Raw genomic sequence first — 54509 nt, forward strand, 5'->3', positions numbered from 1 at the left:
GTAAAAAAAAAAAAATTAATTATAGCCTGTTTAGCACTTTTTTATGAATTCAGCACTTCTTTATGAATGACAGACTAGCAATTCCATTATTAAATAGATATTTCAAATGTTCAGGATTTAAAAATACATTTATAAGTATTTGCTTCGAATAAGCTCTTGATGGCAGTCTTTAACAACAGAAATTGTTAAAATAAAGGCAAATTTATAAAATCGCTTATGTGACTTTGGAATTATTTTACAAGTTCTGCAACAAAAATTCGAAAAAGATTTTTCTTTTGATTAATTTTAGAAATTTGCAAGTATGTAAACTAAATAAAATTCATTTAACTTATTAAATCGTCAGTATTTTATTAGTTTTACAACCTTTTAACCAAAGCCACTTTGGTTTTAATATTCCTGATAGAAGATGAAAGATGAAAGATGAAAATTTACTCCAAATTCTCAATTGAATTGTTTTCACAAAAATTCTTTCATAAATTTTAAAATTTTAAGCAAAACATTTAAAAAATGAAAAAAATAGTTAACTAGAATAATATTTTTTTATCTAACTATTCAAAAAAAAAAAAAAATTACAAATTGTCCAATAAAAGTGACTTTCTGGTTTTTATTCTAATTTTACAATTATATAAAAAGACATAACAAAAAAAATAATGTTTAAATTATTAGAATTTATTTATTTTCGTTACTTTTTACCCCACTATCAACAACATCTGATGTTGGTGTTGTAACAATATCACCAGCATTTGAACGACTTCTTGTTACTAGCATTGGTGTTTTAGGTTTTGGTACTTCAGTTAATTTTATTTTTACTTTACCAGTTTCTGGTGAATAAACGGGGCTATAACGACCAGTCTTTGGCGATGAAGGACTTTTACTGTCACTCGTATCACCACTAGTTGGTGATCTGGGGGATTTTGGCGGTGGATAGCTACCAAAGCGTGGACTATGAACCTTTGGTGGGCTTGTTTGTTGTGGTGATTGCTGTTGTAGACTTTGCCTTGGTTCTGGAACTGGAATATTATTGGATTGTTCTTGTGGTTTTGTTAAATTATTATTTGACTCATCATCGTGTGGATCTTTTCGATGACCATTAAGTAATGGTTCTTGTGTTTTTGGGTCACTATCTGAATAACCTGGTTTTTTACCATTTGTAGTTGGTTTAGAATTATCATTAGTTATTAATGGTTTCTGTTCATGTCCATTCTTTTGTAAAGGTTTTCCCAAATTTTTCTTATCCATGTCAACTAATTCTGAAGCACGTTCTGCATCACGTTCATTACGCTTACGTTTGGTAATCATCTTTTTCAAACCAACGTACATTAGGAGACAAATCAATATTATGAGAACTGTACCTAAAAGAATGTAAGTGCTATTACTTTCACCAGCCTCAGCTTTATCGATATCAGCCTGAATCATATCATCTTTGTGGGAATCTGTTTCAGCAGGTAAAAGAACATCAACATTATCATCATCATTGTTTTCATTTTCCAGAACTGATACCAAATCAGGAATAATCGGTTCTTCTGTAACTTCTTCCTCTTCAGTCGTATCTTCTTGTGTAATTGTTTCACTCGTTTCTTCACTTTTGCCACTTCCAAATATTCCTAAGCCAAAACTTAATGATGTATTTTCTGTAGAAAAGAAATCATCAGTTGGTACAGGAATTGGAGTGGACTCTTCCGAATCTGATTTTTCAGTTTCGACAAAAGTCACATCATCAACTTCAGATAATTCTGTACTATTTACATTCGATTCATCCGAAGTGTTTTCGATTAATGGAATATGAGAAATTCCCATACCACTACCAGAACCATCCTCATCATTTTCTTCATCCATTGGATCAATTACTTCGTTCGATTTATTTTCTGTAGCTGTTGAAGATTCTTGATCTTTATCATGTTCATTCTGCATAGGTAAATGTGATAAACCAGATCCTTCAACATTTTCGTCAATAACCTCATCGGTATTTGTATTTATTGGCATATAATCTTTTCCCAATTCTTCATCTTTATCTTTCTCTTCAGATCCGTCAGTAATAGGTGCATCGCCCAGCATTAATTCGTTTTCGTTATCATCATTGATTTTTTTCATTTCATCTACATTTTCGTCATCTTTATCTGTTTCTTTCTTACAATATAAGTCTTGTTTAATTTGCAACCACAAAGTGCCCTTTAATTCGATTGGATGTGTGCATTTTACAGGATATGATGTGAAAACGCTATTTTTTACTAAATGGTTTCGAACTTCCAATGTATCACATGTACAATTAAGTTTATTACCAAATAGTTCAATTTTTGTTAGATTTAATTTTGATAACTCTAATGGCAAATATGTAATTTCATTAAAGCTAACATCTAAATCTACAACAGTTCCAGGAATATTGACTAATTTTGCTGATGTAATTTTATTATGCTTTAAATTAATATGTTTTACTCGTGGTCCCAAATGTCCGATATCTGATAATTTATTATATGATAAATCAATGGTTGTTAGTGCTCGAAGCTTATCAAGATGATTAATTTTTGTTAAATTTGCATGAGATAAATCTAATGAATGTATTGGAAGATTTTTAGATTCTAGGAGACCGTTTAAACTGGTACATTTTGCATGATTTTGATTTGTTCTAGGTATTACTGTGCAGGTGCAATCTGATGGACACCAATCTTGTGAACTGCCTAATGGTATACTGTTTAAGATTATAATAAAAATAAAGTTTTGCAATAATCGATATGGTTCCATTGTTATTATTTGTGATGGCAGCGTTATGTTATCTGTAAAGGATAAAAAATAAAATTTATTAATTTTTTTAAATCAACTACAATTGTATATGGTTATTAAAAAAGAAGACATAATAAAAGTTTAAGTGTTTCAACAAATCAACAAAAACAAATTATTTGCGTAAGTAATGAACTGAAGAATGAAGTTGTAAAATAAGTTAACAAAATGCTGTCAACAATGTGTTAACAGATTCGAATATAGATACTTAAAGTTCAGCCTTTTAAGTTTCAGCCTTTCGTCGCTTTTCTACACTTTTCTGGAAGGAAGACAGACTAAATGAACCAGAAATTGTAATACATAAAATGCACATATAAATACTTAACAAAGATATGAAAATATTTACATAAACATTGTGAGACCTTGAAAATTCAAAAATATTGTAAATATTATCAAATTATTTATGTCTATAATAGTCTAAGTGTATTTAATTGTGTAGGAACCAATCTCGTTGTATGTAAGGTAAACAAATGTTTATGTTTACGTGTAAAGAAAAGTATGTAATCATCAAATATTTAAATTTATTATTTATTTTTTGCTATTTTGTTTCTTTACACATTTCAATATTAAAATAAAACATAATTTTTTATGCGTAGTAAAAATATTTAGTTTTTGCTCAACGCTTGTTTCATGAAAGCTCTACACTTGTTTTTGTGGTACGTTAAAAAATCGTTTACTACATTAGTATGTAAATGTAAAAAGAGATTTACAGTTGTAATTTCCAAAGAATAATATCTCATAATTTTTGGAAATTATGCTCTTGAATTTGGTGAACAATTTTCAAGGATTTACCCTAATTCTTAGGTTAGTAAGAATGTAATCTAACCAAGATTTCTTAACACACATAACAGTATGATTAATTCAACTAAATTTAGGTATATTTAAGAATTTTTAACTTCATATATTAGTACGATGATTTACCTTAAAACAATCCAAATATTTGTTGACCAATCCAAATATTTTTAAAATAAATTATTTTTTGTGACATATTCCCATATGCGATAATTGTTGTATAAGAATTGAGGGCAAAACCCCATAGCATTCAATTATAAAACTTTCCAGTAGAGAAAAATTTATGTTTAAAGTCACATTCTTGCAATAAAACTATGAGGCAGATAACTACAAAATTTCTAGATAATTTGTAACAATAAACATTTATCAATCTAACTAAACTAGACGACGAATTAGGATTTATTTGAAATTTAGGTTTTGAACTAAAACAACGAATTCTTGAATTCTTAATAATCAGAAAAAAAAGTATTATCTAGGTTTATGAAGCCATAGTTAAGCCTAATCTTTTAGTTTCACGTGCCCTCACAATAGTATTAATTAAAAATAATCTTCGAAAAAACTTTCTAGTAAACTCGAAAATCAGCAAAAGCACTACAATTTTCAACATAGGATAGCCCTTATTATAACATACAATCAATTATGTTAAAAAATATGATCTTATTTACGCGATTTCAAAAGAAGTATAAGTAATTTTACTTTATTATATAAACAAACACGCGTTTTATGGGTTTCGTTGTAAACTTTACATAGGGTAGTGTTATACAAAATTATGTTTAAGTGATTTGCAAATAAACAAAATTAATAGCGCTAAGATTGAAACAAATTGTTAATTTAATTATTTGATATTTTTTTTTTATTCTAATGAAATTGTAAAAAACGGCGAATCAAAATTAAAATTCTAATTCAAAAATTTTCGGACCATCTTTTCTTGTTTTCAGAATCTTTTGTTTTGCAATTTTTTGTTTTAAACTCATATTTTAGACGTAGCAATATTATTAATATGTATATGTGGATATATTTTAAAAAAATTTTATTTCTAGCACAAAATGTGTAAAATATTTTGGCAACATGTCAGATTTCTGTTCAAGTAATATTATAGCCGTATTGAGATCAAATTATGAAGAATTAACTATAGGTAAAATCTTAATATTTTTCCATGCATCTGACAAATTAATTTAAGTAATTTAAAATCATACATTGTGTACTTATAGGAGAAATTACCATTTACAATTTATGGTATTTAAAAGTTTACAAACGACAAATATGAAGTTGAGTCACAGTATAACATTATTTCCAAAACATCAATAAAGTAGGTACTTACAACAACGTATTTGAAATTTTGAATTAAGCTAAAGTGGATCATCTTTCCATGCAAATTTACGCAGGAACCAATTAAATACGTTGAGTAAATTGGTGCTTTTGACAATAAACGCGTTTATTTTCTCCTTTTGCTGATGATTTCTCCAAATTCTAAAAAGCTTGTATATTTTTGTTTTTCAATTATACGACATTTTGCTTTGTAAGATCATTGAATGAAATGATCTTATTTTGTTTTTATTTTCAATTACTAATTAAAATTTATATACTAAATTTAATTATTCAATACTAATAGAAAACAATGTTTAATTCCACCTTCATCAAAATTACAATAACTAATATAATTATTTTTCATCGGAATTGACATATTCATTCATGTCATTGACCGTAAACTATTTGTAAAATATCTTATGATTGAATACAACCTGAAAAAGCTATTGACTTAGGTCAAGTTAATTTACGATGTTACGTGGGAAGTTCTATAAATATTCACAATAGCTAATACTTTTGGTATTTTTTTTTTTTATTTTAAAGTAAGACAAAATAAAACTATTGATTAATTTATGTTGTCATTGTCTAATTTGTTCACATTTACAAATGTACATTCAAATACAAATGTATATATGTAGTTATAAATTTTAGGATGTGTTTTTATACTATTGAAACCAAATCACAATTAATTATATTGGATTTTTTTGTTTTTAATAAAAAACTGTTTTTAATGACACAAATTTTGAACGGTCTATATTAGATATACTCAAGATATTCTGCTCATATTTTATGAAAAAATCTATGTACATTTCTGTTAGAATGAGACTGAGCAAACACTTTTTAAAAGTATGAATTATAAGTTCATGGAAATGTTTTGAAGTGATAGACTTGCTTATTTTAAGTTAGTGATCCAATAATAATAATAATATTTCTTTGGAGCTTGATTACGTTGTGAGTTTGAATATAGCTTTTTTATCGTTGCTCTTGAATATAGCACAAAGAAAAATCTGTCTGACTTAAATAACATGTTCACGTTGTATCTAATTCCTGGATAGCATTTACATAATACTGAAAAAGCTCCCTTCATTAGTCTGAGAAAACACTACACAGCTGTGAAAAGCTTCTTTAAATTTAAAAGTAAATAAGTTATTTAAGATGTTTAATACTTTCCCAAATTTCAGGTTCCCAAATTTAGCTAAAAGTCTATTACGTTATTTCTTCATTGAATAGGACTGTAATGAAAAATTTCAAAAATCTCTCCGTATTGTGTTATATTTCTGGATTATGGACTGGAAATTAAAATGGGAATATTAAAATGAAAGAAAATCTAGATCTTATGGAAAAAGCCATCAATTTTTGGCAAAAAGTCTTTTGATTCGTTAAGATAATATGAATCAAAAAGGTGAAGCTAGATTAATATAGGGTTTTAATTTAGCAAATCAATAAAAGCTTAACAATTTAATGACGTTTATGTTGGACTTTTTCATGTAGTTTATTTAAACTTAATTTTACCAATTTATTTTTATCAGAAAATACAAAGGCTTTTTGCCCTGTACAGTGTTACAATTAGTTCTTAGAATAATTACTTTGTATATGGATATCATAGAGCTAACACGTTCCTATTTTCGTTTTCAATTAATTATGGAAAATTCAATAATTACTATTCAAGAGGTAGGCTCCAAAAACATTATCTAAAATCAATCTTTTTATCAAATTTATGTATGACGACAAAAAACCACATAGAAAAAAAATATATGTATAGGATGATCGTTGTAGTGAACATTGAATTTTCATTGTAGTTGTGATCTAGTTCTTCTTCCATATTTTGCATTGGAATTTGGAATCACAATAGCATTATACCACAATAATTATTACATAAAATACAGCATGTGAAGGAATTTTTTTGAATGGATTTATGAATGAAATTATTTAAATTTGCAAAAATTTATTCAAAACTCTTATAATTATGTCTATACAATTTCCACCCTTAATTGTAAGAAATTTTTTTTGAACACGTGCTATTCAATCATTGTACATAACAATTTATTTTTCACAAAAGACGTCATTCTTTAAAATTATTGCAATTTTATATTAATTCTGCTTTTCAATTTATTATACGAGAATATGATATTGCGAATATACCATTTTAGAAACTAGATTCTGACACTATTGACACAATAAAATAATATACATGTTCTTTTTTTTTGTTCATTAAGCTGTTTTCCATGCATTAACAAAATAATAACATGCGCTTTATTTTCAATTGTTTAAGAATAAATTATGTCACTTTTTCAATTTTGCAATTCTAACTTTATCAGTTCTGTTATCATAATAATATGTTTCAGGTTATTATTATTATAGACTTGATTTTCACTTAAAAGTTTACTTGATTTTATGTACCACATCATTGTTATATTTCGTATGAACATAAATATTTACGAAGGCTATTATAAATTTTCCATTCCGTTTGAAACGGTAAAAATAAGGTCCTGCAGTACTGGTATATTTATATACATATTACATTACATTCTTGCCTAGCGTCGAGTTGAGTTAATTGGGCTTGCTTTAGCCTAGCTTTTCCAATTTTAACTCAGTAGTTAATTTAGTTAAGTTCTTTTAAAATTTTACAATTAGTTTGTTACTGTAGATTTAAGAACGCTATTCAAATTGCACTCAGGTTGCTGCCGGAGAAGTTCAAATGTTATTTGACTATATCTTAGAAACCACTTTTTCGCTGCGATATTATAAAATTTCTTACAAATGAGTATACTAATACAACATTTCGTTCCCGAAATCGGGTTTTCCAGGCACCAGGAACTGAAAAAGAATTGAAAAGAAAAAAATGTGATGTATGCCGATATAATACGTGTACCGATATAATTTCCGGTGGGATACTCGTTAAAGTGGGGGCTAGATTTAAAATTCTTTTTCTCACGTGGAACACTATGTATATATACATGTTCGCCATTCATCGCTAAACCTTCTGATCTACTCTAAACGCAATTTCAATCTTTTTTGAAAATAATTGAAATCGTATGACCCTCATGGTAGCTATGGAAGCTGAAAATGTTAATCAATCATATGTTTTTAGAAAATATTTAGCTTATATTTAGTTTATATTATAATTATGATTATAAAACCACTAGGTAGAAACAAAAAAGAAAAAATTGCATAAAACAAGGTGGCATACATCATACAACTCTTAGAAACGTCAATTCATGCAAACATCACAGAGTTGACACGATCAACTCTACCTATTCTCGTTTTAAATAGTTTTATAATAGAATGCTTTTGTTTGGAAATTTAAATCAATCAACGAATTGAATAATTATTTTATGGATTTAGGTCTACTAAAAAGAAACCATCGCAAATAAAGTACATCGTAAGAAATGTATAATTGTATGCACATATACAAATATTTTTATACAATACAGTCAACAATAACATGTGGGAAAAAAAAGTAATTTCATTCTTAAAATTTCGATATTTAAGAACATTTATGCTTATATATACAGAATAATCGACTCCAACTAGTGTATGAGGTTTATTATTTTTCGTTTTTAAGTTTTAGAATAAGATTATGTAAGAGAGAATGTAAATACATGCCGCAATATTCAAATAAAGTTGCCGGTGACAAATTACTGAAATCATGAATATTTTGCAAGAGAGTTATGCGACATTCTTAAGAAAATTTTACAACATCTTAAATTATGGAAGCACATATTATATTGCTTGCTAGTCTGATGTTTAAGGACTATCTTCGTATGAAAACTGATAATTATTGAAAGGGATTAGAAAAAAACCTTTGAGCTTGTAATGTGTTGAGGATCTGTAATTTATTCATCAGAAAGCTTTCCGGTATGAAATTGATCGAGCTTAATTTTTTGGCATTATCGACGGCAAAAATAAGCTGAAAACTAAGAAGATGCGATGCATTCTTTTATTTTAAATTCTTTGCTTTTCGATTCTACTGTTTGTAAAGGATTCTCAGAGTTAGGCTTTGTAGAAAAATAAATATTCTATAGCGTTCTAATAAGATAAATGCTTTTAGTAATATTTTCCCTTCCTCATAAATTATAACAACCCCACTTAGTCTTATGGTGACGAAATGTTGTTTTTTTTTTGTCACTATTGGCGTAAAATACTCATCTGAGCGCTGCTCGTTTGATATGCAAAATAAATCCATATAATAATAATTCTATAGAACAACAAATTTTTATTATATCGGAACTCGGCAACTTTCGATTTTCCATTTAATTTTTATTTTTCAATTAGTAACTAATATTAAAAATCGTTTAAGTAATATAACGAAAAAAAAATGAAAATCTTTTAAATAACGTAAGTAGAAAATGTCAGCAGTTTTCAACTTCCTATAAAATTGCATTGTACATTAAATGTATGATCGATTAGTATTAAAGGTTAAAGAATAAATCTTGAACTTAAGTTTATTGAATAAATTAAATCAATTGAAATAAAAAACAAAAATTGTTCAAGAAAAACTTTTTTTCGAACTAAATAATAATTTTCATAGATGAAATAGAAGATTGAAATAGAAGTTAATTTAAAAGCTTGAACAATAGCATATTTAGAAATCATGAAGGCTATTAAAATGTCAAACTAGGATTTTGTCTATACAAAGTGTGCAAAACTAAGACTTAATTTAAATGACTTACTTTCCAAAAAGTAGCTCATTTGTTTCTGGAAGTTAAAAACATTGAAGTCAAAAAATTTTTATTCTCAGTTCAGATTTTTTTTTATAAATTTTCAAGAAAAGTGAACTGTTATATAGAATGCTGTCATTAGACTGATAAAACTAACATCGACCTTTCAGATTACTGTATAAAAACTGCAAAAAGATTATAAAATGTAATTATTTGCAATTATTCAAGGTTTTTGTGTTTGCAAAGGAAAACATTTCTTAAATGTTAAAAAAATATTTAAATCTACAATCAGCGTCTAATATAGGAGATTTTTATAATCTTATATACAAAGCTAATGTCATTATGTACGCAAGGTGATAGTAAATTGATAAAAATCCTACTGAAATTATAGCAATAAAATAAAATTTTTTTATTACATGTAAACACAGTTTCAAAGTTAATGGGTCTATTACAATATTTTCTGCAAATGAAACAAAAAAATTCAAATAAGAATGAGTACACTTTATAAGCGCAAGTAAGATTTTGAGCTCTTAACATTAAATATTTTTTGTAAATATGTAAATACATGTGTATAATTTTAGATGTAGATAAATATAAGTACATATGTATGTATGCACAATAATTTAATTCAATTAAGGAAAACAAATCTACTTGCGAACTGGTTTTAATGTTGTAAACTTTGTTGTTGATGCAAATTCAAAATACGAAATGTTTATTTCTATGCAATAATTCATTTTTGTATTTTCATCATAACCTTATTTTAATACTTTCTTGAATCTTATTTAATGAAAGTTTTTCAATAAAAATGGAGAAAAATAAATCAATTAAATTAAAACAAGCACAATTTTCTTATGGTTGAGGGCAACATTGTTAGTTAAATATGAGCTTTTGTTGAGCAGAGGCAGTGAGCGATTAATGGTTTTAGCAGAACCAAAATCAGTTTGATTTCTTAGGAAAATAAGTAAGTTATTATGTTCGATATCTTTCTTTACAGGAGCCTTGAGATCCATTTTGATATTGAGAGACCGCTTTTTTTAGACTTTGAGAGTTTAAAGCCTCTAAAAATCTCTTAAGCGTATCTAACATTATGTGCAAATTTAAGCTAGAAAATGCTAGGTAAAAAACCCGAATGTAAAATTTTATTAATTTTGTATTTGATTGGTGGATTGGGGGCGACCATTTATGTATTACAATATGCTACAGAAAAAGCATATAAAAATCACCATTTAACTAAAAATGTTGCAGGTTAAATCTTTTGCCGCGGGGTAAGTTTTAAAAGTAATTTGTTTAAATAATTAAATAGATGCAAATAATTTAAAAATTATGTAACTAATAATACGGCTATATTCAGGATTCGATTATGTAACATAATTTAAAACTACAAATAAAAAATGAGTACGATTTCAACATAGGGTATGTACATAAGTACATAGGTGTGTAATGAGTTAAATTACAACCAATGAAAACTTCAACAGAATGCATTATTGTACGATTATCTCCTCACAATTTCCTAAATATTGGGTTTTAACAATATTAATGAAAAATTCTTAAATCTAATTGAAATTGTATACGCACATTTTCAAAAAAAATAAAAATTATATAAACTAAATTTTAATAATAAAGAGAAACAAAATTATTACAATTTGCTGTATAAATTTTGACCTCGAGAAATCTCATTAATCTTGATCAAGTTTACCTATATTATAGGAGCTGATATTACCCTAAAAATAACAAAAAAAAATGCAAATTTTAAATGACAATTTTCTTTTTAAGAAAAAGAAACACAAATTTACATAAATAGAATGTTTATGAAGCGTGTTTTTTTTGCCAAATTCATCAAACAATTTAAAATAATATTTTTTATTTTTGCTGTTTTTTTTATCTTCATTTGGATTATCACGGTTATAAAAGCGATATCAACGTATTCATATATTAGAATGATCATCAAAACTTAATTGAAAAATACAACAAAAAAAAAATAAAATTTTGCTCTAAATCTTACAATGTATTTGTGTCTACAGCTAGCTATTTAGTATATTTCAACTGACTATACACAGGTCTTATATACAGGAGCAGAAAATTTAAATCAATTATTTGTTAAATAAACGCACTCTGGGTCAATAATAACACAACATCTGTGATTCCATAGTTTCGAGTGAATTAAGTTTGGATTAATGCGATATTTATTATATAGGAATTTTCTTAGTCAGAAAAGTTTCTTCATCAATTGTCATAAAAATTAATGCTGCACAAAAGAGCTAACACAAACAATTTTAAAGCCGAAACATTGATGCTTTTCGCATTATTTAAATAAAATTTCCTCAACTCTTTATTCAATTTGTTTACTAGAAAACGCGTACTATTTCAATGAATGGCAATATTAAATTAAAAACAGTGTTAGGACATGCAGGTGGAAACTCAAAAAAAAAAGGGATCAAAACTGTCTTTAGAGGATTGTTAATAAAAGTGTTCGAGATATCGATACAAAGCTCGGAGCAATATTTTGCAAAATACGTTACGCTTGCGATAAGTATGTTTAAATAAAATTAAAAAGGTCTATGCTAAAAAGATCTTAAATATAGTGTGTTAAATATACTATATGTAATCATGTGTTAGATTGTTCTAGTGTATTTAATTTTTAATATTTTTATGCAAGTGACCAGTTATCCATTTACCATACTTTCGCAGAAGTAAATTTCATGCAAATTCGATCATTTTTTTATCCGATGTTAAATAGGATCGAATTTTGTCAAATGTCTTAAACAGGATCGAACGTTTTAAATTGTTAATGATCAAATTTGGGTATTGTCTATACTTTTATTGTCGATGCACTTTAAATTAAATCTGGTTCAAATTGGGGCTATACGCATGTATTTAAAATATGTCGTTCAATTCAGGGAACGAACCCTAAATTTTGATACAGGATTATTGGAATTAAAGTGATTTGAGTCGAATTCACAAATTTCGCTTTATTTATCTGCAAGTACAAGTTCCGGAAACGAAATGCTAAATTTTTCAAAACAAAAAAAATGTTGATAGTTACAGAATCTTCTTTTAGAATTTAATAAGTTGAATATACATATATTTTGGGTTTCAAATCCTGGACTGGCCCTGAATTCGCATAAAAATTTATTTAACACAAATTAATTATTTGATTACGTAGTATGTATGTCATAATTTTTTTAAGAAACGAAAAGCTTATGAATTTTTCAAACAAAATATAAAAAAATTTTTGCTTTTCTTAAGTCTGCTTTATTATTCACCTTCCGCTTGGACATGCAAGTGGAGGATGTTTATACTACCTAAATTATTTTGAATGATTAATTAATATTTTAAATTCTTGCATTGTATATATATATTGTGCACTATATATTGTCCACTTATGTATATTATACAAGTATATATAGTGTTATACAATATAAGAATACAAATTTGCTTGCTTAAAATTATCATAATATTATTAAACTTTCGTTTTTTTTTCTTATTACTGGTAATTTTTAAAATTGACAAACACGCTTTCTTTCCATCCGTTTTTATTTTTATTTTATGAAAACTTAAAATGACAAAAATTTATTTATTTTTTTTATGGTTTTTATTATTGGCATTGGCATTGTCTTGTGTGTCATGCAGATCTATCTATATATACTCGTACATATAACAATAATAATAAAATAATGTGGATCATCAAATAATCTATCTTTCTCAATATATATAGGTACAAAACGTAAAGTATAGTATAATAACATCCGATTTCTACTTAAAAAAATAACAATAATAATAAAAAGCTAACACCTCCACAACTTTCACATGCAAAATTATATCAAACAAATCTATGTCGACACACACATTCATACTAAACACGCTTTATATATATTAAGACATTTGGTATTCTTAAACGCCAATACAAAAACTTCATTGTTCCAATATTTTTTCTAATTTATGAAATTTTGTATATTAAAAATATTAGTTGTTATATATACGTGTACATATATATTTTGCAAAAATATATTTACCCACACATATTTTGCAAACTCTCTTTTAGTTTTCAAATTTATATTTGAATTTTTATAAAAATTTAGATCATAAAAAAAGTAGTGCAATAAATAAAGCACTTTGGATTGGGAAATTTAATATAGAAACGAGAATGGATATAGGTGACCGTGTCAACTATGTGATACCCGTACAATTAAATAATTTTAAATATCGGAGATAATTGACACATAGTTTCATACAACCTCTTGCTTTTTATATGTCTAGCGATATTTTATAAATATATAAATGTTACCGTAGTTACCAAATAAACCCATAGAATCTAAAAGATTCGCACTTAAAACGATGGCCCTTAACAAAATTCGATTGTTCAAAATCTCAGCTTGATAGCTTCAATAGTCTCTGAGCTATGAACAAACAGTTTATGAAATTGTATGGCAGCTACCAAAAGCAATCGAGAAATTTTAATGATTTTTATCAAACATTTAAAACTATGCGCTGAATAATTTCTGAGGTATGACCAAATGACTTTTCATGTTGTATAGCAGTTACAAGAAGAAGCCAAGCACTTTTAATGATTTTGTCAAACACATAATAGTCCTAATAAAACATATATTCGTTTTTGCGAAATTTCAACACCATAGCTTGTATAATTTCTAAGATAAAGCCAAAATAAATTTTGAAGTTGTATGGCAGCTACCCGAAACGGTGCTGCGATACTACTATAAATCATTTGTGAAGATCTAGTGAGCTTAGACAGACATGGCCAAATCGACTCAGAATTCGACACTGATCAAAATATACATTTATGTCTATTTCTTAGCCTTACAAATGATAAGGCAAATTAAGTATACCCTTCGAAAATACGTTCGTACGGGTAAAATGAATATGAATTTCAAATGGGTATGAATACATATACATTTGTACATGTTTTTTTTGAATATGTAGAATTTGCATACAATCTAATTAGAATAGAATTATAAGTCTGGACGTTAGATCAGAACAAGTTGGGAAGAAGAGGACATTTGTGTTTTCTACACTGAATTTATTCTTGCAGCAAAAATTCCAGTTTAAATAAAAATTTCATCATAGGGATTATATGTATTATTTTTACAATTGTTCCGAATTAAATTAACTTTTATTAATTTACTGAATAAAACATAATAATCAAAGCCTATAATTTGTAGAATGGCACATTTAAATTTAGAAATTGTACGTTTAAAAAAACGTTGCTCTGTCATATATTTTGCATACATTTAGGATGCATTAAGATTACATATTACTTTTGTTAAGCAATTAGGGTATAAATTTTATTAGAAATTTTTCAGCGGAAGTGATAGCTTAAAATTTGATCGGTTTTTGGATAATTTTTATAGATAACGGATAATGAAATTCTTGACATTTGTTCATTAATTTGTTTAAAACTTGCATTTTCACAATTATAGTGAAACTTTAACTGAGAGGGGAGGATTAATCATTTTACATTAGGGCCGAACAGTGAAACTAATAAACTAATTTTGTACAATTTTTTTTGGTTATGCGCTACTATCAGTTTAACTACTTATTGTGTATGATAACAGTTGGATGCAAACAGAATGCCACATTAAAAGGGAATATTTAAAATAAATACAAAATAATTTTTAAATAGGCATACGTGCATTCCTGTAATATCTCATAAATTCTCAAACTGCAAAATTTTGCTTTATAAAAGTAATTTCATAGAATATCAAGAATTTCCAGTACATTTTACATGTTATTACTTTAGCGTACATATTATAATTAGAAATTAATTAAATGTTTAATATGAAAATTTTAAATTATTTCTTGTTAATAAATTAAAATGCCTTGAAATTAACCTAAGTAAGAATTTTATTGAAAATATTATTGAATATTAAAAATGTCAGGCAATCATCTGTTCTGTATTTAAAAAAAAACAGCGACCTTTTCTATTATTATCACACAGATGTAGTTACCATCAAAATAATTTTGATTCTTTCTCCATTTCCTCCATATGTACATGATCAGAATAATTAATTATTAATTGTGTTACCATACATGAAACTCTTATTTTATTGCAAGGTCTTTTTAGAAAACTACTTCTTTTTTTTGAAATTTACAAATTTGTGCGTGACATTTTACATGGAGTACCATTTTTCAAATTGGTTTTGTAATAATTATTAAAGAATGTTGAAAATTGTATCAATTATTTAGCATAAACACGCAACGTTTTAATATACATATTATTTTGTGTCTACACATCCTACCATATGAGAGGAGTATGTTGTTTACTATGGAAGGCTATATGCCTATAACTAAGAAACACTACTTCAAAAATTAGAAATATGCGTAAGCAATTACATGAATGCTGCGAAGAGTAAAAATTATGTAAGGTGTAAAATAAAATAATTACAATAATTACGATATACGTTCAATTGCATTGGTTACAAACCCAACAGAAAAGTAGTAGAAGTAGAATAAAAGTTTAAGTTAGCAATGTTGCAGCTAATGATGCCACAAAGTAGGTGTCATTTCGCTCAGAAAACCTTGTTTGCAAAATTTTATATTATATGGGTAAAGATTCCTCCTTGACTTTTTTATTTCGAAAAATAATTTTTGTTTCTTTGCTAACGCCTTCAGTTTTATCTAATGAAAGGTGAACAAAAATAAGTAGGTATGTATGTGTGTATATAAAAGTTAAAAATATTTTTATTAATTTTTTTATGCAGTTATGAATATACCATTTGAAATAAACAAACATACGTACACATACAAAAATATTTTATTATTAAAATTTGGCATTTTTGTTAAGAATGTGCAAGAAAAAATGAAAGAAGCAAGAAAACAATACGAAAATTTTGGTATCCGACTTTAAGCGATGAAAAATTTTTATTATTTTTTTTTTATAATTTTTTTTGAAAATGAAACATTTTATTAATAGAATTTGATAAAAGTCAAATTTCGGCAAACAAGATCGAGAAAAATTTAGGTCACATGTTGAGAGCATTTCTTAAAAAGCAAAAAAAAACATCAGATGTGGTCAGCACATCAATGTCTTTTCTGGTTTTGGTGGAAAGTTTTTTACAATATCAAAGTGTTTTTGCGAAAATGTCGCTTAAATTCCAAAGCAAGTATAAAGTCAGAAAATGTAAGTTCTTAGTTTTTACTTTATGCAGTCTGATTTTTCTACAAATTTCGCCAGTTAGTTTCGTTGACACGTCCTAATTTCGTTGGTACCATGTATGTAAACTATGAAAACTTATCCATCTCTAGTGAAATGTAGTATGATTCCATCTCTAGTGAAATGTAGTGCCAAAAAAATTTCTTATCTGACTGCCATTTCTCATTATAACAAGATTTTTCTAGAAAACCTTAACTCAAATCTTGATTTGTTAAGGTTAAAAATTAAATTGTCAAATTTGCAATACCTTTCAAAGGTTCAATTATAATTATGAACATTATTTAAAATATTATTGTATGCGAAATAAACAGTCCAATGAATAATGCGACATCTAATAAAATTTATATAAGTAATATTCGTAATATTAAAAGTACATATAGATACACACATATGTTCATACATCAAAATTATTGAAATTTAAAAAGATCCCACGAAATTAAACTGGTCAAGCTGAGCGTAAATCTGATTTGTTAGATTAATAAAGAGTATATCAATTCACTTGTGTTTAAATCATCTGCCTACATACTACAAATTGAGTTTGTTTTCCAAAGTTATAATTTTGCGTTATAAAATTGTATTAAGAATGAATTCAAAAGATTATATACGATTTCTGTAATGATTCACAATATTCTAGGATTTATTTTTGTATTATTAAAAATTTTTTAAATAAAATTTCAAATGCTCGTTTACTATATTATAATTCCTTCACACTGAAACTATAACAATAATGTAATGTTCTACATATTTCAATAGAAAATAGTACTTATTGGGTAGATTGCTAGACGTCATACCGAGCTTATAAGTTCATAATTTTTGGTTAGAATAACAAAATGTACCCTTTAGTTTTAGTACAATGTTATGACAAATAAATGCTTAATATAAGTAAAACATTTAATAACAAACTATAACATTTTAAAAAAAATTATACAAAACTTGTATTTTGAAGCAAAAATAGCATTCTATAAATTTCAATTTACAATTAATTTGCAACAAGTACAGTAAAACCAAAATAAAATTGATCATTTATACAAATACCGCTAAAATTTTCAACTTAATCTGTTTTAAATTTTAAAATTTGGTATGACTGGTTTATACTGATAATTTCAGTTCAATTCAGTTCGGTCTGCTATTTTGAAAAAATGGCTAAGAATCTAAAAATAAATTTTATTAACTTGTTTTATGATCGCATGTAATTAAATATTTAATTGCAATTCTCTTATACGTAATTGGACCACGCAAATGATAATAATAATTATCCCATTAAAATATTTTAATCAAATAAATATTTTTAACTAATATATATGAATGTATTCATGCATGACTACATCTACTGGGGTAAATGACATCAATCAGAATATTTCATATACCTGAAATAAAAAATGATATTAAAAAACTAGAATTGTTTTCTAAATATTTAACGTCAATTAGAAATTATATGTAAATGTAGTTGTGTTTTCAATGTTTTTGATTAGCAAAACTTTAATCATTTTAACTCAATACGAGACTGTGTATAGATTATTTAAATTGAAGAGTAAACTCTTATTCTTTCTTTATTATACAGAGTAATTTAGAATGATATAAATGGTATATTTCGTTGAATGCCTTTATGATCACCCTGTATAGTAAAATTATAAAGCAGTATTTGTTGAATAATAACGATTTTAGAGCAATCCAATAATTTAAGAAGATAACATTTTTCACAGATTGTACAAATCGTGATTATTGCTAGTTCTAGGATTTTTTTCTTTTTTTGAATTACAAATTTTATTTGCATTTAGATTTTTTTTCTGAATAAAAATAAAGAAAATGAAAATTTCTAGTAAATTCATTGTTTTATACTCATAAGAGAAATCATGAACTCTAGAATCGGTTCAAGGAAAAATGAAAAAAAAATTGTCTACTTTAAAAATTTTGGCTCGACAGAAAGGCGGTGAAATTTTCAATATTTTTGTTAAGATCGAATATAAATTGAAAAAATGTTATGTGGTGAGAATGTAACCGACCGCAATGTTTGTTATTTGAATAATATTTAGGAATTCCAATGAATGTATTCTTCTTAAACAGCCATTGAAAATTTTAAGAAAACTAGTAACTTTAGTTCAGTTGTTGGGTTCTGACATGACGTAAGAGTTGACCGGTTTGTCGTAATGGCAACATAAACTGAGACAATAAATTTTAAAGACCCAATATTGAATTAACACTAACACTTGTCAATATTATCCCGATATCATAAAGAAAGAGCTCTTCCCTTGAATACTCGATGAACGAAGAATTTTGATATGATCTCAATGCCCTCCTTATTGTATGTGAACGGTTCGCAAGAAATAAATTCTTTCACTAGCAAACAATCAAATTAAAAAAATTTGTTGCAATTTAATAAAATAAAATTCTTTATAAATTTTGAATAAATTTTTTTAAGCAAGGCCACTAACAATAACAAAATAAAATAAAAAAAAAATCAAACAATATTTGGCTAAATTTCAACACAATATTTTCGTAGAGCAATGTTCATTGATTTAACAGAACTATTTCTAGGCTGTTAAAAGTTAATGCATTTGAATTTATTTTATTCTTTAGAACTAAATTGAAAACAAAAATAATTGTCTCTAATTTTTTTCAAGTTTTATGATTTAATTAAAATGTTTAATAGTATTAGACCTAAAAGCAAAAAATAAAAATCAAATAAAGATCGTGAAGAAATTGCGAAAGAATTTTTTTTATTTTAATAACAACAATATTGAAGGTTGATACGGATCCTTAATGGATGACGATAAAAGTTCTTAAATTTAAATATCAAATTTTCAATTTCACTTTTTTATTTATTTTTATTTTACGATAGGTGTAGGTTTGTGTATGTACAGTGAGGGAAAAAACTTGTAGTTCTCGATAAACACTGAAACGAATTGTTATATCCCGGGGATCTTGCAGACTCCAACAGAATCTATTTAATTGATTTCATTTTCAAAGTAAGTGTAAACAATTCGTGAAGTATATGTACACATTTTTTTATTAATAGTTTACGATAAGATGTTAAACGGTACTCGAAAGTACATGAAAAATAGCATTAAGATATAAAAAAATTTCTGCTTCTGCGGCATAAAAGCTTGTACTCGACGATAAGAAAACTTTCTTCTCGTGCAAATTGTGTTTTTCGGCCATTTGCAGCAACACTAAAAACCAATTTGCTCTAATTGCAGGGTAATTAAATTGTTGCTCAAAAATAAGTGTGAGACGGATATTGATGAAAAATCATTAAAAAATTAATATGAAATAAAAGTTTTATTCCTGTCAGTGTATTTAAGATATCTCTTTCAGTAAAAAGATTCATAATTTTTGTTTGCAATGACGGAAATAACTGAAATATCGAAAACTATGGTTAAAACAGACAGATCAAAAGAAACCGGATCGTTTAGACAGGCATCCTATAATTGGATATTAATTAACCAACAGGTTTTGGAAGATTGTTGTATCAAAACAAAGTATTTATGTCAATCGGCGTGTGGGTGATTCGTCTTGTCGCAATAGCTCTTAAACCAACCAACCCACCGACAAAAAGGTTAATGACGTGCTTATATGGAAAGCATACGAAACTGTGCAACTCTTTGAAATTTCTAAAATCAAGTTTTGAATATAATAAGAGTTTACAGCTTCTTAAAAGTTGAGGGTCTGTGAAAAACAATAAGCGAATTGGAAAATTTATGTGAGATTCGGAGTATGTTCAGAAATTTGTTTTGTTGGGTCACTAAAAACACTTAGCTTACAACTTGGGTATGGTCTTATAATATTATTAAGAATCATAAAGAACATTATTAATTACTAAAATCCTGTTAATAAAACGATTAAATGAGAATGAAATAATGTTATTTCAGTTTGAAATACAAAAAAATTTGGAAAACATATACACGTTATTGTGAGGCATTATTTTATTTACAGCATATTGCACACTATTCTGCAATATGTATGCTATTAAAACTAGTATGTAAATTTATTAAACTTAATTGCAATATCTGTATACGTGATAATTGATAGTTATTTGCTTATTTACGTATGAGACAGTTGTTAAAAGCCAATTAACAAATTATGAATAGCAATTTTTATCAATACAATCTATATACAAATTTATTTTCCTTATACATACATACTTCTATATACTTACTAATTAAATAACGTTTATCGTTTTCAGTCTATTATTATAAAATGTACAATTAAAAAACTATATTGTATATTAATATTTTTTTTGGAATATGAATTAAAATATTTGCAATACTTGTTAAATATTAAAATATGAACTTTTATGTGACCGTCAGTTAAACAGAACCGTTAAACAAATAAACATAACATTGCTATTATTTTAACGGAAACTATATCTATAAGGTCCACAAGATTAAGAAAAACTATTTGCTCAATTTAAATTGCAATTAGTTCTTAAGTCATATGTAATAAAATATTGAAATTTAAAACTTGGAATTTGTCTGGAATTTGATTGTTTTAATAATAATGAAATTAATAAGGTTTTTATTACATAGTTGCAATATACATTCACATTCCTTGCTTAATGTCAGTGACGATGTAAGGTAATGTTTATAAGTTTTGATGCTCATTGTCTAATAGTGTGACAAACTAAAATAGTACTGGAACACCGGTGTTTTACTGATAAATAATATGAACTTTTATAAAACGCTACGTTAGGTTACGTGTAACGTTACAGATTGGTTTACGTTACTATATGTTATGTGTTACGTGCTACCTTACATCACGTTACATGTTACATTACATTAATTTAGTTGTCTTTGCACTACATTAACTGTTTTAGGAGCACAAACTTAAAAGTAATTTTAGCTTATAAATTAAAAACTGAAATAAAAAACTGTTATAAAAACTGTTAAAACAGTAATCTGATTAAGAAAAAAATTTTAAACATTGTCTAAGACAATGTAGTAACCTCTATAAGGCAAAAATACAACGTCGAGACTGATAATCATGATTCTTCTAAGGCAAAGTACGGTGATTTTATACTCGTTCTTATGAAAGTTAGAAAGATATAATAATTGTTTCTCTAATCCTGAATTATTGCAATTTTACATTTATATCGCAGTCTGCAATTTTTGTAGCACCCAGAATATGTTATCGTAACACAAAATTCATTTTGAAACAAGTATTTAAACGTTTCAGTCGGTATAAACTGACCGAATTATAGCCTGCACCCTGCACAATCTGAGTTTAAAATCTTTTTTTAAATTTAAAATTTGTTTTACAAGTTCTGTGGCAGCTACCCAAACCTGTGAAGTCATTCAACCAAAAGTTCAGGAATATGTCTGACCTAAAATTGGACACACGACTGCCAAGATTCATGAATCTAGCTTTATTATTTTTCCAAATATTTAAAATTTGCTTTTGGAGTTGTATAGCAACTACCACAATCAGTTCAATAATTCAATTAAAATTTTTAGGATATAAGTAAGATGTAATTGGACACACCTTTGCCAAATTTAATTTTTGGCAAACTTTGAGTTATCGAACGGACGGACAGACCGGGGAAGACTCCTTTAAGTGGTTACAAACTTCACACCAAAGTGAATAGACCCTTCTTTTGTTTTTCATATTTTCACCTGTTTCTATCACCACTTAATAACAGCTGTTTCAAAAATCTAATATCAATTAAATCAATCTAACATCTGAAATATCTAAGCTCAAATTTTTGTTGTGGTTAGTTCACAAAATTGCAAATTTTCTTTTCACATAAAAATGATCGCAGATCTTGTTCAATTTTTCCAATAGAAAACTTAAAATTCACATGAAAAAAGTGTGTTTCAACGCTGTAATTTCTATAGAAATAAGTAAATAGTTTTCCTATAAAACACATAGGCAGAATAATTGTGTCCAGACCCGTATTTTTGTCAAGTCGCGGTAATCACATTCTTATTTTTAATATGTGTATGTCGGTTACCCATTTGTTTTTGTTGATTATTGTTTGCATGTTAATTGTTTTTCACCTATGTTTGTATATTTTATACTAATGTTTTAATTTTAACTCGTTTTTCATGAATGTTATTTATGGAAATGCAGACGGCAGAAAAAAGTTTATCCATATACCTGTAAGTTATAATCGCGCATTCAGGAATATGAACGAAATCAATAACATTTGGTCGACATGATCAATTTATTGTTTGTGTGGATTAATCGCATGTTTCACTTTTTCAGTTTATATCATATTATGTACACATAGCGTGTTTGTCGGAAGAGATATGTGTTAAAGTTTTGTTGCTTTAACCTTTTTTTTGTCTTCGACAAGAAATAACTTAACAAACTTCTTTTGCACATACCTATACGCATACATAAGCGCATGCATATGAAAATTTGAGTATTTTACCAGCCAGTTTATAAATTAAATATAAAGAGTTGTAATATTACCCTTCTTTATCGAAATTACACCTCTCGTCCATTAAGAGTCCAGTATAGTATTTCCATAAAATTCTATCTACCAATTACCGTGTTATGAAATTTCTTATCCCTTATATAAGTAGAATCTTCCCTCCCCCTCCTTTCCTTCACGATTTGTCGTAGCCCGCTAGTGTGTTAAATATAGAGTATTATAAAAATACAATAAGTACACAATTTCTATCGTTTCTATGAGGATTCACTAGGCACCTCTGGACTGTGTTGCTTTAATTGTTTCTTCCAATCATATACTAATTCCTTAAAAAACTAAGTTTCGGGCTACGTGTATATTAATTTAATAAAATATATTTACTATTTTTATATAAACATTGTAAAATTACAATTTGTTATACATTTTTTGCGCGCATACGCAAAACAAAATTAAAATAAATTAAAATGTATGTGTAAATAAAGTACGATCTTGAAAATCAAGTAAGATTTCCAGTTCTCATAAGCTCATAATATGCCAAATAAAATTTTCCTTAAAGGAAAATGAAATTAAAGGAATAACAAACATTGTTTAATCGTCAGACTATGCAAAATTTATGCGGTTTTTTCTTCGAACACCTACACATAAAACGAAATGCAATTCTATTATTGTTTTTCTTTTTAATTTATTCAGTAATTTTTTAGCAATTGAGGTCATTTAATGATTTACGATTTTAGCAAAAAAGACAAAAATGGTTTTAATACAAAATTACAAGTAAAAAACTAGTTGCACCATTTTACCAGATAAAAAATAATTTTCACCCATATTAACACCATAGATTTTATGTTGCCTATCACCCGCCTCTTGGCAAAATATTAAAAATTTATATGAATCGCATGTGAAACGATGCACTTTTACTCTAACTTTTATTTTAAGATTTATTTGTATTTAGTGTGAACATTTTAGTGTTTAGAAAATATATAAAGTGCTCCCGATTCAAAACGTACAAAGTCCATTTTTTGTAAAATTGTGTTTTCCAGAGAAATTTTTATTTTTAATTTTCATAATATTTTATTTTTGATTCAAAACGAATTTTAATAATAAATTGTAAGTGAATTAAGAATTATGTTTTCCTTAACACATTAATTGTCCACTGAGACATTCGAATCAAGACATTAGTATGTTGTCAATTTTAGTATACGTTTCTTTCATTAAAAATATCTAACAATAAAATTGTTTTGGCCCGTCATTAATTTCAGATTTGTACTTAAACAAATTATGGGAGAAATTAACAGTGGAACAGTGGAATTATTTGCTTAGAGCGGGATGACTTTGGTTTTCGAATATAAATAATAAGTTTTTTTATATTTTTCTCAATAAGAAAAACCTGACTTTTGTGGACATCGTTTCCGAGTTCTTTATACATGAAAATAAAACTGCTGTTTTAAAAATCTTATGATTTCATTCACTTTAACAATCATGGAGCAAATTAACAATCATGGGGCTGACAACTTGAAATATTTTGTGTCCATGATTGCAAAAACACTTTTTAATACAGATCAAAAAATTAAAAAAGATGGGCATAAGGTATTTATGTTATTTGGACATTGCCTTATAACGTGAAATAAAATGTTTCATACATACCGCAGGTAAAAGGTTTCATACCACTTTTTATCTTCTTGTCAAAATTAAAATAAGGAAAGTACAAGAGAACTGGATTTTGTTCATATCCTGTTTTGATATTGTTTCAAATTTGCAACATTTCTGATTTTAAACAACAAATAAACTTTCTGAAATAAGTAATATATCCTAAATTATGCTGAGTTGCACCTTTGAAGAAAAGAGTGATTTCGCGATTTGCGTATCAACACGTTGAATTTACTGACCTTTGAATTTGGGACCATGAAAAATTCATAATTATTATCCATAATAATAAATTACTAATTTTGCTTTTGTATATTATATATGTATAATGTGGAACCCCAGTCCTTAATGTAAAACGATTCTCAAGCAATTTTATAGTGATTAGCGACTGTTAAGAGGTTGTTCTTGGAGAGTATGCAATTCTGTAAGTATGTTAATATGAGAAAACCGCTATTAATTTGACTAGTAAATCTATTTTCAGAAACATCAACTAAGTAATAGCTAATTAAAAGTTCTCATTACAAATTATTTTGTAATTAGAAGTCGATTCTTTTTTTCCCCTATATTACCATTCTACATAACGTATATATGCACAGCACGAAATCTCTACGGTTAGTGAGTATCTCACTTTTCCTTCGATATGATTAATTTTCTCTTCTTTATTTCAATAGTCATATTAAAATTGTTACTAACATATCTACGTGTACATACATATGTACATTTCAATTTTACTTAGTACGTATGTGTTAGTACAATTGATACCGGAATAAAATAGGAGGGGGTGAGGAAGTATCATAAAGTTATTGTTGGCTGCATAATGGCCGGCCGTATTAGGAAGGGAAGCGTTCCTTTGCCCATCTGTCCATACAAAAATCTGTAATCTATATGGTGAAGTTATAGACTTTAAAAATTACTTTTCATTATTACAAATAGAAATCAGTATAGAAATTGAAATCTTAGTTAGATTTGCAAGTAAATACATACATACATACTTATTTTAGTTTGTGTGCCATATTAAAATTTCATTGCCAAACTCTTTCAAAACGTTCAAGTTATCATAATTGAAAATTAAATTATGTATAACAATATGTGTTATGGGAATGTATGCATATGTACCGTGTGTACTTCTTCTGTATGTAAGCATTTTTTTTACAAAAAAAACAACAAAATTAACTAAAAAATAAATTTTTCTTTTTCACTAGAGGCGTTTTGTATAAAAATTAGCAAGCAAATAGGCAAAAATCCAAAAACAAATCGCTATTCGGTCTAGGTCTAGGTTATAAACTTTTTGTTATTCACTTTTTATTGTCTACTAATTTTCTTTAAAAATGTATAAATGTAAGTATGCTGTACATGCATATGTACAGCAACATAGATATGTACAAATGGTATGTTCTTGAGACGAAATAACATTTCTGTTGTCTACTTCATTATAGTGCGCGTTTATTTTTAATTGCTATCAAAATATTCAAGTACATACATAAATATGTAGATACACGTTGCGAAAATTATTTTTAAATTAATTGGTACATTTACGTAATTATTTCTTGTAAATACAAATTGTTATGAACATACAAGCTTACATACATACTTATATGAAATAATTTTGTGAGAGTGAATTTTATTCGTTTTTTTATAACATTTACGAGTAAGTTCATATGTATGTACGAGTACATACATAAATATAAAATAAGAGTAAGGAAAAGTGATCTGTACGTCTTCAAAAATAATTCAAGTTGAGATTACCTGAAATTTTGGATCGGTTGGAATAATGAATAACATTATTAATAATAAATTAAAGTAGATTTTACTTGGCAACTGGTACGTGTGATATAAAAATTTCAAATGACCAAGTTGAAAACGATAATGTCGAAAAAAATCAGCGAAAATTTTTAAAATAATTGACGGTTTTTCTAAAAATTTTTAGTTTCTTAATTCAATATTATTCATGTTTAACAGCTATTACACTAAAACGGTAAGTTTGACATCAACAATTGACATTACTGTTGAGTATACAAGTTTATTTATAGAAAAAAAATGGGAATAATCCGCTGATATAGTTTTCACTGCTTCGAAGCTGTTATTGATGGACATTGGTTAAATACAACTTTTTCAATGTGATTTTGTTTAGTCGTCCAAACAACTTGCGCTAGGGGTCCTCCGCCCCACGAACTATTTTATTTCCAAAAAAACTAGAAGGAATCAACTCATGCGCGGCTGAACAAGACCATTTACACTTAAATACCAAAATATTGTATACGAAATGTCAGTTTTTTTACTTTTTCATTAATTGCCTTGACTGAAATTAATATAAAAGATTTGTCACAAGATCAAATATCAGGAATATTAAAGCTCAAGAAGCTAATTTTCGAATGATTTTGGGAAATCAAGTATCATCAAGTGTAAACGAATTCCTTTTTGAATGTAATATTTAATTAAAAAAGTTTTTGATTTAAATTAAAAAATTTATTCAGGTAATTAATCAGATAATAATTTTTCAGTATATAATTTCAAGTTCAAAAGGTCTTTACATAAAAATTGCTTACTTATTAGTCAGGTAAATTACTTGGTTGATATAGAAATTGTACTTGTTTCCAAGCTCAATAAAATTTTATATAATAAAATTTTAATTATTGTGCAAAATTTAATCGAACAGAATAGAATTTGAATCGAACATTTATACAATTTATTACAATCGGAATGTTCATTTTACGTAATATAAATATCTTTAGCTATTTGTTTTTCGGCGAAATTCCCCGTAGTTCAAAACAATTTAAAAAAATCAAAAAAATCTTCTTGCATAGTATATTATTACAGCTATAAATTATTACATAGTAAATTAAGTAGAATTAATAGTAAAGTTCTAAAAGTGTATAACTAGATGTGTCCTGTACATAACCGATTACATTATTAAAGTGTTGCATTAGATTATGAAAATTTTCTTTTAAATATTTATTTCAAGTTCTATGAACAATAAGCCCTTAGTTAACTAAAAATATATAAATTTGGTTTTTAGCAGAGGTTCATTTTCCCCTATCTGTATTCCCTGCAAGGCTTCCCAGTTAATTTCGTTGGCAACTAGAACTCAAATATTAAATTTTAAGAAATTCCGCCAATCAATTTCTGAGTTGTAATACGATATGTAAAATCGGCATTTAGTAAAAATTCTGTTTCCGAGCTCGTTCATTCACGACAATTTACTGGTTCATTGTTTTAGTAACCAAATTTAAAATTTTAAATTTCAAGTAAACTTTATAAGTAAGTTTTCTTTACTTATATGGGCAAAAATGTAAATCCAGCTCCTAGTAAAAGTCTTACTGAAACCTGATTTCTTAGAGATTATAAAAAGTTAAGTGTCTTGTTGTGTTGTTCTCAGATTATTCTTTTAAAAATAATCACAGGCATCCGTATATAAGTATGTATATCTCTCAAAGTGGTGTATTTATGCTTTCCTATTACAGAGAAGTGCATTTCCAACGAAAACTCGATATGCGAATTTGGATGCCATCACATCACTTCTCTTATGGTAAGCTATGCGGCCAGTTAAAATTTCGTTATTAAAATTCAACTTTCCGGGAGGCGAATTGTAAAATAATAACAAATTTTTGCGTACTATGTTATTAATATCTTATTAAATAGTGTATAATGTAAATAAAGCACTCGTATATTACGAGTATATACAATTCACCGCACTACATTTATATGAAAAATTTATTTCTACGCTTAATTATCTACAATTATTTATGTTGACTTTCCTTGTTAATTACGTTTACTCATAGTTATACAATTATATTGTTCAATTTAAAAGTGACTTAAGTCCACTTTTATTGGAAATGAAATATCGTGTTTAAATTTTGCGGACTCGTAATGGTACGCATATTTTATTTGCTTCATAATTACATCTATTTCTATACGATTGCGATCCAATCCAATAACGATCCAATCGTATATTTTCCTTGTTCCAGTTTCTCAATTACTTTAAAATCCTTGTCTACTTGAGACTCATCATATGATGAGTTCTTGATTAATCATTTAACTACCGAAACATATTAGTTTCTAGAACCGCTTCGTGCTCTTATATAACGAAAATTATTACAACCTTCATAAAAAATTACTTTTACCTTCTTTTTTTCTTCTTAATTAAAATCAACCAAAATATTAAATTATTGTAGGTTGTTATTCAATATCACCAATACCTACTTTTATAAATTTTGTTACTCTGACGTAATTTATATTGAACTTTGACAAAGTTTATAAGTGATTCATTCATTGAATAAAACATTCAAGTAATGAGAATTTCATTTCAACTAATTAACTACTTTTGATTGATAGCGACTTGACTACCCAAATAGAACATCGAAAAAGTAGTAAATACTGAATTATGACGCGATTAATTTTAATTCTATTGCATTAGAACATTTTTAATAATTTTTGCTATAAATGTTCTATAGTTTTAGAATATTTTTAGTTGTAAATACTTCAGATTTTCATATGAATGCCACATCAAATGTTTGCATTGATTTTTCTAAGAAAAACAAAAGAAAACAAGAATTAAATTCGTTACACATACTTTTAATTTTAAGATTTAAAATATTTGCTAACACCTGCTCAACTCACTACAACTGTCATTAAACTCAATTGATTGGCTGATATCAAGAGAATTGTTTAGTAAAATATTCTCTCTGACTGTCTACTTACAAAACTTCTAGAATCTGGACTGTTCAAGAAAGAATTTTGTATATGAGTAGATTTTAATGGGCCCAATATTTCTCCGGAAATTTCTACGACACGCCAGACCACTGATTTTTATATTAGTAAATTCTTTTTCTTAAATTTTACTTAGGCTTCTTATGAAACTAGTGAGTAACAATAATATGGACCTGATCAGAGACTGGAAATTTAAAAAAGAAATACGCTATTTTGCTTGCCACGGATTTTATCGACATTTTTTTGAGTTGGTTATATCAGACGTAAGTACAGACACACACACATACGAGTATGTATGGGATATTGCGGTTTTCGCAATTTTTATTCTTTATACCCTGCACTTCGTGAAGGGTATATTAACTTTGGTATGGAGTTTGTAACTACTTGAAGGAGTCATCTGCGGTATGGACATATATATATATTCTTGCTCAGCGTAAAATTCTGCGTTGATTTAGACATGTCCGTCCGTCCGTCCGTCCGTCCGTCCGATCGCACGATAACTCAAAAACGAATAATGCAATCGACACCAAACTTTCACAAGTTGTTTCTTTTGTGCCAAGGACGAACCCTATTGTTATTGGACCAATTCGGACAACGGGTTCGGGGAGCTGCCATACAACTCAAAGAGTTTATTTTAATTATTTCAAAAACTAATAAAGGTACAAATATAGAATTTTGTATACATGTGTCCAATTATATTCTACATATGCTCTAAAAATTTTAATGAGGTAGCTGTACCGGTTCGGGTGGCTGCCATACAACTCCAAAAGCAAATTTTTTAATTTCGGCAAAATAATAAAGTTAGATTCATGAAACTTGGCAGTCGTGTGTCCAATTATAGGTCAAAGATATTTCTGAAGTTTTGGTGGAATTGCTTGACAGGTTCGAGCAGCTCCCATACAAGTCCAAAAGCTTATTTTAAATATTTGGAAAAATAATAAAGTCAGATTCATGAAACTTGGCAGTTATGTGTCCAATTATAGGTCAAAGATATTTCTGAAGTTTTGGTGGAATTGCTTGACAGGTTCGAGTGGCTCCCATACAAGTCCAAAAGCTTATTTTAAATATTTGGAAAAGTAATAAAGTTAGATTCTTGAAACTTGGCAGTTGTGTGTCCAATTATAGATCAGATATATTGGCGAAGTTTTAGTGGAATTGCTTGGCAGGTTCGGGTACCTGCCATACAACTCCAAAAACTAATTTTAAATATTTGGAAAAATAATAAAGTCAGATTCACGAAACTTGTGTGTTCAGTTATAGATCAGACATATCCGTGAAGTTTCTATAGAATGGTTTCACAGGTTTAAGTAATTGCTATACAACAATGAAAGGTGCAGGGTATAATTCAATCGGTTCATACCGACTGAAACGTTTTTACTTGTTTTCTCTTTCTTTCAATATTTCAATTCAACACAAACTTTAAAGTATATTTGTTTAAATTTTTCAGTCAATTTTCACAGTTTTTTTTTCTCCTTTTATATAAAACACAAAAATTAAAAGAGGTGGGCAATAATATTGTGTCATATTAAAAAAAATTAAAAAAAAAAAACAAATTTATGAAATTGTAATAAAAACATTTAAAATTAAGCAGATAAAATTAAAATGACTTTCGCAAAATTAAAAAAAAACCTAAACATCTTTGAAATACCAAAAAAAACCTTGCTTTCATTATTCTTTCGTTCGTTTCGATAAGTTGACGTCAGATTTTAATACCCGTAAAATCGTTTGTTCGATGGAACAAAGAACTATCACTATACATTTACAAAGAATTTATCACTATATTTGTAGTGCTTAGAAACGGAGGTCGTGAAACCTTTTTATAAACTCTTATATCTACAAAACCTGTCTCCGTCTAACTACCTATAGCCGACCGCCTTCGGTTTCAGTGTTCAACTTATTCACTGATGAACTTATTAAGCTATCCGTACTAATTTTTCATAAATATCTAAAGGGTAAATGTTGCACTATTCCATAATTAAATTGACGTCACGGTTCGTGAATGGCTGCTATGCAACTTTAAAAATAATTTACTCTTTTCTTGGACATAACATAGTACTCCGAGAGTACTATGCGAGTTTTTTTTTCAATTTTTCGACACAATACTGTCATCGTCCGAAAAACATTTTAAAGTAACTGTCATGCAGTATTTTCAATAAATTTATTATTCAAATTTTATGAATAACAGGACTTGTTTGGAAAACATTCGTATGGATATCACAGAGTTAACAAGTTCAACTCTAAAGCTTTTCGTTTTCTTTTATTGTTTATTAAACATTGCAAATTTTTTTTGAAGTTCACAAAAAAAAAAACCCATTTATTTTGCGAGTATAGCAATAATTATTTTTGAACAGATATACAAACATTTATATTTTGTAAAGATACCTACATGTGTACATACTTACGTAGAATTCGGATAAATAAGTACTTATCGCAATTATATAATATGTGTTATACAAATTTTTGCAACTACTTATTTGAGTACATTTTTTTTTAATTTTTGTATAGATTAAAAGATTTGGCATATTGTTACGTAACCATTTTTAAAGATTAAAGTGAAAGGTTAAAAAAAGTTGTCGGGGTGGATGATTATGATGTGTGGTGTGTTCTTTTCATTTAAATGAATAATAATTTATAATTTCGTTAACACTGACAATGATTTTTATTGATTGATTTGGAAATTTTGTAAGCTATTAATCAAGTACGTGAACTGATCAAAACGTAATTTAATATTTATATATGACTGTAAGATGACTGTAAGCAATTAAAAATATTGAAAATGGTATACTGACACCAATTAATAACGTTTATTTCGTTATGCTCTGCATATTCTGTAAGATGTGGAATTGGCGGTATTGAGTTTATTAATGTGATTTAAGTTTTTGTTATATTAAATTGTATTAAATTTGAAATAAGTGAATGCATTTATAATAATGACTGTGTTTTGAAAATTTCCATTATCTCGATAAAGCTTGTTATATGTATTTGATTATAAAATGAATTATGAAGCGGGGCAGGAGATGAAGAAATTCTAAGGCGGTTACTGGCGGATAATGACTTAGATGACTTGAAAGAAGTAAAGAATACTGTTTACATATTCCAAGAGTTCAAAGTTTAGATGAAGAACCGGAATAATACAATTATAGAAAAAATAATCGAAACGGAAGCATTGCACAAAGCCGTCTTAACAATTCACTTTAATTCGAACAGAAAATCAGTAAATTGGAACAAATTTAAAGAGTTAGAATTTAAGAAAAAGAGGTAAAAAGATGAAAAGATAAAAATTAAGGCTTTTACTTAACAAAGGTAAAAATTTTATTAAACTAAATATTTTTTGTAACAGACAGGTAAATATATAACCGGAAAAATACAGAGAGGTATAAAAAAATTATTTAAAAGAACTTGGAAACACTATGAAACTTGGTAAAGAGCCTAAGAATTCTACGTGAATAACCTTATTTCGATTTTAACGGTTAATATTGTTCTTTATACAATACACACAAATTTCGTTAGCATTTCCAAATCTCGTCTAAATTACTAAAAACTATACTTAAAATCTTAATATTCAATGCTTACTAAAATAGTTAGGGGATAATTTATTTTTGGCACAAAATTGTATAGTAAAACAATAAAAAGTGTTCAGTTAGACAAACTCTCAAAACTTTTTTGTATTCAAATTGAAGTAATTTGTGCACAAAAAATTCGGAAAACTTTTCAGTTTTACTTTAGTGGAATATTCGCAAGTAATCGGCAATTATTGTGTTCAGTTTAGTTGCATAATATAGCAAATTCATAATATAACATTTCATTAGCATATACTTATGTACGTAAATGGAAAGTGCTTGACAATATGACGCTTTTTCGACACAATATTTTGGGTATTTTATTTTTATGAAAAATTAGTTCTCAAGTCAAATTACAGCTGATTATACGTTGTTGTAATTTACACAAAAATATTAAAAATGTTATGAAAAAAAAAATTAATTTTTAACTGAATCAAATTCTTACAATTTATGGAGCTCTAGATGTTTAATTTGTAGACATTTTCTATATCTATCAAAATTCGTTGAGAAATCCTAAGTTGAAAAACAAAGCGTTTGACAGAAAACCTGGAATTCTGTAAGTATTTTAATGTATGTATGTATTTTAATTCTCATACCTTAATATGGTGGAAGTATTCGTTCATGGGCGAACAAGCGAATCAAATGCCCAAGATCCATAAATTAAATTAAGGGCGTGTCTTCAACAAATTCTTGTTAAGCTAAAATAATTTACAAATCTTTGAAATTGAATACCGTGACTTTAACAAAAGCGAAAAACAATTCGTTTTCACATTTTTTATAAATTACACATTTACATATATTATTAAGTATAACAATTTAATTATTACGTAAGTACTTAATATACATACTTATGTATAATACTTAATAAGAAAATATATAAATGTGATAAAAGTATCTTGCACTTCCAAGTAAAATAATAATACTCGTAAATTCTGTGAAATTCATTTACGTACCTGTTCATATAAGGTTTAATCATTTTTACCTACATTTTTCCTTTTGAGTATGCTAATTAAGCAAAAAAAAGCCAAACCAGTTGACTCACTGGTGTAAATAAGGTTATTAAAAATTTTCTTAGTTTTAGGTTAATATTTTTTAAAATGAAAACTAGTGCTCATGAATATTATGAGTTGTTGTTAACTGCATGCAAATACTTGTTGCGAAAAACAAAAAAAAATTAATTTTGACATAATGTTTATAAGTCGGCCGGCTTACACTCTTGTTTTTAATAAGCAGCTCTTAACAAAAATTGCTTGAATTTATTCTGTAGAAGTGATAAACTGGTCAGTTTCTAGATCATATGAAGTATAAATGGTTTATTACATAGCTTTTATTAGTGGTCTATTTTACTCTTGAAATTTTATTTAAGACAATAGCCAATAAAACAACGTTTCTTTTTAAAATGGGAATTTTTTGTTTTAAACTTTTTTATTTATACGAAACAGAGAGTCGACAGAATGTTCGGAAAAATTTGTTCCCATATAAACTGACATTGTTTTAACAAAGAACCTTTTCAAGTATTTTGATTCAAAATTTAAATCAGAAAATTATGAGAACTTTTGTAAACACAAATTTGTTTTAGTTTGTTAAAATTTATTTCAAAATATTTTGTTAATTAATTTATTCTTTTTTTCGCGTGAATTTGAAAAACTTTAGCGAACTGTGTAGTCGTTTACGTGTAGGCAATATATTTAGATTATAATTAACACTTAAGCGTAAAATATATATATGCAAAAACAAATATTACCTGGTTATTTTGTTTATAGTTCAAGGTAAATTGTCAAACTTAACTGAAAACAATTTGAAAACAAAATGTAGTCAATCAAACGTATGATTTATAAAATAGCACATTTCCTATAACATTTTAAGTCTAGAAGTTAGATTTAATTTTTAAGTAATGAAATAATTGTCTTTCTACCGATTCATATTAAGGGAAATTTTAAAGTCATAATAAAGAAATCTATTCAAATAGAAATGGAAATAGACGAACGGATAAGAAGAGATATAGCGAAACCATTAAGCATTTTATTACACTAAAGTTACAAAATGTTTTGGTACTAAAAAATGTTCTAAAAACATCATTTATAAGGAAATTAAAAATAATTTTTTTATTTGCAGCATAGCATATTCAATTAATAAAAAATAACAAAATAATTTCTTGCTTTTGCCAAATAAAATGTTAAAAACCATTTTGGTCCTCCAACATACAAAATTATTGGTCAAAAAGTATAGGGTCCAATGTAACTTTGTCGAACTGTTATTAAGTTTTATTTACAAAAGTTCATCTTAATTTTTCCCTTAGCAGAATCTACATATTATAACTCTTTTTCTGAAGTTTTTTGAAAAATCATTTACACTTATTGTATTTTAGATTGACCTTGTTTTGAAAACTTTGTTGCGGAATCTTTTTCAAAATTGCCCTTGTGAGACTCCAGGTTTAAAGAAAACTTTATGAACGACCTAAAAAAGTTAAAAAACCCATAAACTGCACACTATCAAAAGAAGTAGAAGAGCGTTACAAAATTTGTCCCGGAACAATTTTGGAAATTGATTTCAGGAGGACTAAAGTTCCAAAAAAGTTATTAAATTTAGTCATCCGGCACAATGAATTTTGGAAGAGGTCTTATTGAACTTTGCAAGTTTTGTTTGAGAACTTGTTTAACTATCAGTTTCGTATATTTAATTAAGACCTCTGTTCAAAAAAGATCATGTGTCGCCAGTTTCACAATTTTCTTCGAGAATTCAAAATTGAATATGATTATTTTGCAACAAGTAGTTCCGGAATGGCAAAAGCAATAACTCTATTATGTAGTTATATTTGTAATAAAATTTGTAAACAACCGCGAGCTTTTGAATTATATACCATCTATATATATATATAGAATAAACAGATTTTTGTTTCACAACCAGCAGTGTTTAGGTAATTTTACCAAATAAATTTTTACTATTTAAATCAAAAAATTAATATTATCATATAGTGCTCTTGCCCAATATGTAAATGCAATAAATTGATCTCATTGACTTGTACATAGTTTCATACATAGTTCATACTCGTATAACAAGTTATTAAAGAATACATGAAAGATGAACTCAAAATGCGTTACAAAAGTTTCGTTTTAAATTTTAATCTAATTTTATTGTAATGCTAATTGCATTACAACAGTTTATTATGTTCAGACAATGTTTATTGCATTGCATTTTATACCAAAAGTAAAAATTTGTATTTAGACTAGTACCTATACATTTAACCATAACAAAAATTTGCGTAATTTTTTTTTTGTACAACAATATTAGGTCATCGACTATTTTTGATTTGAATGAAGCCGTAACTACTCAGTAAATAAATTTTAACATTTTACATTATGGTAATTGTTTTTTCAGTATTGCATGAAGACTTCTTATTTAAGCACATACAGTAGTGGAAAAACTTCTCGATTCGGGAACAATGTTTAATTTTTTAATAAAAATATTCAAAACTATTATGGTCAAAAATATTCGAAACTATAAAAATGGATTTATTCATTGTAATGAAGCTAGTTTTAAAGCTTTTTGGGGAGTTCGGAAAAATTTATGGATGGAGCAAGTTTTGAAGAAAATCGTCGTTAAAAAATTATATACTTATACATTTGATTATATACATAGTAGGTAAGTTTACATTTCTATCAAACCAAAATGTCAACACCAAATTAAGAAGATCTTATAATGTACCAGTATAATAACTGCAGTAGTTGCATAATGCTATGCATATACAAAATTATTCAACTACTCTGTAACCCATCCTAAGAGTAATCCGAAAACAGCAAGGAAGTGTTGGCAATGAAGGTATGTAAAAAATTCTAAAAACTCCCATAATTGTTGGCGAACAGAACTTTGATTGTATTTTAGCTAAAGTTAAATATATTTAAATCATTTTGTATAGAATTGATTCAGATGGATTGGAATTTAATAAATTGTATATAAAATTTTTATAATGCTCTTTGCTTATTGGAGCGCAGGATGCATTCTCCATAGCTCCAACCATTTCTCTTTCACTTCGTTTACTTTTAAATCACCGGATTCTAATTGGCCACCTTTTCTGCCAACACATCAGTATATACATATATAAGAATATTTCATTAGTGAAAGAAATTAAATTTTTTCGTGCATCTTTAAAACAGTAATTTAGATCTTTAAGTACATACATTGGATAGATACACACATACATGATGAAAGAAGTTTAGGAAAGATTAGGACAGTTTTATTTATTGATTTATCTTTTCATTTTTCATCGACATTATTCAACAAAATTGTCAAATATTTTTTAAGTCGAATTGTATGTCCAACTTGTACTTATACATGTACGTTATTTCTACTTACTTATAATAAATTAGTCTTCTAATATTTTTCTTTTTTCATTTTATTTTTTAAAACGATCTTAACTACACCGAACTGAACTAGATTTTAATTTAAATTTGCATTAATATACGTACTTATGTATGTACCTATATAAAGTATACGTACATCTACTTACAATCGTATCTATATAGTAATTGTGAAAATTTTAAACAAATAATATAACACAATTTGTATGAATATCTGAGTATGTATATTTGTATATCACAACATAAATACCGGGTTGCGGCTTTTTTTCGTAATTTTACAGTCATTTCTACACATTTAACGTTTATAAATCTACCTTGAACCGATTATATGCAAATTAGTAATGCATAATATAAAAAATATAAATTTTCTTGTTTATTAAAAGCAGACATACTTATGCACATGTGTATAAGTATAGGTTCATTTATGCAGTTTAAAAAATGAAAATAAAAAAGTAGACAATAAAAAAGAGCTGACTTTGCAATTATATGTAGACGAGTTCACGACTTGTTAGTAATTTACAGCTAATTTTAGAAAATAAAAAAAACATGTGAAAAACGAAAAGAATTAAAACAAGAAAATTTTATATACTTTGCATCTCTGATGACGCGCTTTTAATTTTCCTTTTAAGCTTAACTCAAAATTTTTCATTATTTTTTATGTTAGTAGGTTGATTGAACATTAAATTGACATACGTTTATCTTAATAAGAGTAGATTGGACTTTAAACGTTTCTTTGCGTTTTTTATTACAATTTTTTATTTTTATTTTTAAATTTATTCATTTTTGTTTATTTTGTTTTCATATTATGTACTCGTATAAATAAAAGTAGTAATTAAGCTGTCCAGAAAAATAAATGGTTAAAATAGAAATTTGGCGGAAATCATCTAATTTTACGTTTGCAAGTTAATAATTAATCAATTGTTACAAAAAGCAAAAAAAAAATAATCAGATGTTGCCAGCATACAATCGATCACGCTGTTAAAATGTTGCATAAGATTATGAAAATATCCTTGTAAACTAGTTGCAATAAGAGCTAGCAAGTGGCCCTTTAATTAATGTGCATACTCGTATTATAAAAAAAATGTACAACGATCCTAAGTGAAAATACTGTTTACAAACTTTGATATTCCTTAAAAGGTAACTGGTCTCATGTTTCAACAACCGTGGTTTAAAATTTTAAACTTCAAAGAAATTTTTTATTTCTTTTTTTATTTTTTCTTAATCCATTTAGGGCAACTGGGGCTTTGCACTTGGTTCTTTAGAGCCAAGCATCAGCTTTAACTTTGACTAGCCAAATAACCAATTTGCCGTATTTTTTCTTTTTATAAAATATTGGTTGAATTCATGCATATAAATACGAAAAAACAGGCCATGGTAGGCTCTATTTTAGATTATACAGTTTAAAGTGACAAAACACAGAGTTCTATATGACTTTTCACACTCAAAATATCAAACTTCTGAATAATCTCTTCTTATTTTGTGTAAAAGTTTTTCTATACATGAGTGTTTTCTTCATAAATGTTTGTGTTGTACATACATATGTATGTTGTGTTTAATGTTTTTTTTACTAAATACAACTGAACCTAACACAACTGAATTTTTAATGCATGTTAATCTAAAGCATAAAATATAAAATAATTAAATTCTAAATATATTAATATTTAACGTAGACATAATATTTATTCTAAATAAAATAATGTTCCCCACATTAAATTTAATGCAACTAACACTTTCAAAGAATACTTTGCAATCTGATCACAACGTATATTTTATTTGGGCACTCTTATATTCTATTCCTACATACATATGTATACATATGTACTAGTGTGTATATGAAAGGAAAACATTGCCAAAGTTTATAATTCGTTTGTTCTATCAAGTACCTACATAATAAGTATATAAAATTTTATTTGCATCTATAAACTACAAAATAATATTTATGTATGTATATTAATTGCGGGTACAGGCATATGTTAGACCGTATGCACGATATTTAAACAGAAAAGAAATCATAATCCTACCTACATACTGCATTATAAAAGACAAATTCAAAAAGCAAACACAATCAGAAAAAAAACATAAAAATTATTTTAAAGAACCCCTATAATTTTTAAAATAGATTTACCAGCGACACATAGTGTTCAAGGTCAAAAACATTTCCGGTATATCAAAAAAAAAAAAATTGTGAATGAATAAAAACTTATTAAGCGTATAATTTTTTTTTTGATTTGCATAATTTATTGTTTTGCTGAATTGACTTAGTTAAGAACCTTAGGACAAACAAATAAACAAATAACAGTAAATATCATGTAAGCGAAATAAATTGAGAATTGATGATGATTAAAAGTTTAAACTCTTGACTTTTTATTATTAGTTTTAATTAGAAAATTGCGAAAAAAAAATTATTTTTGTATAAATTTTGCATAAATTTTAGGATTAATATTCTGTTTAGCATTAACAGTTAAATATTATCTATTTGTGCTGTCAATGTACGTAATAAGTACGTAATCATACAAAGAATATGTAAAATTATCCGCTTGGATACATTGAAATAACATACACACATTTATATACATATGTACGTGCGCGAGTACAGAGTAAAGCAAAAATATAATATTATAAATATTTTGCTTTAAAATTTACTTAGAAAATAAACACGTGGAAGTTGTCATGCAAAAATAGTGAGGATTTTAGCGTTAGGTACAAACATACAAATCCAAGTTCAGGTTATCCTCCCCATCCAAATTATCACCCCTGAATATTAGGAACATTTCAATTTTCGGCTGCTTATTTTTCTGAGTAGAGTTTCCAAACCTTATCCAACTTTTGAATAAAAACTTATGTTAACGATTCTTATAAAATTCTTCTCTCATCATAAAAGTGTGCAAATTTTTACTTATTTAAAATATAATTTTGGTATATACATATGTACGACATTTCAAATAGGTAGATCTTCGAAAATGAGTATTATTACGATTTTAAAAAAATTTGGCAAACAATTTATTTGATCCGAATGCATCATTAACTTCTCACTTAAATCAAATAATTCAAATTCTCTCATTGGATACCAGTCTTTTGTATGCTTTGTATATGTTTTGTATTTATTTAAATCTATACAATTGAACTATGTGCTTCCAACTTCTAGATTCGTAATAATTAAAATTGGTACATCAACGATTACGAATTTTGAATCATAAGTTTAGAACTGCGTGAAGCACTCAAGAACAAAATAAACTGTCACTTTTCATAATAAAACTTATCTAAATAAATCATAATTCAATTGAACTTTGAGTACAACTTTGCTTACTACATGCATGTATGTATAATGAATAACTATAAAGAAAAAAGCATGTGTACGTGTTATATATCATCAGCTCGTACAATAAATAGGCTTATCACTCATTTTTTTTTTGCTGAATTGTTATCAACTATCAGAGAGTAATAATTAAATTTTATTTAATTCCACATTGTTCAAACGAGTCAATTATATGTAGTAATACTGACTGAATCCCATGACAATATTTGGTATTTGTAGCAACGATAGTTTATAGTTATATATTTTTTTTTACTATCTAATCTAACTACTTATTTCCTACTATATACTATGTTTAATAAATTGAAATATTTTAACAGTGAACATGCAAAGTGATTGGAAAACTAATTACCGATTTTTCAATTATTTTATTCAATTATTAAGAAAAACTAAAAATCATTCGAAATAAAAAGTATTAAAACCTTTTAACATTTTTATAGCACTGATAGTTTCATGGGCTATATTATGCCTCCTCTCGTCAACCTTCATTTTTAGAATATTCTCAAATTATCAGAGGCCCAATGGAAGCTATATAATTTAAGAACATACCTTCACGATTTGTGTATTCTTTGAAAGTATTTAAACTTGAAGTAATCACAAAAGATTTAGTTTTGTCTTAAAATGAAAAAAGAATACATTAATCTTAATCAGACTCAACATTCTATCAGACATAGCACTCTCAGCATTTGTCTACTATTTAAAAGTTGCTTGTCATTTTCTATTGTTTTATTTCTTACAATAATAAATTAAAGATAAATTTAATTTTTTCTAAATTATCAACTACATTTTCTGTATCGTGCTTGTAAGCGCTATTTATACGAATCACTACAATCAAAACAATTTAAAAGGTCCATTCAGATTTGTAGACTAGCTTGTGTATAAATATAAGTGAACGAAATGTAAAAATTCTATTAATTCTTTTATATTTAATTAAAAAACTAATAAGTTACGAATTAAAAATTGTAACTTGTGTTTTTATATTAGAATTATCTTGCTACATTGATGACTTGTTCTATTTAAAAATTCTACTTATCTCTCCAAATTATTACAACACATCGTAAAAAAACTATTTATACTTAAGTATTTCTTGTAAATATTCTTGACTGTAAACACAATTTTATTTAAATGTATTTAAATGTATGTATGCATATGTACATAATTATATTGAATATAAATAGAACTAAAAATACTTATTTTGTTGACATAACTTCAATAAAGAATTTAGTTAACAATACTCGTAAACTGAAAATTTCACTGCATTTATCAACAAAAAGATGTTGACCTAATAGGTTCAATACGCGTGAATAAAATTATAAACAGAATTATAATTATATTAATTGCATTTTATTACATACATTTGTAAATAAAGTATATGTATGTAATAAAATCTAAAAAATAATTTACATTACATCAGTACAAATAAGTAAGTAAAATCAAAGTACATTTCCTTAGCGTTTAAAACGTGTATTAATTTAAAAAGAACTTTTATTTTTTCTTTTATTTAAAATTAGTTTAAAAGAACGCATGTAAAAATGTTGACGTGATTAGCTACATATGTATGTACAAGTTCTAATGATATTATAATTTTTCCTTTTATATTAAATTAAACATAAGAACCACCACCCAGTGATTTAATAACACTTTCAAACTTATTTTATAGTATTAAATTGAACAATGACTGACTGAAACCTATTTATTATTTTTAGTATTTTTTTATTTTAAGTATTATTAAAAGGTGAATGAATGTGTGTTACTTTTTGTTAATGTTGTTAATAATATCATTCAAATTGTACGTGTTTCCTAACATCACATTCTTACTGACCGACCGCATTGCATACGTACAATAAAGGAGGTATTGTAGGGGTACCAAGTTACGTTTTTGATCATTTTTAATTAAATAGTGAGAGTAGACTTTTCGAAGACGCTAGCTGTCATATTTCATTAATACCACCTTCACATCCAATTCATTTTCGATATGAACTGCTTATTTCAACTTGAACATTGAATATATTTTCGAATTGAATTTAAAAACCGTAGTGCTACATTAGAGAACATAAGGATAATCAACGAATTGTATATTGTGACGTTGAATTTTGAAACAATTAGCTAACAAATTTATCGGAATTATAAGGTCTTGAAAATTGAAAACTAATTATTTAGTATTTTTCACAATATCTAAGGAAATGACCAATGGAGTTTCATGAAATTTGATATGCATAGGTATTTGAGTTTTTAAAAAAATTTGATTCCAGACAGTAAAATTCCAAGAAGAACCAAATTATTATTAGTTTCCATAATCTTGTGAAAATTTTTCGTCAAGTTAATAAGAATGAAATAATAGGGTTATTTGTTGTTCACATCAGATACCTTTCAACTTGTGAAAATACTGCTATGTACTCTATTACTAAAATTACTTTCATTCATATGCGAATATATTTCAAAGATTGCATATATTTCGGATGCGTAATGTATGCAGTCTTTGAAATAGAACAAAAAAAAATGCAAAGAGGCGTTAACATACACAAATTTAACAATTTTACAAAATTTTTTTACCTACTCTTGTAAAATGTTGACGAAGCTGCTCCTATTTATATTTCTTGACCTCTGGTCTTTTCAGAATTACCAATTTTTTATATGTAAATATTTTCAACTGTATTGTTCCAATTAATTTTAAATTTCGGTTTAAATTCTGCCTTCTTCGCAACAAATCCCTTCTCTCAAATTGATTTCATGTTATCCAATTACATTTTTGTTCTAAAAAAAAGTATTTCTAAAATAATTCCAAATTTTTTGGGAATTTGTTTCATTTCACAATTGGAAAGTTCGTCAAAATAGTTCGAATTTCCTTTATAATTTTCACTGCTTCCATATTTCTTGCATAAGTTGATTGTTTGTTAAGTTAATTTCTTCCAAATTCCTTACAATATTTAATTAATTTTGTTATTAATTTTGTAATATTAATTTAATTCTGATTCTTTCTATATTTTTCTATTCATAATGTTACTCTGATTGAAAGAAAAAATTTTTGATCTACAATATTTTGATTTTGAATTGACAGTAAATTTTTCTCATAAATATTTATAAATTAAAATTTTTTTGAATACTAAAATTTGGCAGTACATTTTCGAAACATATCCATATTATATTTGGAATGAGTGTAGTAAAGAAAGTTGTTCCGAATGGGTTGTTGAATTAGGTTAAGGTTTTAAAACGTTTTCCATATTTACATTTTTAAAATTCTAGTATGACCGCAAGGCTTGTGAGTACCTACTGTTCAGCTTTCAGCTCGGACCTAAAACTTGATTCTTCCAAACTTTGGCATTTTTTGTTTGTATAAGAAAATAATACGCTTGAGTCCTTTACTTGAGTACTTTAAAATTACTTTCATTCATATGCGAATATATTTCAAGGATGACATACATTTAAAATGAGCAATGTACGCAGTCTTTGAAATAGAACAAAGCAAATTGAAAGAAGCGTTAACATAATACTCGAATTTTAGGGTTAATTGCGTGACATAAGAAAATGATTGTACTTTTTTAATAGCATTTTTATTACCGTTAGCTTTCTGCATTCATTGAAATTTGGAAAAACTTACAGTTTCGGAAATATGAGGTGCCAAAAATCTTATAGAGACGATAACTTAAGAGAAGGTGGAGGTGGAAAAAAGCTTTCTTTTAACGAAATGAACAATTTATTAGTGTCTAAAATGTGCTTAAATTCTAGGCTTCTACAACTTACGGATCTTAGATAACGGTTAGTTTTAACAACCGTTTTCCTTTTTTGAAGTTCAAATGTTATATGCCGCGGTAGCAGAAGCCAGTCACTATTTTTTTTTTTCATTTACAAAATTAGAAAAATTTTTATGGTTTCGCTGCAATATTAAGTGGAAAAATGGCATTTCTAGGGGTTTGAGGGGCAATAACTTTTAGAAAGGAAAGATAAGTAAAAATTTTCTTCTACGGAAGTAAGTTTTTGGAAATAAGTTTTTCATACATATGAAATTTCAGCTTTCTATCATCAAGGGTGTTGAAGTTTTGTAAACAGACACACGGACAGACGGACGTACGGACAGAGTTGAACTAATAAGCACTTTTTATCAAAATTTTTTTGGAAGTGTGCTTAAAAACATTTTAAAAAGCACAAGATAATTTCGAATAAAATTAATCTAATTTTTTTGTTTAATTAAGTTTATTTAAATTTCTTAATATAATTAAATTTTCAAGACTTAATTAAAAATTTTTAATTATAGTTCGTGAATTTGATGACATAAAGAATTGTGTAAGAAGATACATTAAATACTCATAAAAACATGTACAGGAAAAATGATATTTATAGTTTAAAGACATATAACTCATATAGATTGGGTTCTCGGCAAAATTAGAAACAAAGTGCTTGCTAACATAGATTTAAACATGATTTTTTTTGATTTGAAGTCATTTTGTATTATTTGTACTTACATTTATTTGTAATTACATTTAAGACTTCAACATAAAAACGTTTAACTTTAAGTCCGCCAAAGGCGAGGAACATGTAGTTTCTCAAGAACTACCTTTAAAAACTTTGTATTTGTACACAAATGTGTACTGCTACATAATTGTACTAAATACTTGCAAAATGAATCAGGAACACTTTTGGTAAATCATACACTTGCGTCTGATATATAGACACAAGTATATGCTTTTGATAAGTGTCGAATTCGGAATCGATTTAACCATGTCTGTCCGTTTGCCCGTCCGTCTGTCGGCCCTTCCCAACGATAACTCAAAAACTAATTGAGCTAAGTCAAACAAATTCTCACAAATAATTTAAGTTTTATAGTTAATGTCAGAACCCTATTTAAATTTGATATGATCGAGTCACTGCTTCGGGTTGCTGTCATACAACTTCAAAATTTATTTGGCTGATCTCAGAAATTATGGAAATTATTTATAGGTTTTGAAATATCGCACAAGCGAATATGTTTTTAGGGCTGTTGTGGTTGATTGGATCCTTGTGGGAGCAGCCAACTTGTAAAGTTATTTGGCTATATCTTAAAAATTGTTCAAGCAACCATACTGAAATTTTGCAAAAAGAAATATGGTAAAATGGCCGCTATACTCGTTTAAATTTGTTGAGATGCCCTGTGCGCTTGTGATAGCCGCCATAAAACAAACGATACAAAGCTACATAACAGAAATTTTGACAGTTATCAAAATTTTCAAAGCTGAAAAGAAATGAATGTCATACGTTCTAAACGTTTATATACATGTTTTACTTATTTGTATTTTTTACTTGAGGATTGCCATTAGTAGAAATCTTATGGAATTATTTATGTCTATTTAATTATACAACAAAAATTTTTATAATTTAAAAAAATGAATTTAAATATAGACAATGAAAATAATAATAAAGTTATGTTTTGAATTCATTGCATATAAAAAAACTAAGGAATAATTTCAATTAATTTATTACTTATAGATAATTTTCTAAAGTAATACTTATAAGTACATTACAAAAAATTACGAAATATTTTGATTGACCGCTAGTAAGTACGAAAAGGTTAAAAACCAATAACTTAAGCTATGATGTGCAAATAGGTCGCAATATGTAAACATAATCTACGGTTACTAGAAAAATACTTTTAATTTTTTCAATACCAATAGTTAAATAAGTGACTAGAATATGTTTTAATAATAATCAGAAATATGTGATTAGAATTAGTTTTAATTCATAATTATTCTAAATTAATATGAAGGTATAGCTATAAGTGACATATGTGTGTATATAGTACTTAACATAAGTATAATCAAAGTTTAAGAAGCGAATTCTCAAGCTATAATACGATAATCAAATCAAAAGTATCGGTATCTATTATTTATAAATTTCAAAAAAATACTGCGTTTGTCTAACTCTAAGTGTTAACTTAGTCTAACTCTTTCTGCCGTCTCGAAAATTTCTAGAGTCGGTGGCAGATGTAATTATACAATGACAAAAAGTTATTACTTTTTGTCTACGTATGAGGTAAACAAGCCTCCTTCAGTCTTAGTATATCTCATAAAATAGTATGAGATAGCAACATTTTGTGAAGAACGCATAGAGATACAGAGACTTGTCGTCCTACTAGCTGCTGCGAATTAAAAGCGGCTGGTTTACGATTCATATAATTATTTCAAAATGACCATGAATCGGCTTAGTACAATTTTTTCTACCTTATCACACTGGGCTGAAACGAAAGCGATTTTTGAATTTTAAGGTATTAAGTATCGAGAAATTTTAAGGCTTAATTATGTTGAGCATAGTAACAAGTTTTTTGGCATAAAAACTTGCTCTGAAATCTACCCTTGCAGAAATTTATCCAACTTCTTTTTACGTAGCTTGTGTCAAAACTTTATTTTGATTATTTGTCAAAAGAATTGTCATATTTAAATACAATTAATGTTGTTTTATAGGGCTCACTCAAAGCGGTCGTATAATAGAAATGAGAAGATAAAGTTTTTCTTTATTCTTAACCAAGCATATTTTATTATTAGTGCTTCAAATACGCGCGCTAAAAAGCAACTTAATTTAATTTTTTTTTTTGTTTGTTTGTTATTTTTTTTCTCATATTCTAAACAACCCATTGTAGTATATGTATGTATACACGTATTAAGTTTAAATGCGAACATAATAAGTATATAATTTTGCGAAAACATTTGTATTAGTTGTTTTGAATATGCTAAATTGTTATATAATAATATGCATGTGTTTGAAAATTAAAAAAAATAATTTTTGAAACATGAACCCTCGATTGAAAATAAATAAATTTTCATTTATTTTCAAACCGATTGAAAATTATTTTGTTTTTCGAAAATGCATATCTTGTCCGAATTTGGTAGAAAAATAAATCTCATGTGACATGGTTATTTATGTCTTAAACAAATATGCTCATTAATATTGAACACATTTTGCATAAGAAAATAAGTTTGTATGTTTCAGAAAGGAAATATATTAGAACAAAATTGTAAAATATTTAACAAGAAAATATTAGTGCTGCTCACGTTTTTCAATCCCATCTTGGGATTGGGAGTATGTACTTGGTTTTTTCAATATTATGATAGTGCTCAACAATTCAATATTATAAATTGTGAGGAAGAAATCTTCGCCAACAGGTCTTTTCAGAGAAGCCAATAGCAATAAAATAATCGAAAAAAGAATGGTGACTAAATACATTGAGTTATCGAATAATTAGAATAGTGTGGTAATTCGCACTAAACGGTGTTAAAATGCACACGGGGACGAGCGTTGTTACTTATGTTGTGGTGCAAAGGAATTGACAGCATTTTCAATAGACTAATAGTCTTAGAGCTGTAATCTTGTAAATACAGAATTACAAAATTACGAAAAAATTTATTAGTCGCTCAGAATCTGTTACAATTTTTAGAGCAGAATGCGATTGACGGCACCTAGTTTAGAATTGGACGTTTACTATAAATTGAAGTGAGGTAGCAGAGTTCAGTTTGAAATATTTGAGTAGATAAATTAAATCAAAAATGAAAAATTTCAGCCTCAATAAGCCTTCATGCATTAAGAAGTTCCTTAAAGTTATTTAAATAGAATTAAATAGGAATAGAATTAAATAGAATTAAATATACTTATATATAATAGAACTCTTTCATATTTAAATTATTATATAGAACAAAATTTTATTTAAAAAGTGAAGAATAATATAACAAAATCCTTTATATATTGTTAACGCGTATTACAATAGAATTCACAAGATTTTTTTTTGTCTTTACTGATTGCCGCTGAAAACAGGCTCATAATTATGTATATTTTGAATTTGCTCACCGTTGACACTCAAAGAGACTCAATGTAAAAAAGCAACTTTCAACTCAGAATTCTTAATTTAATACTATGTTCCTTTATTTAATTTTTATGTGTTTTTCAGCTTATTTGACGATTGGAAACGACAAACTCTATACCTTCCAAATTCGGACATTTAACAATCAAGTTTTATAAATGTGTCTATCGTTATAAGTAGAATCAAAAAATAAAATACTCAGTTATAAAAATTGTATAATTAAATTTAACTTACCTTTTAGAATAGATTTCACACTTCATATATATATTTCCTTTTACTGATGAAATAAATTATGTTGTGTATTAATTATAAAACTTTAAAACTTCTTTTCGTTTTTTCCAAAATGTAAGTATAATGACTAAGTATGATAATTAGTAAACAAAAAAAAAAAAAAATTAAATAAAACAAAAAATGAACGGATTTATTTTTTATTGTTATACAATTATAGTTATTGTTATACAATCTGTTATAATTACGTTTCCGTTCAATGATTAATAATTCTTAATCTCTCTGTATCTTTTGCTAACTTTTATTATTTTTTTTAAATAGCACACTTTTTTTTTAATTTTATTTCCTTAGTATAAAAACAAAAGTTAAGATTAAAAATTTTTATTTTCGACTTGAGTCATAACCATGAAATCACGGTTTAATGAATGCCAAAAAAAAAGTAGTTATGAATTTTTTTTGTTTTTGTTTTCTTTTTTGCTCCTCAGATAAATATCACAAACCAAGTAAACTTATTATAAAACCTACATGTATAAAAAAAAAGGAAAATGAAAGCAAATTATTTTTGAACCCATAAAATTTAAGACTTACTATAAATTATAAAAAAAAAACAATTTATTTTATTAAATTAATTAAAATTTTATAAATTTTTTATTTTAAAATTTTTTTTTTTAATTTTTTGAGAAAGTTATCTTTATTTTCTTTTTTTAATTCACTGAACACAAGTATGTACGTAAATATGTAAGTAAATCACTTCACAAGTTATCTTTGTCGTTTATCTGTATTTCAAGTATAACAGTTAATTTAAATCACATAATTTAAGATTTTTGCAGAATAGCACTGTCTGAAAATTTTAAACTCTTTAGACCTTAATATATTAAATCAACTGTGGAACGTATTCTATTTCCTTAGATAATTTTCATTTATGCATAAACTAGTGATAATTTTAATTTTTACAGCATTGAAAAATCTTTAAAAGTTTTTTTAATTTTAAATTATAATATTTACAATATTCTAATTGTAACACTTATTTTAAATTGTATATGGTATGGTAAATTAAGTAAGTATGATTTCAAAAAATGTTTAATAATTCAAATTTTTAATTTTCACATAAGTATATACATAGGTACATATATATATTTTATGAAAATACAACAATTATACAAACACGTATAATTGATGGGCTTTTAAATTTTTTGCCTGAATATTACTAAACGTAATATTTTGTCACTTAATTAAGGTATTGTAACTTGAAAATTGTGATCGAATTTTAGAATATACAACAAAATTTAGAAAATATTTTGAAATTCACTTTTGATTTTTATAACTAAAATTATCGTAAGTGAAATAAATTTATTTTTAAACAACTTTTTTGATAGAAACAAATCTTATTCCTAAAGTTTCAACTGAGATTATTTCGTCCGGCTCATCACGATGTGAAACAATTGAATACGTCTAAATAGCCTCAATAAAATTTACAAATGCTCATTTTTATAAACAAATATAATATATGTAAGTATGTACTTATTCGTATAAAGCTAGTGCGGGTTTTAAAAAGTTAAAATAAATTATAATTAATATTTTAATTATAAAATATCTGAAACTACTAATAAAAGTATACATTCAAGTCGAAAAATATAAATAACTGGAACATTTTTGTGGTCTTAAGGGCAAGATCATTGTAAAATTACACATACGGCATACTTGAATTCTAATATCGTCGGTTAAAAAGCAGAAAGCATTAAGTCAGGAAACTGTGTTTTGAGTAAATTCAATTTGAAAAAATCGTAAAATTGTAAAATTGTTAGTGTAATTCGATTGGTCTCTTTAATTTCTGGATTTATAAACTTTATTCTGGATTTGCATGATTTTTTGCCACAACAAAGATTATATTATTCTGATTTAATTCATCTATGAAATCCGAATTCTCAAAAAATGCACTTAGTGCTTTCTGCTTTTTAACCGACGATATGCAGTATGTGTAATTTAAAAACAATGTATTCCAACCATGTTGTAAATTTGTTAACAAAATATTAGGAAAAATTCATTTTAGATTCACCTACATACATAATTATATTTTTCATACCACTAAAACGATATTTTTTTTTAATTTTAATAAACTCATTCTTAATTTTTTTTTTTAAATTTCAAAAATTTTTCTTTTCTTAAGCAAAATTAAATGCTTTAATTGGCATTTTTTTTTTGATTAAAATTAAAACTTGATTTATTTTTCTTTCCTTTCTCCAATTGCTAAAACATTGCGATTAATAAAAACCGGATGGCAATCTTTAAAATTAAAAGCGCGAAAATTAAAACGTTTGCTTTTATAATTTTCAATTAAAAACAACAACGACAACATCATGTAACAATATGCAAACGCGTACCATAAATTAAAACACAACAAAAAACTATATGTGCATTGTAAAAGGTTAGTTTTTACCATATACCAGTCGGTCATAAACTTTCAGCACAGGTGAGTGAAAAAGGTGAAGAAAAAAAAAAACAGAATTAAAACTCACAGACGAAAAACAAAAAAATTTTTTATTTTCAGCTTTCTAAAATTATTTAATTAGATTGGTGCCGCAACATGCTTGAAAGAATGAAAGAATCGAACTGAACTTGCCAAAAAATAAAAAAAAAGGAAAAAAGTATTAATGTCCAAAATTTGAAATTCAGGTGAGTCTGATACATTTTTTTTTATTTATTTTTTCTTTATATACTTTTCTATTATATAAGTATTTGCGCTTTTAGCCGATCATGATCTTTTTTTTTCCTTTTCTTTTTTTCGAATTTTAAAGAGGTGTTTATTTTTTTTTTAACAACAAGTAAATAAAATTTGCAGTGGCGTGCCATATAGATTTTAAAATTTTGTGTCTAATATATCAACAAAAAAATTATGAATTCAGCATAGGTATAAGATAATTATATCATGTGTGTTAGACTAAGAACATAGTCGGAACAAGGAATCGCAAATTTACCAAATATGAATGGTTGGATTAAAATTACCAAATATTACAGTGGATAATTACAAATAATTTACCAAATATTACAATGGATTAAAATTAAATCAACTTGTAATCGAACAAAATTTGATTCATTTTACAGTTGTTTTTAAATGTCATAACTAACGTAGTTTATTAAGTTTATGATCTTCAAAATATTTTTAAAAGATAAGCTATTTCTGAGAGAATCTAGTTAAATTTAAAGGATCATTGCTGCGACACTGTTACAGAAAGAGTCGTGCGACACACCGCAATAGAGTTATTGATGCAATTTATTTTGTATAAGTATGATAGAGACTGACACTTTATAATGGCTCTGTACAATGACAATACATTATTAATCTCAATCTCAATAATCATGATGCAGTTCTTGGCCTTATTGAGCTAACCTATTTTTATTTTTACTTTTCAATTATTTTTAATTACAGAAAAAAATCATTAATGTTTAGATTTTTGGTGCAATAGGGTTCTGGTTTCACATTTTTTCTATTGATTATTCTATTTGTACTCTCCTCTACTCATTTTTTGAATTTAATTTTTTCTGATTTATGATTTTTTTATGATTCCAATTTAATTTCATAGCATGTTGCATCGACAAATATTCAATATTACAACGTTCTCGGTGACTTATGTCACAACAGTATAAACTATCATATTTAAAGAAAAATGTAGACTTAAATTCTGCAAACACAAAGTTAAGTTAGTCTTTCAAACACATACCTATATTTTTACCAAATGAAAGTTTTGACGAGATTTACTTGATTTTAGTACAAACTAATAAGTTTGACTTTGATTATTGTTTCTTCTTATTGCCACAGACTTTTTCAAATTTTTAGAAATAATAAAATAAGTTTATTTGAGAAACATATTTATAATTTTGAAATAGGAAAATTTGAATTTAGTTGTGACACACTTAAGGGTTCGACGATTGTTAAATTAAGTATCATTAATAAATTTTGCTTAATTTTGAAATTAAAAGTTACTTATGCGTTTTTAAAACGTTCTTAGTGTTAAAAAGTTCTTTTATTGAATTGCAAAATTTTAATTTTTTTGTATTAAACTCAAATTTTTTTTTCATTCTTATCATAGCGAGCCCCGTCTAACTATGAAAATAATTCACCATACCACAATTTAGCACTAATATTGAATTTTAATAAATTTTTTTTTATGAAATTGCAGTTTTTCATTTCAATTTGTCAAGCACATTTTAACAAGCAGCAAACATTTTATTCATAATTTTAACAGCAAATTCATTAATTGATTTTTAAATTGAACAATGTATTTTTTTGTTCTTGCACATACATATGTACATACAAACACAAATATATCTTTGAGTTAATTTTCGGAAATCACTTCAGACTGATTCTTAAAATATTTTTTTTTTTAATTAAAAAAATCGAATCAAAATTTGTGATTAATTATTTTTTGTACAATTTTTTTAGCATTTCAAATTTCTTTTTCAAGCATTTTTCTTTGAATTCGTTTTTCACTTCTATAATCACCATAAAAACCGTTGTTTGCTAATACAAACATACATACATACTTATTTACATTATTATGTAAGTTTATACCATTATTATTCTCTTTTTATTTTCTTTTGTTTTTCTACTAGATCATACGATTATTTTAACATAATTATCACCTTTATTTCACTTTGCTATGAATTTTTTTGACACAATATCAATACACATTCATACATACATAGAAATGTGTACATAAATATGTGCAATTTTTTTTGCTAACTGCTTGATTTTAATGAAAATATTGAAAGTTTTACTGCACAAGAACCATTTATTTAAATTAAAATTTTTATTTCAATAATCTTTAATCATTTGTGACGAAAATTACCTTGCCAAGGAAGTCAAATTAATTACGTTTCAAACACAGGAGTTACAAAAATTTAAAATCATTTCAAAATTTTAACAATTTTTATTAAATCTTCTTTACAAAAAAAAAAAAAAATAAAAATTGTATTTTATTTTTTTTCTTCTTTTCTATTTGTTTTGCTTTTCTTTCTTTTTTTTTGCGCTACAACCGAGCGATTTGCCGCGTACACCGTTAACTAACCGAAAGCTTTCGGTAAAATGATGATCAATAAAATGAGCGAATAAAAGCCGAACTAAAAAAAAAATAAAAAAAATCACGTAATAACTTTTTTTTTATTATGTTTGTACGTCTGAGCAATTGCTAGCTGATAAGCTTTCCTGATATTTTTTTTTTGTGTACTGCAACATTAAATTTTGCGCAAGCGATTATAACACTCCAAAATAATTGAAAAATTCATATAATATGAGTGTATGAATATAAATGTGCGCTTGTATAAACAGTTAAATTATCTATAATAAAATTTTGTCATCAAAGAGACAATTGAAAACGAACCTTTACACTTAACTACAGAGTACAGGTACACCACATAAGCTTTACATGCTCAATTGTTATAAATGCAATAATTTTTTAAGTTGATATTTTATTATTTAATTTATCACCTATGGATCTTAAGCTATTGTATAGCTGGCAGTATATAATATTATTATTGTTGCATTTTTTATTGAAAGATGCAAGTTTTTTATAAAAAAAAATATTTAAGAAAATAAAAATGAAAATTAAAGAATGTTTAAACTATAATTTAATTTTATATTACTTTTTTTGATAATTTGGACGTTATCCATGCAGCAATGGTTCGTTTTTAGTGTTTTTCTAAAAAAAAATTAAAGAAAGCTTCTAATTGGATTTACTTTTTCCGGCCGTCCGTCTGTCAGTCCGTGGATATATTTACAAAACTTTTACACCCTTGCGGGTAGGAAGCT

The 54509-nt window shown here is 26.5% G+C and overlaps 1 protein-coding gene across 3 annotated transcripts; it reads right to left on the reverse strand.

Annotated features, from left to right (window-relative positions):
- Positions 1-584: 584 nt before the first annotated feature.
- LOC129610988 (protein windpipe) lies at positions 585-53769 on the reverse strand. 3 transcript variants are annotated; one of them, XM_055523858.1, is made up of 3 exons: positions 53551-53769; positions 48710-49224; positions 585-2771 (listed from the first exon to the last, which is right to left on the reverse strand). In XM_055523858.1, exon 3 carries the CDS (start codon positions 2737-2739, stop codon positions 670-672), a length of 2070 nt encoding a protein of 689 aa, XP_055379833.1. In that variant the 5' UTR covers positions 2740-2771; positions 48710-49224; positions 53551-53769; the 3' UTR covers positions 585-669. The 3 variants fall into 3 exon arrangements, with proteins under 3 accessions (XP_055379833.1, XP_055379835.1, XP_055379834.1); XM_055523860.1 differs by having other exon boundaries at positions 53345-53769; XM_055523859.1 differs by having other exon boundaries at positions 53013-53769.
- Positions 53770-54509: the final 740 nt, after the last annotated feature.

The sequence above is a fragment of the Condylostylus longicornis genome, unplaced genomic scaffold, assembly GCF_029603195.1.
Source record: "Condylostylus longicornis isolate FDR11 unplaced genomic scaffold, ASM2960319v2 ptg000048l, whole genome shotgun sequence".
Lineage (NCBI taxonomy): Eukaryota > Metazoa > Arthropoda > Insecta > Diptera > Dolichopodidae > Condylostylus > Condylostylus longicornis.

What these genes read in the sequence shown, in the direction of transcription:
- LOC129610988 (XM_055523858.1), bottom strand. Translation starts at nt 2,739, where the DNA reads ATGGAACCATATCGATTATTGCAAAACTTTATTTTTATTATAATCTTA.